Genomic DNA, 72,089 nt, shown 5'->3' with positions numbered 1-72,089 from the left:
TTTAGTGCAGGAGGCCTGCTAATGTAAGGTGCTACAAACGACCCTCTTGCTGTATTCGAGCAGGGCCACCTGGAGTGAGAGCAGACGTTATATCCAGGAAGCTTGTCTACACAAGCTAGTTGTCATGTGGCCATTTGCTCTGTTTAGCTAATGCAATCCAATTTTGACATACTGTACAGCCATTTCTGAAATATATCCTTTAGGGGAATTATAATAATATACACTTTATCCAGAGCACCCAAACTACGTAAAGTCATGAAATGGGCTTTTGATGAATTGCCGTAACTTATGGCGAAGGTCACAGATGCAATCGCATGATGCTAATAGTAATATCGCCACATGTACTAAAGTGTGAGTTTATCTAAAATGGCGCTTAGGCGGCCATTCGCAAAATGGCGTCTTGCGATCTTGTTTCCAAGATGGCGTCTTGCGGCCAGTCGCAAGATGGTGTCGCTGCGATTCAATTTTAAACTGATCTTGACTCAGCCAATAATCCAGCTTCGACAATGTACACCCTGATGAGAAACAAAACCTGCATGTTAACGTATCGAGGTATTTACTTAACTAACTTTTACAATCACTTTATTGCTGCAAATCCCTTTGTCCTCTCACTGATGCACAAAATAGATTTCTGCACACAGAGGAGTGACTGTGGTAAAATTAATGCCCTGCCTAGGCTCCTCTACCAATACTAAGCTCTGCCAGGCAGAGTTCCCTCTTCTGTACTCAGAGATCATCAGAGATGCGTCTCACAATTCTTCTGGTAAAGTAGGAGGCCCAGAGTCCCTCTGAGGGTCCTTTATAGACATGCTAACAAAGAAGATCTTGGCCCACCTTACTTACAAAATATCTAGCATTCACCTAACTCAGCACTGATTCATTACAGATCGCAACTGCGAATGCGATAGCGATTACGCATGCAGTTCAACTGCGATAGTATGCTAATCAATTGCGAATGCTATGCGCTACAGCACCACACAGACGCCCACCTTACCTTACACGCATAAGTAATGTATAGCAAGACTGCAAAACCATCGGTACAATCGAGTACCATTCCAACCTCACGCACACTTGCACAAGCTCTGACTTTACTCAGGAATTGCTAACTTCATCACACGCTATTAGTCCTCTAGCTGCATCCGGCATCACAGTGGGTAATTATGCACGCAGATGCAACGGAGTTCAATCGCTCCCCAGTCACCACCCACAAATTATTATTATTATTATTATTATTATTATTATTATCGTTTATTTATATGGCACCACAAGTTTTCCGTAGCGCCTTACAAAGTACATAAACAAATAGATTGATTTACAGTGACTTACAGTACAGTACAATACAATACATTACAGGACATGGATAATATACATTCACGACCATAATACCCAGATAAGCAACAATGCAAAGCAATCAAGTGTTAGGTGCCCTGGTAGAGAGTAAGAAGTAGATGAAGGTATAGTAAGGAGATGCACAAGAGGGTAGAGGGCCCTGCTCATAGGAGCTTACATTCTAAGGGGGAGGGGCAGACAAACAGGGATGACACAGATGGGGTAGGCAGGGAGGAAGGAGTATGTAGCAGCAAGTTAAGATGAGAACTGGAAGGCTTTGATGAAATAATGGGTCTTGAGAGCCCGTTTGAAGGATTGTAGAGAGGTGGAGAGTCTGATGGGAAGCGGGAGAGAGTTCCAAAGGTGGGGAGCAGCACGGGCAAAATCTTGGAGGCGGGAGTGGGAGGAAGTAATCAGCTGGCATGAAAGGCAGCGTGCATTTGTTGAACGAAGAGGGCGGACAGGAGAGTGAAGGGAGATGAGAGCAGAGATGTAAGTGGGAGAGGAATGGCTGAGGGCTTTGTAAGTGAGCGTGAGAACCTTAAATTGGGTTCTAAAGGGGAAGGGGAGCCAGTGGAGGGCTTGTAGGAGAGGGGAGGCAGATGCTGATCATCTTGAGAGGAAGATGAGCCGAGCAGCAGCATTAAGGATAGACTGGAGAGGAGAGAGATGGGATTTGGGGAGGCCAGATAGGAGAAGGTTACAGTAGTCCAATCTGGAGATGACCAATGAGTGTATGAGGGTTTTAGTGGCATCCTGGGTGAGAAAGGGTCTAATCTTGGAAATATTTTTAAGATGAAAGCGACAGGACTGTGAGAGATTCTGGATATGTGGTTAGAAGGAGAGGGATGAGTCCAGGATAACTCCAAGACAGCGCACTTTGGGGCTAGAGGAGATAGTTGTGCCATCAATTGATAAAGAAATGGTGGGAAGTGTGGCTATGTAGGGGGGAGGGAAGATGATTAGCTCAGTCTTAGACATATTAAGTTTATGAAATCACTGGGACATCCAGGAAGAAATGGCAGAGAAACAGTTGGAGACACGAGTGAGGAGAGAAGGAGAGAGGTCAGGGGAGGAAAGGTAGATTTGAGTATCATCAGCATAGAGATGATATTGGAGGTCAAAAGAGCTGATGAGTTCACCTAGCGAGGATGTATAGAGTGAGAAAAGGAGAGGTCCAAGAACAGAACCTTGGGGAACACCCACTGTAAGAGGCTGTGGGGGAGAAGATGAGTCATGAGAGGAGACAGAGAAGGATCGGTCAGAGAGGTAGGAGGATAGCCAGGAGAGGGCAGTGTCATGCAGACCAAGGGAGTGAAGGATTTGCAGAAGGAGAGGGTGGTCCACAGTGTCAAAAGCAGCAGAAAGGTCAAGGAGAATGAGCAGAGAGTAGTGACCCTTGGATTTAGCAGCAAGGAGGTCATTGCTGACTTTTGTGAGGGCAGTTTCAGTGGAGTGGAGAGAACGGAAGCCAGACTGAAAAGGGTCAAGGAGGGAATGAGAGGAAAGAAAGGTGGTAAGGCGCTTGAAAACAGCACACTCAAGGAGCTTGGAAGCAAAAGGGAGGAGAGAGATGGGACGGTAGTTGGAGAGAGTGTTGGAATCAAGCATGTTTAAATGCAGATGGGACAGTGCCTGATGATAGGGAGAGATTAAGGAGGTGGGCAAGATGGGATGAGGCAGAAGGAGAGAGGTAGCGGAGGAGACGTGAAGGTATAGGGTCAAGGGGGGAGGTGGAAGGGGGGGAGGACTGGATGAGGGACATGACTTCCTCTCCAGATACAGGGGAGAAGAAAGTTAGAGTCGGTAGAATTGAGGAGAGGGGTGATCTGGGAAGAGAGGAGGTGGATAGCAGGGGGACTGGTGGGATATGATGTCCTGACGTATGGAGTCAATTTTAGATACAAATGGCACTTCCTGTCAATTACTCTGCGATTGGTCTGCGTAGTCACTGCGATCCCAGTGGCTAGTCAGCGCACATGCACTGCGAAGCATACGCATGCGCTAATCGCAACAATTGGCCAATTGCGTGCATATTAGCAACAGCGATCCAAGCTGAATCAGGCCCTCAGACAGTACTATTCCATTCCAATGCTCAATCAAAGCTATGGGTTGATGACGATGCTCAACTCTTACATATACTATTCCAATGTTCCCTTTCATGGATATAACCTGTCACAGCGCTGCTGAGTCCAGGTCCTTCTTACCTGGTTCGGCGGCACTGGGGTCCGGACTGGCGTGGAACAGCGGGCGGGAGATCCCCAGCGCCCGCTGTCAGCTTTTCTCCTCCTTCCCCGGAGGCTGTGTGCAAGCAGCTACGGCTTCCTTAGGAGCGTGTGCGCTGCACTGCTAAAACATTTAAAGGGCCATACACACGCCCTTAAGTGACGTCATAGGAAGTGACTGGAGTAGCCCTGCAGATATAAAGAAGTCTGTGGAAGCACGCCAGTGTCAGAGTATAGGCTCTATTACCATACTCCAGTGTTCCTGTGCATATCCTGACTATTGGTTCTGACCTTGGCTTGTTCGTGATTCTGATTCTGCCTGACCCCTGGTTCTGCGTTGATATCTGGTTCTAACCTCGGCTATTCCCTGTGACCTGTTTACATCTTCTCCCTGGTAGCGTCTCGTCTGTTTTGTTCTGACCTGGCTAGTCGACTACTCTAAAGCCTTCTGCATTCCAACCAAGTTCGCCAGCACCTGTATAGGGAAACCTAACCTGAGAGCCGCGACCTGTGTGTCGGACACAGCCGAGTCCATACCTTCTTGCGAGGGTCCCTGGTGAAAACTGCTGGCACATTAGACTCCGTGCCTCAGGAATAGGTTTAGCCAATTCCCTGAATACGGGTAGCATCCACAATCCGTCCTGAAGTAGTGAGACTCATCCTGCCCATCGAGAGTGGGACTGTGCCATTGAGTTATTGCCGGGGAAAATGCCTCCCTGTGGAAGAGTGATTCCTCTGTCACTTCCGGAGACCCAGGCAGTAACTGATTACATCAAAGAGAATCTCGAACGTGGGTTTATCCAAGAATCCAAGTCGCCTGCAGGTGCCGGTCTTTTCTTCGCTAAGAAGAAAGATGGAGGCTTGAGACCATGTATTGACTACCAGGTTTGAAAGCTATCACTATCAAAGACCGGTATCCTCTGCCTTTAATATCAGAACTTTTTGATCAAATAAAAGGTGCAAAGATCTTTACCAAATTAGATCTTCGTGGGGCATAGATTTTGATTCGAATCCAAGCAGGGGACGAGTGGAAGACTGCCTTTAATACTCGAGGTGGGCACTACGAGTACCTGGTCATGCCTTTTGGTTTAAGTAATGCACCTGCAGTTTTTCAGAACTACATGTTTTCCAAAATCTATTGCACCAGTATGCAGTTGTATATCTTGACGATATCTTGATATTTTCCAAAGTTTTGGCAAGTCATCGCAAGCATGTCTGTGAAGTTTTATCCCGGCTTCGCAATAATCAGCTCTACTGCAAACTAGAAAATTGCTCCTTTGACCAAACAGAGTTAAAATTCTTGGGGTTTATAATATCAGGTTCAAGTCTCCAGGTGGACCCAGAAAAAATTTCCGCCATCATTAGCTGGCCTCGTGTGACAGGGCTAAAGGCCCTGTCACACGAAGTTTCTACTATCAGTTTATCAGGAACTATTCATCCATTGCAGCCCCTATCACTGCACTCACCAAGAAAGGTCAGGATACCAGTTTTTGGCCACAGGACGCAGAGGAAGCGTTTGTCGGATTAAAGCCGTGTTTCACTTCGGCTCCCATTCTAAGACAACCTAATTGTGATCAGCCATTCTTTCCTAGAAGTGGATGCTTCTACGATTGGTGTTGGGGTGGTCTTGTCCCAAAAGGACAAAGGAGGCAAATGGTACTCCTGTGGTTTCTTTTCCCATAAATTCTCAGCCCTGGAGAAGGAACTATGCAGGCGGGGATTGTTAGCCATCAAACTGGCCTTGCAGGAGTGGAGATATCTGCTGGAAGGGGCAAAATTTACGGTCACTGTTTTTACTGATCACAAGAATCTCACCTATCTCAAAACCGCTCATTGTCTCAATTACTGTCAATCCCGATGGTCACTGTTTTTCGATTGTTTTAATCTGATTATTACTTACCGTCCAGGTTGTAAAAATGTGAAGGCTGATGCTTTATCTCGAGCATTTAGTTCTGCCGAGGAGAATGTACCAGAAGACAAGCCTATTCTGAACCCTGTGTGTTTTGTTGCGGTTTCTAAGGTGAAGATTCCACTGGGGAAAACTTTTATAGCACCTGAACTGCGAACCAAATTACTTCAATGGGCCCATTCTTCACGCTTCTCTGGTCATGCAAGAGTAGGAAAAACATTGGAGTTGGTCCTCAGGATGTTCTGGTGGCCGATGGTACGTCGTGATGTTTAGGACTTTGTGGCAGCCTGTATCACCTATGCTCAACACAAGGTGCTTCCTCAACTTCCCTTGGGTTCCTTATGTCCACTTTCAGGTAGTGATCGTCCTTGGTCTCACATTTCTATGGATTTCACAACAGACCTACTGTACCTTCCTGTCAGGAGATCAATACAATCTAGGTAGTAGTGGACAGGTTCTCCAAAGTTGCTCACTTTGTGCCATTAAAAGGGTTACCATCGGCTCCAAAATGGGCCAATATATTTATAAAGGAAATCTTCAAGCTACATAGATTTACCAAAGACATTGGCCCTCATTGAGAGGCGGTCGCAAGAAGTGAGCGCTTGCTCTGAATGAGGGCGGCCACTTGTTTTTTTAAGTGCAGCCTCCTGGTCGCTAGCCAAGCTGTGGGTTACCACACATAACTTTAGCGACCGACCAGGTTGATGGTCGCGATGGTCAAGACCATCGCGACCATCGGGGCTTGCGACGAGACCCTATGGTTGGGTCCCGGCAACCGCAAGCCCCAGGGAGCTTCCTGCTCTGATTGAGCAGGAAGTTCCCCACTGACATCACTGCTTATGTCAGTGCGGCCGCCCACAAAATGGCAGGCGTTCCTTAAGGAACGCCTACGTTTGTGAAACCACCCCCTCGCCACGCCTAAAAAACGGGTCGAGCTGTCGATCAACATTGACAGCCGCCCCTTTTGTAGTGAGCTCTGGGAGCGAGAGAAATTCTCTCACTCTGGGGCTTGCACACGCGCAGTGCGGCCACTGCACATGTGCAGGGCCTGAACATCGACCCGGTTGTGAGTGCTCAACACTTGTGACCAGGTCTGAATGAGGACCATTGTCTCAGACCATAGGGTGCAATTACTTCCAGGTTCTGGAGATCCTTGTGCAAGAGTTTTGATATCAACCTGAGTTTCTCTTCTGCATACCATCCTCAGAGTAATGGTCAAACGGAGCATGTGAACCAAGATCTAGAGAAATTAATTCAGTTGTATGCCTCAGCCAATCAAGTTGATTGGGTTTCTTTGCTGCCATGGGCTGAATTTGCTCACAATAATTTGTACCATGAGACATCGGGGTACTTTCCGTTCTTCATTCAGTATGGGTTACATCCTGTGTTACCTGAGTTGCCGGCTATTCAGCCAGTATCCCTTCCAGCTGTGTGAGTCGCTTCCAGCTGTGTGAGTCGCTTCCTCAAGATTTGGAAAGAGGTGAAGAAGAAATTATGTAAAGCCTCTGCCAGGGTATAAACAAGTGGCAGACAGGAAGAGAAGGAGAGGTCCTGTATTGTACCTGGGTGACAAAGTTTGGTTGTCTACTAAACACTTGCGATTGAAAGAACCCCACCATGAAATTTCCTAGATTCATTGGGCCTTTTCAGATACTTCAGGTAATCAATCCAGTGGCTGTTCATTTAAAACTTCCTGGTACTCTCAAGATTCCCAACGTGTTTCATATTTCTCTCCTCAAACCTCTGGCATTCAGTCGATATCGAGACATTGCAATCCTCCTTCCACAATTCCAGTATATCACCAAGAGGAGTATGAAGTTGAATAGATTTTGGACTCCAGAATGTCCTGAGGTTCAGTTCAATTTCTGGTAGATTGGAAAGGATATGGTCCAGAAGAACGTTGTTGGGTTAAGGCTTCAGATATTCATGCACCTCAACTCCTTCGAAAGTTTCATCAAAAGTCCCCTGGCAAGCCGTTTGTGGGGTGTTCGGTTCCCACCCCTAGAAGGGGGGGTAATGTCACAGTGCTGCCGAGTCCAGGTACCTCTTACCTGGTTTGGCGGCGCTGGGGTACGGACTGGCGTGGGACAGTGGGCGGTAGATCCCCAGCACCCGCTATCAGCTCTTCTCCCCCTTCCCCTGCGGCTGTGTGCTGGCGGCCGCGGCTTCCTTAGGAGCGCGCACGCCGCTCTGCTAAAAGATTTAAAGGGCCATACACACGCCCTTAAGTGACATCATAGGAAGTGACTTTAGTAGCCCTGCATATATAAAGAAGTCTGTGGGAGCACTCCAGTGCCAGAGTATAGGCTCCATTACCATATTCCAGCGTTCCTGTGCATATCCTGACTATTGGTTCTGACCTTGGCTTGTTCGTGACTCTGATTCTGCCTGACCCCTGGTTCTGCGTTATTATCTGGTTCTAACCTTGGCTATTCCTTGTGACCCATTTACGTCTGCTCCCTGGTACCGTCTCGTCTGTTTGGTTCTGACCCGGCTAGTCGACTACGCTAAAGCCTTCTGCATTCCAACCAAGTTCGCCAGCTCCTGTATAGGGAAACCTAACCTGAGGGCCGCGACCTGTGTGTTGGACGCAGCCAAGTCCATACCTTCTTGCGAGGGTCCTGGGTGAAAACCACAGGCACATTAGACTCCGCACCCCAGGAATAGGTTTAGCCAATTCCCTGAACACGGGTAGCATCCACAATCCGTCCGAGAGTTTGTGACATAACCTAAATACAGGCTACACATAACTCTTCTCCCCCCTTCACCCTGCATTTTCCCACTACATATTATATTACTGAATTACTACTCAAGCACATTCAACCTCACAGACAATCCCTGCAAAATGATAACCCTATAGACTAACTCTGCTATTCCATCAGGTCTTAACCCTACAGTATTCATATCATGGACAAAGATTATTTTAAATTCATTCCGAACATTGCACTCCTTTGCCACTTGACAGTACAAGCAAAACTGTCACCTATTCATCACAGAGGCTAAATCTCAAGCTCTGCTGCAGCCCTCCCTCCCTCCACCCATGAATCTCTTTGCTAGCGTAGATGCTCTTCTAGGAGCCTAATGTCCACTTTCTTCTCCCTGCTAATAAAGTATGGACAGCCATTAAGGAATTGCATAAGTGCTATTGGGAGGAGGAGGCACTCATGCATGAAGATTGGTTTCAAAGAGGTGGCACAGAGTTGCACAAGTATTAAAGAGAACCCGTGTTTCATTCCATTGACATTTGAAACATGGTATTCAAACAGAGTTTGAACTGGATTTGGACTTTGGCCTAGTTTCTATCCTCAAATTGAACAGTTTCTCAAACACTGCAGCTCAGGAATGCTACTGCTCTGCCCTCTATGCAGCTCCCCTGAGACTGGTTGAAGGGCAGGGCCAGATTATAGGTGGGCGACAGGGGCAGTCGTCCCTGGGCCTCCACACATAGAGGGCCCCCACACAGTCATCCCCAAGAGTACATTAATTGAGGGCAGAACAGCATTTTGCTGCCTGCACTCCAGTTCTCCGTGGCTCAGCAGTTTGTTGACCCTGTCCCCGCCCCTGTCCTCAGCAGTAGCTGCAGCGGCCAGTTAGCGGATTGGCAGAGAGGCCACAGCAGCACACACCCCATCGCAGACTCCGCGCTTAAGGATGGTTGTTGCTCTTGCCGCTAAGGGCTGATGACAGAAGTTCCCCAATGCTGTTCTAGGCTCTGAAGTGCTTCCCCCACCGCTGCCGCTATACTTCAATGGTCAGGTGTACGGCAGAGGAAGTGGATTCGCTGGACAGAAGAAGAAGAGATGGAGATCCCCTGCTGTGCTCCACACACTAACCAGTAAGTATACTGGCATGTCGTGGCTGTGCCTGCCGCAGCGCATCTCTCCTGCGGCAGGCCATCCATCCCACACACAGACCCCCAGCCATCGTGACTCACTACACTGGGGGCCTCCACAAATTTGTTATTGCCCTGGGCCCCCACAAACCTCAATCCGGCCCTGGTTAAGGGGGCAGTCTCAGGCTGCAGCCCAATTGCACTCCACAAACTGCTGGATGTGACAAGACCACAAACTCGAGCGAGGGAGTTTACTCCATTATTTTAATTTTTTTATTAACTTTACCATAGTTTTTATAGTGATATCACCATTGTTTTAATACTGCTGGTTTGTGCCTTTGTATTCAGCCTCTCAGTGGGCTGAGTTCAATTCAATGCGAAGATGAATAGCCGTGGGAGAGAGCACTTGAGGCTATTCAATACACCGCTCTGTTTGGGTGGGCTAAAGGATTTATTCTCGCACCCCCCTGGGGTGGCAAGGAGAAATCCGACAAAAGTGCCAGGCGTGCAGCTGTTTGCTGGCTTAGCGCAGTGCTAACAGCCATGCAGCCGGCAGTTTAGTTGGAGAATTCTGGTTCTCACGACTGTCGAAGCTGAGACAAGATCGGTTTAAAATTAGATTGGGGCAACGCCATTTTGCAAATGGCAATGAAATGCCATTTTGTGACAGGCGGCCCAGCGCCATTTTAGAGAAACTCGCCATTATAAGTACATACGGCGATGCTATTATTTAGCATCGTGCAATTCCCATGCAATAGAAAGAAGTTAAAGGTCTTCACCATACAAATACAGACAGTCACTAATACATATAAAATGATTATCCCTGCAAAAACGTACCATGGTGTACTCCACAAACACGTAGTCGCACAACACTAACTAGCGTCTTTTCCCAAAACCCCAATACTTACACAATGCACACTTACATAAAAGGTTCCCTAGCATTAAAGTGTAATATCCAAGGTTTATGCAGTAATTATTAATGTTGTGTACTAAAGGTTATTTGATATCTAAGGTTTAGTACATGGTAAGCAGACCGTGTTTGGTGTTGTATTGATCCACTGTGTCTCCACAGATTTCCGGTATCATCGGTGAGAAGATCGCAACATGCGTCTGCAAATTATGGACTATAGAGAGTTAAAACATTAAAATGTACTCTGTAATGTTAGCAGCTTAGATTAGCATGCAGCGGGTAAAAGGACACAAAGGGTTGTTAGAGGCTGTTTGTGTCCATTTGACTTGACCTATGAACTATCCTGTAACAGAAGCACCTTTAAGAAGAACCAAAGGAATCATGTCAAACTTGTCTATTGTATTGCCTATCCCTGTGAGAATATATATGTGCACTCTCTGACCCCAGTCTTGAGTCTTCTTGCTGTGCTGTTGACGGAAGTTTCTAATGCTGATGCCGGTATCTGGGCCCAGAGCGCGTGCGTATACAACAACTGTACCTTGGGTCTGTATGATTTATTTGCGCTAATTGTCTTTAGATCACAGCGTATAACCATCTGTTTTTATATTGAATAATAACTTTTTGTGCTTTGGAACCGCATTCAAAGTCTGAAAGCATTTATATACTGTGCGACTCATTACGCTAAATAGCGACAATTTTAGAAAGTATAGGCGGGATTTTAGAATGTATAGACAGGTTTGCATAGATGTTTTAATTAGGTATCCATAGTTGGGGGCTCGCAGTGTTAATCACGCTACCGGTCACTTGGTAACACTCGGTAGCAATCTCTCAGCAAAACGGTGGAGGCGCCATAGCAGGAGAATGCATTGTGCCTTCGAAATCTGCTACCAGTTTGTTGCTGAGAGTCTGCTACCTGTTATTGTGGCTTTAGGAGCGCTGATTGAGAATCCAGGGACGAGGGAGGAAAAAGTTTGTTTTCCTTTGATAGTTTTTTTTGTGTTAAAAAGTGGAAGTCGCATTATTGTGTATGTGACCAGTCGCACTATAGTGTAAAAATCATAATACGTGTTGTGTAGTAGTCGCACAATAGCGTATACGTATTTCCTGTATTGCTGCCACGTGTTTTAAACAAAGCCGTTGAGAGTGCACGGTGATATTGATAGATAGCATTGTTGTAAATACATTGATCAGTGTTGCCATAGTCTGGGAAAACGTGTATTTTTCTGCGCAGGAAAAGGGTGTGTAACAGTGAGTATTTGTTGGTAGAGACAACAGTTCCCTAATTAAGGGTATCTCAGGACCCTTAAGGACTAGGCACAAGGGTCGACCTAGTAGCTCGGTACTTAGTAGTAGATACCGTTCTAACACGTAAGCAGGTGTAGTTGTTGTCTTTGTTGTAGGTTCAGCTCCCAGTGTGATTACCGTATTCAGTGATCAGTTAGCGTTATTTGAGCATTGTAATTGAACCGCACAGTTTTGGCTAAATTGTGATTGTGAACTGGGTAGAGGGTGGACAAAATCACTGAAAAGGGTAGGTGTTATTGGAATACCTACATGCTAGCAGTTGAAAGGTAGTCAAAAAGGGATTAGGTGCGTGGAAGCAGCCTGGATATTCTTCTATAGGTTTGTGCGCGCGTCCTGTTAATACGTCCACAGGTAAGTGAAAGTATCTTGATTGTCTTTCACCAGTTTAAATCTCCATTGAAAAGCTTAGGGTTCTCCCAGAATGGGGGCCAAGCAAACGGTAGAGATGTTAGATGATGTGCTGCTGTTGGAAGGGCCGCTTGGGTCGGCACGCCATATTATGCATATTAAGTACGGTGCTTATGCAATTAGGTACTGTGATGTATGGTTTAAAATGATGATGAAGAGTGTTAGCAGAAAAAAGAAAATTGCCCCCCAGCACACTGCAGATAAATCAAAAATACCTGAATCCTACATGATAATAGAAATTCAGAGGTATTGGTTTACATACATTTGCAAATATATGAATAAGCGCTGGGCCGACGTCAAGGCTCCTCTATACCAGCGTCCCTAACTTTAATGGGTTCACATCCGAGAAGCTAGGCACCCCAAAAAATTCCAGCCAAGGACCATCCCCAGGGCATCACACGAAAAGGGGAAGAAAGGTGATAGTGAAGTGTAAAAGGATAAATGTGTAAAGATAAATCAATAAGTGTTAATGAAATGTAAAAGAATTAAAATGACATAAATAATATACAAACAAATTTTGTGTTCTATCCAGGAAAATTCAGTCTGGAGGTCCAAAGAATGTGGTCAAGAGTCCTCTGGACTCTGGAGAGACGGACAAGGTAATCCAGTGGCTCCCAAGGCATACTACCCAAGCCTGGCTGAGGCAGTGCATGGTCTGACTCATCTGGGAAAGCAAGCTATGTGTAAATTGTTGAGAGCATTCTGGTGTGCACCAGATTTTTCTTCTCAAGCAGAAAAGAGAGCAATGTCCTGTCTGACCTGCTTGAGGAAAAACATTGGGAAAATGATCCCTACCGAACCATCTCATATTCCTCTGACTGACGGACCTTTCCAGGTAATACAAATTGATTTCATCCAATTACCACCCTGCAGGAATCTCAAGTATGTATTAGTGTGCACTGATGTGTTTTCCAAATGGGTTGAGGGATACCCAGCTGCCACTAATACTGCTGCATTTACTGCCAAGAAAATTGTTCAGGAGTTTGTGTGCAGATACGGTATCCCTAAAATTATTGAGAGTGATAGGGGTACTCATTTCATAGGTGATGTTTTTCAAAATGTGTGTAAGCTGATGGGTATTAATAGTAGACTCCACCGCAAGCCAGTGCCAAGGTGGAGAGGATAAATGGCACTATTAAAAACAAATTAAGTAAGATCATGGCAGAAACTGGACTAGGATGGCCAGAGTCATTATCGTTAGTCCTAGATAGCATAAGGACCACTCATAGACCCCTCTAAATCTGTCCCCTTTTGAAATACTGTTTGGTAGACAACCTCATTTGATTATAAGTCCGCAGGAAGATTTGAAAGGTAACAATGAGGTAACTTTAAGGTATCTTATAACAATGAGTAAACAGTTAAAACAGCAACAGCAGAAACTGAAATTGTTGTCCCATGATATGCCTGAAACAAACTGTCATGATGTTGAACCTGGAGAATATGTTATGACAAGAAATTTCTTGCATTCAGGTTGTTTGACTGATCATTGTGAAGGTCCGTATCAGGTGTTGCTGATGAGTACCACATCTTTGAAGGTGGCAGAGAGAGATACCTGGGTCCATTCCACTTGCTGCAAGAAGGTCAACTAACTGGTGGAGAAACAAGGCAGAGACAAGGCTGATAACGTGGACCTGTTGATTACGAGCTTGTTCCAGGAGGATTAAAAGGTTGCAGTGAGATATCTGAGCTAAAGAAAATTGCAGGTCCTTGCTGCGGCAATGGACTGGTCTGCTGTGTTCATATTTATATTCTCTTTCAGAGTTTCCATCATCCTGATTTGTTCAGTGATTTCTGGTTTCTGTGATGGGGGACCGATAGAGGAGATGGGAGCTAATGGCAGTATTGATGGAGTGGAGTCAAGAGGAGGAGTGTTATGTCAAACAGGGGAGTGTCTGACCAATCTTAGTACTGTAATTGTTAAGAAATCTGCTATTTTGGATACTCGGAGACAGTGTGAAGGTCTATTGTTTGAGGATTATTGTATATGTGAGTTCTGTGGGTCCGTAGTCAATGAGAGATGCATCCAACAGTGTCAACCTAAGTATAACCAGTATTGGGGAGGGTATCCTTTAGAGGATTATCACACCATGGTGGGCAAAATTTTGAACCAAACCGACTGTTGGGTGTGCTCTCACATGCCCCAAGGACAACATAATGTAGGATTAGTGCCATTCCCATTAAATATCTCTGAAATTTTAGAATTGCAAAAAGGGAAGACAGTGGATGGAAAATTTCTTAATCCAAACCACCCCATTTTAAACTCCACCAGTACCAGGCAGATAAAACACTTTTATGTTTAAACATCACCAACTCCAATGAACCAGGAAGTTGGGAGGTGACTGGGAATAATCAGACGATGACCTTCTCACAAAGAGCTGACGTGAGCCTATGAATTATGAACTGTTACGCAAAATTAGATCAGGAGGAAGACACTTCCGGTATAAATATACACTGAGTAACACCAAAGAAATGATTGGCAGAATACCAGAAGGGTTCTGTGCTAAGGTTATACAACCAGAAACATGTATTTGCCAGATGGGGGAACCTGAGATAGAATCATTTGTGAGGGAAAGGTGTTTGATGATCATGATGCATACTATTCCTTATGTTCTCCCCAATGATGTATATTTTGTGGAAGGAAAGCATATAAGTGGCTCTCTCCAAGTTCCGAAGGTTTGTGTTACCTGGGAAGAGTAGTACCAGAGGTTATGACCCTTACTCATGGTGAAATGCTTGGTATTCATAAAGACACACCATCACCATATCTTCACACACAGTATGAACACAGAGACAAAAGAAATATGATACCTGGTGACGTGCATAAAGCCACACAGTTAATTAGTGAAACGACTGGCTTTCACGTTTTGATAGCATTGGTTCCCACCAGGATCGCTCGGGGTACACAAAATTTTAGATATATCCAAGACCTTGCTAAATTTAATAGATAATATCACCGAGATGTGTGATGTAGAGATGAGCGATTCGGATTCTGTGGAATCCGAACCGCTCCGAACATTGGGTATCCGAGTCCACCCGAACCCTGTTCGGGTGTTCACCGCCTGACTCGGATCCCCGTTCGGGGCCGAACGGCAGCCGCCTGATGTCGGATTCTCACTAGAGAATCCGACATCAGGTCTCCTCGCGTGTAGGGCAGAGCGCAGTGATAGCGCTCTGCCCTACACAGACACAGACACACAGCCGCCAGCGGCAGCTGTGTGTTTGTTACAGCAGCCAATGAGAGTTACACAGACTCTCATTGGCTGCTGCACGGAGGGAGCCGGCTGGAGCTCACACATGAGCTCCGTTTTCCGGCTCCCTCCTCAGCGTGTGACAGAGCGGACGGCGCGGGAGCGGGGATACAGGTAAGTTTTTATTTTTTTATTTGTGCAAGGGCCGGGGGCGCTACTGGGGGTTAGGGGGGCCATACACCTGGGGGGGACTGCTACTGGAGGGGCTATACTACTGGGGGGGCCATACTACAGAGGGGCCTGCTACTGGGGGGGCTATACTACTGGGGGGGGGGTCTGCTACTGGGGGGGCCATACTACTGAGGGGCCTGCTACTGGGGGGGCCATACTACTGGGGGGGCTTACTACTACTGGGGGGGGCCTGCTACTGGGGCAGCCTACTACAGGGGGGCCATACTACAGGGGGGGCCCATACTACAGGGGGGGCTACTACTGGGGCAGCCTACTACTGGGGGGGCCTGCTACTGGGGCAGCCTACTACTGGGGGGCCATACTACTGGGGTGGCCATACTACTGGGGGGGCATACTACTGGGTGGCATGCTAATGGGGGGCATACTACTGGGGGGGCCTGCTAATGGGGGGCATACTACTGGGTGGCATGCTAATGGGGGGCATACCACTGGGGGGGCCTGCTAATTGGCGGCATACTACTGGGGGGCATTCTACTGGGAGCACTGCATAGTGGACCCTACTACTAAGGGGACTGCATAGGGGGCACCACTGCTGGGGGACATTGTGTAAGGGACACCGCTACTGTGGGCATTGTGTAAAAGGGTCACTACTGTGGGCATTGTGTAAAAGGGGCACTACTGTGTGTCGTAACATAAATAAGAGACACTACTTTATGTGTAATGTGAATCAGGCCCTATGTGCGGTGTAATGCGAATAAGATTGTGCACTGTGACTCCTAGGGCCGTAGCCCACTTTGTAAACAAGTACTGTGACTCTGCTGGCCGTACCCCACTGGGTGGGTGCACTACTTTTCATTTCTGCCACTGCTGTGTGGCAATGTGTCATAGATGTGCTTTATACTGTGGTGTCTGTGTCGTTGTGCCGCTGCTTTGTCGCTTAGTAACCAGTCAGCTCACTGCAACCTTTGGCCAATAATGTTGAAAACAATATTATAAGCTGTGATATGGTCTAAATTGACTGGAAATTAATGTTATTGAGGTTAATAATACTCTAGGAAGAAAAAAAAGACCAATTTATGTGATTTTAGCTTTTTTTGTCAATTTTTGTAAAAAAATCCAAATCCAAATCCAAATCCAAAGCCAGTCACCGCAGTTTGGCAAATCCAAATCCAAATCCAAAGCCGGACGACGAATTAGAACCAAATCCAAATCCAGCAAAAATGGTCCGGCGCACATCCCTAGTATGATGACACATTCAGGTATACAGGTAGGGAATTGCAAGCGTACAAGAAAGAACTTGTGCAACATAGACTAGTGTTAAATTATTTAACAGCTGACACTGGAGGGTACTGCGTAACTTTGGCCACCCAATTTGGTGTAAAATGTTGCACTTACATTACAAACGATACCAGCGATCCCAATGAGGTGATAGACCGGAAGATGGATGAAATTCTGCATCTGAAATGGTAATTTCAAAAGAACCATAATGCTTCAGTGGCTGAAGTAGAGGAGAAGGTAGAGGAATGGGTTTCATGGTTGAACCCAGTGAAATGGTTCTCAGGCCTAGGAGAGTGGGTCCAGGAAATGATTGCGAGCATAGGTAAACTCTCATACTGGTTGCCATCATATCATAGTAATTGGCATATGTGTCAGGTGTGTTCCTACTGTGTTGAAATGTGGAAAATGTATAGATAAGGTGAATCAAAGGAATGAAATTATGATGGTGGTCAGTAGTAACAATATGAATACTGAGGTAAATGTAGGACTGCATTACAACCCTGAACTAGAAGATACCATCGTATAATGTATAAGATTTAGACATACATAAAATGTGTTACTAAAATGTTATTTTTAAATAATGTAAGTCCCTATTCCCCCTCAAGACTTCCTTTATAGGATTGTTGCATCCCCACATCTTTCCCATGATCTCCCAAGATCCACGGTGTGCGTATAGGGGTAGTTTTATGTCCCCTCCTAGAGACACATTATTGATGGTTTAAGAAACACCTTGTGCCATCCCATAATATCACATTAAATAATATGTCATAATGTAAGCCTAAATTAATTTTCAGATCAGAGTATGATAGCATGTTGTTTACTATCAAATAGTGGACTGTCGAAGCCGGATAATCGGCTGGGACAGAATCAGTTTAAAATTAGATCGGGGAGAAGCCATTTTGCGAATGGCAATGAGACGCCATTTTGCGACTGGCGGCCCAGCGCCATTTTAGTGAAACTCGCCATTATAAGTACATACGGAAATGCAATTATTTAGCATTGTGCGATTCCCACGCAATAGAAAGAAGTTAAAGGTCCTCACCATACAAATATAGACAGTCATTAAAATATATAAAATGATTATCCCTGCAAAACATGTACCATGGTGTACTCCACAAAACGCGTAGTCGCACAATGCTAACTAGCGTCTTTTCCCAATTCCCCAATACTTGCACACTTACATAAAAGGTTCCCTAGCATTAAAGGATTGCATAGAGGTTTTAATTAGGTATCTATACGACTAAACACCCAGGTTAAGTTGCAAGAACCGACATTCTCTGACTTAACCAATTCCCGACCAGATAAACAGCATGGTGTATTGAATAGCAGTGGGAGCTCCCTCCCACGGCTATTCATCATCACATTGAATTGAATTTGGCACTTTATTTATTTAGTTTTTTTCTTCTCTCTGCCTGAATGTTATCGTTCCGCTAATTGCACACCCTACCAGATATAACCTACACAGTGCGCCCTGCATGGCTGCCTCCGATTGTTGTTTCTTGGGCAAGATAAAAACATGTGGATCTATTCATTCAGTGCATATATTACACACGTTTCAGTCACATGTATAAGGAGTATATTTACTAAAGTGCAGGAGGTTTTTAGAAGTGGAGCTGTTGCCCATAGCAACCAATCAGATTCTACTTATCATTGCTCTAGCACCTTCTAGAAGATAATAGCTAGAATCTGATTGGTTGATATGGGCAACAACTCCACTTCTAAAAACCAGCATTTTAGTAAATATACTCTTATGGGGCCTATTCATCATTACTAAATATTCTCTGGAGTTAATTATGTTTACAACGCGCATGGAGTTCTACCTAATTATCGGAGGAATTCATCATTGCTCCTCTCCATCAGCATCTATTCCGAAAAGCTGTCATTTTTGTGATAACAGCTACCTTACAGGAAAATAGATACTTTTCCCTGCCTGTATCCACTGTCGTCCTCCGTCTCCCTGCTCCATCACCTCTACATGGACCTGCTGCCCGCTCCATCCACTGTGTCAGGATCGGCAGCGGCGGAGGCTCCGGTCCCCTCTCCTGCATGTGCCCCACAAAACCCCCTCCCAGCCAGGACTGCCCAGGAGACATAAGTGCAGCAGCTGCTGGGGCAGACCCCTGCTGGTGGTCCCGGTCTGCCTTGCAGACATTACATGCAGCTTCAAAGGGACGAGCAGAAGGTCCTTTGCCCTGCCTGTGCTTTGCAGGGATCTGTGCCCCAGTGGCGTGTCTGGCTCAGACCCTGTGGCCGGAGGCCGACCACACGTGATTAAAATGGCTGCCAATTCATTGAGGGGATTAACCCTCATGCCATTGCACCATTTTTAAAAGGACAGTGTAAAAGCACACTGTGCATGGTTTATAATAAACTGTATTAAAGTATATATGTATTGCTGTAATGCACTGCAGCTGATCTGCAATGCATTAGTGCATGAAGCAACGTATACTTAATAGGCTATGCACTATATGGTTTAAATGTATATTTTGTAGAGAAAATGCACTTATAAGGAATGTATAAGTTGTTTTGTTTAAGAAGGCTGTAACATTTAAGTCAAATGGTTATAAGACACTCTCACCTCCTGACATAGGAAGTGATATGTTAATTGTCCTGACCTATTACAGTGGTCAGACCATTGTGTAACAAAGCTTTCTTTGAAGTGCATTCCAGATTAGACCTGGCTGGAAGGTCTCTGTGTAAAGGTGTGAAGAGGGTGAAATGGCCTGAGACTTTCCCCTGTGTGTGCGCACTTCTGGGGGAGAGAAGTGTTTGTTTTTTCATGATTATTGCTGGTTACCCTACATAGATATGTTGTCACTGTGTGATAAATGTATCAAAGGATGAAAGTAAATGACCAGTTCCTGTGGAACGTGAGTTGTAATTACTTTTGGGATAAGATGGTCTGATCGGGTTACAAGACCAACTGTGGGTGGATGTCACCATGCTGTAGTGACTATATATACAGGGCCTGGGAGCCTCTGTGTGTGTACAACCCTGTAACTTCTTTGAGGAGAAAAGCTGCTGATAAGATTCCTGTATGTGGTACATTTTTGGAAATCCTTTGTGGAGAATTGCTGCTTGATTTCTGTGTGATATTCCCCTTCAGGCGGAAGGGAGGGTCTTCTTTAAGACTTTGAGCAATAAACATCTTGCCTGAATTCAATTGTATCTCAATCCTGCGACCAACAGAATTGCGCAAAACGCTATTCCGTTCTCCTGCTGTTCTGGGTAAGAGCTCCGTGTCTCCAAGTTCAAGCCCTCTGCCAAGCTACCGTGCAGACCTGGTCCATTGCGAGGGATCAGGACGATACAGCCGACACCAAACAGGAGGTGTGTCCGTAGTTAGTCAAACGCATACGCAGCAGAAGCGGTTCCAGGTGCCTAGGCAAGAGCCTGATTGTACGTAAAAAGCGGTTCCAAACGCCGATGGTAGAGTTTGGTGGTGGCAGCATCGTTACACGCTCACGGCGCAGTGGGCGGAGTCAGTGACAGGCGGTCACTGACAGTGAGTGGGAGTCCAAAAGCGCTAACCTGTGACCAGGGCCGGCCTAGGCGAAAGGCGTCCGGTCACAGACCCGCTGCCCGCTTCATCCACTGTTATGATCGGCGGCGGCCCCAGACCCCTCTCCTGCATGTGACCCCCTCCTCCCGGGCCGGGACTGCCTGGGTGACATAAGTGCGGCAGCCGCTGGCGGACCTGGAGCTTCAAAAACACATGTAGAAGGTGCTGCAGACTTTTTTTTACTCTTTCCTATGTTCACCCCACCTCTGCATGCTGCTGGGAAGCGTCTCCCTTCTGTGTGTTCCCCGGTGGCACTTGTAAGTGCTTCTTCAATCAACTGTTAATATTAAAAAAACAGTTAATTGAAGATGCACTTACAAGTGCCCCTGGTGAACAGAGGGGCGATGTTTCCCAGCAGCAGCAGCAGCAGCAGCAGCGGGGGGATCAGACAGTACTGCCGGAGCCGTAAGCCTGAGGAAGGAACGATAGAGAGCTGGAGAAGGACCATGCTGAAAGCAGGTAAGTATAACACAAGCTGCCGTCTAAACGGCAGCTTGTGAGTGTTATCAGGTGCTTTACGCCGTCTGGAGATGGCGTATATTTACATCATCAATTACCAAAAATCTAAGATTTTCGGGCTTTGATGAATACAAGAATTTCGACATCCCCATATTATATAGGGAGTGTGGAAATTAACGGAGAGTGACTTAACCAGGAGATATTAGTCATATCTCCTGCGTTAAGCCTTTTAATGAATACAAGGGTTACATAATTATGGTAAAAAGTAGCTTAAAAATTAAACTTTAGGTTTGATGAATAGGCCCCTCTGTCTTAGTTTCTTTTATGGCCTATCTCACACATTGTAACCTTTGTAGTGCGCCCAAGATAGCTGCCTCGATTGGCAGGCCCGTGGGCGGGATAAGAAGTACTTGGAGTTGATGGTTATGTAAGGGATGTGCTTCTACCTTTATTATGCTGCAACTTTCCTATTTTGTGTCATCTCTTCTAGGAATTGCCTATTCCACCCAGGGTAACCTATGTAGTGCGTCCAAATTGGCTGCCTCACCTGGGGGCCTATTAATCATTTCGCAAAAGCATGGGAAAAATACAGTTGTCACATACTTTTGTAAACAAGTGTCAGGGTTATTCATCAAGTTCCGAAAAAGCATTGCATCGGGCACTCGCACGGGGACTGGAGGGGGGGCCGCATCGGTCTCTGTCGGCCGCGAAGGCAGCTTTACAAGTATGGTAGGGGGGTGACAGACACTGGCAGGGTTAGTTGGAACCAGGAGGGCAGGCAGATAGGTGGGGGTTCGTTCTGTCTTCAAGCTGCACATGCGAAGACAGACAGTGAAAAGTTTCTCACACGAAAAACTGCTTTGCAGAAACGCTAGTTTTTCGGAAGTGATCGTTCAGGACAGGAGGCATGATGAATTGCCCTCTGGTACCTTTCGTGGGTGGGTTATGATGAATATGAATGGCATGACATGATGAATAGGCCCCTTGGTACCTTTTGTGAGTGTGGGTTATGTAACCTCTAAAATGTATTAACCAATATGGCTGCATTAAGTTCATTGTCCCCGTTATGTTCTTTGTTTTTGGTTTCTTTTCTTCTTTCTGTAATACTAAACCTCTGTGTTATGCTTTTGATACTTTATAAAGCTACTTTGAGTTCTGCTGGAGAAAAGAGCTATATACTGTAAATAAAATTAATATTATTAATATATAATTTGTGCATCTGTATCTGCACTACAGTATAATGTATAGCTACCCATCCCCTTTTTCTTTCCCTTCCCCTGATAATTCACTTAACAATTGTATAGAATGTATAAATGTAAGCCATACAATTGTAACCCAGGGGCAGAACTATGGGAGACAATGGAGGCGCCTACCGCCGAGCTCTAGCTCTGAAGGGGCACCTCCTCCATTGTCCACAACATATTCACCCCAGTTAGGGCTGTAACTATGTACATGGAGTGTACCGTCACAGCCGCCCAATACATGGCACCTCTTCCTGACACCTGAGAAGCCACCATACACTAGAGGAATGCTCCATGTCAGACCATCAGCTGCTGCCTTTGTCTATCTATAGCATGTCTGCATGCAAATTGCTACTTTATAGTGTTAGCGGCTGTGACTGGGGGGGCACCAAATTATAACTTGCCTCCGGGCATATGGGATGGAGTTACGCCACTGTTGTAACCCCAACTACATTTGCTGCTAGACTATTCCACTAATCTATCAACCTTTCTAAAAAAAATGTCCATGTGTGTCCCTTTGTATTACAAATTCTTTATTTTTTTTAAGAAACTGCCTTGCTGAACTCTAGCTATACTTGATATATCACTTCTGCCCTTATCTCCTCGCAGTTATACATGTTCAGCTCTGTAAAGCAGCCCAGTGGTCAGACATCTCCCACATTATTTATACTAGTGAAAACAAAGAAACAGTTTAACAGGGAAATGTACGAAGCTGCTTTCTTCTTATTGCAGGATGTATTAACCGGTGGACCTGACTCATTACGGATTGCTATTGCGATCGCAGTTTCGATTACGCACGCAGTCTCACTATGAAAATATGCTATCACTATGCCATTGCAGTCTAACATAAGGACCCCCACTTACACACATCCATAATACTTAGCAAATCTACGAAAAACATTGGTAACATCGAGTACCATCTGAGCCTCACGCACACTCGCACTAGGACAGTCTCAAACCTTGCTAACCTCATCGCACGCAGCAAAAGCCCAAGCTGCGTATGGCATCGCAGTGGATAATTTATGCACGCAACGACGTTCAAACGCACTGGCATGCCTGCATTTCACTGACCACCCCCATCAACACCCCCAAAAGGTCACTTCCTGTCAATCACTCTGCGATGGCTCTGCGCAGTCACTGAGATCGCAGTCTGATTGCAGTGGAGCCATTGTGCACTGTGATGTATGCGCAGTACATAACAATCAGCTGATTGCGCGTGTAATTGCAGTTGCGATCGGTAATGAATCATGCCCTGTGTACGGTATAAGGGCTGAGAACTCAAACTATATCTCATGTGTTGTGGTTTGCAAACCTCTAAGCTTTTCTACAAACCCAGCCCCCACACTGAAGCAGAGTTGGTAGAGAAGTAGGCATAAATTACTGTTTATTAAAAAATGGCAATGCAAAAATTGTGTATCATGATAGGGCTCTATTTACTACAATCCGCATTTGTAATGCAGATTGTAGTGTGATATTACCGACTGAATTCACAATATCACAGGGATTTACTACAAAATCCTTGCAGGGACAGAGCTTGCGATAAAGCTCTGTCCCTGCGAATCCCCTCCGGAGCCTTATCACAGTATTTTCGCAAAAAATACAGTGACAAGTGCCCGCGCATGCGCTGACCGGCCGCCGCTGCTACCCCCTGTCGCCAAGCCCCACCCCCGTCACTAAGCCCCACCCCCCACGATCGCAGACCCCCCGCGACCCCCCACCCTTAACTACACTTACCTGCAGTTATCGGGCCTCCGGTGATGTCCTCTGTCGCTTCAGTCAGCTGACATCCCATACTGCACTGGGACCCTGTAAGGTGTCGACCGGGCCGTAGTGCAGCATGGGAGACCAGCTGACCGGAGGGAGGACATCACTGGAGCCCCGAACTCCGGTCCCTGGACTCAGGTAAGTTTGGGGATTTTTTTACTTTTTTTTACAGTGAGTCAGCATGTGGTCTGTTTAGACCACACAGCTGATCACTGGGGTCGGCTCCGGGCTCTGCTCTGCAAGTTAGAGCAGAGCAGGAGTCTGGTAACCAGGGAAAACCCTGGATAACGCAACCTCCAGGTGGCGTTATTATCACAGGACTTTCCCCGGTATTTTTTCACATTTTATTTTTAGTAACTTTGGTCAGATCACATTTCCCATTACAATTATGGGAAATGCGATCTGCTTACTAAAAATAAGTGAAAATTAGAGGTTGGAGTAGAATTTTACGAATTCTACTCCAATTGCCCTTTGGTAACTGTAGGTGATGCTAACACCCTTTTTCACATTATTTTAGTAAAAATAATGTTAATATATAGCGCCCATATATAGTAGCATATTTATAAATTATCGGTTCTAGACCCGATATTTATAATTTGTTATCACTGCAATAAGAAATTAAGGACCGACCCAATGAATTAAAAAACAAATGAAGTGACAGGAGCTCTGATAGGAGCCAATGCCAGCGGTGTGTTGGAAGTGATTGCTAATGAGATCACCAGTTTTCCTTCAAGGCCCCAGTGAGGTTCTGCGCATGCTCGTTCGGCAGGGAGAGATGGGGAGTAACCTCTGTGGAGCGACTGAATGATATCGTTATCATTCAATCGTTCATTAATCTTTCACAAATCGGCCATGAAAATGTCAAAAACAACCAGTGATGCACACTCCCGCTGGTCGTTTTTGACATCTATCATCGCCTGAACATGCTGGTCAAACTGCCGATAAACGACAGATTGCCCATTTTCAGGGATGAGAGAGGGTGCCAGTACTGAACGACTGATCGTTCAGTGTAGGCACAGCACAGACTGTGAAATGACTGCACAATTACAATGTAGTAATCGTGCAGTCTTTTCACAGTCTGCTAGTGGATGTGCCCCTTTAGGCTACAAGGGATAAGGGATACCATGGCCAAGTTCCGGAATGGGGGCTTCTTTTGCGATCGAAAAATTGGTGATTGCAGTAGATATCTCCGATATATGCTGCGGTTCCCCATAGATACATCCAGTGGACACTTAATATTTGGAGGTGCCAACCAAAATCGGTGTTTTAGGGGGATATCTTGAAAATATTCCTGGAAAAATAGGCCCAACAGAGCCATATACATCTTGATTTGCGTACACCGCCATATTCACAGCACATCCGCATAGTTTACGGCAAGTCACTGTAACCACCAAGCATTGCTACCTGCCCTGTAGCAGATGTAAAATATATGTATGTGCACATAATTGCTGGTCTGCATGAGCTGCATTTACATTAACACGCCTTTGCTCAACTTGCCTAAGTGAAAATACATGTTCAATCCTGGTTCTTTGGTCTTAAGGGTTGATAAATGCATAATGTGAAACGCTCTGCAATCACACATATGTGTGCACTGGCTTTGCGAGCATGTGCAGGGTTCTTAAACCACTATTGGGCATATTCAATTGGCCGCATTAATTTTTTTGCGGCTGGCCACAGGGGTTTTGCTATTCAATTGGTCGTGAGAGGTAATTTTTATAGAGTTTAACGCTTCTTTTTTCTCACAGGTGCAGGTGCAAAGTCAAAGCAGAGAGAGCCAATTTCGGTGGCCATTCCTGGGAGGTAACAGTGTGGTGGCTAATCAGACGCAAGTGTGTCACGGCCAGGAACTGCGTTTAAAGAAACAATTGTAATGGCACCGGTGCCCATGTTTCGATGGACATTCTGAGCAACCATCGAGCTGCTCTAATGTCCGATGGTATGACCGATGTGCATTTGATGGTGCAACTTGTTATGTACAGCGGAGAGCTTGAGATGCAACTGGTGGCATCTCAGTAGGAGGCCTATTGGCTGCTGCAATAGTGACCACCTCTGAATCAGGCCCAAAATGGGGAATTGTGCCCCCACTGGTAATTACATAAAGAATAATGCCAACATTGATAATAATATATGTGAGGTTTTTGGAGGTAGAAAAATTAAGGGTTAAATAAAAATGTTCTTGATGCTAAATCTGAATGCGTGATATATGCCAGGTTAATAGTTCTAATATTGCTAAGAATAAAATATTTGCCTTGTAAAAGGTAAAAATCCCTGATATACAAATGTCTATATTAGATTGTAGAAGAAATGATGTCGCCGATCTCAGGCTACAGACACCCCGGCTGTGAGGATTAGGGGGAGGGCGAATGATGGTCGCTCTGGGGACCCCACACAGGGTTGGTGTGACTCTGCAATTGCCTAGCACCTGTTCCAGGACAGGGGCTGCTGCGGCTCTGTGTTTTGCATGCACAGTCATTGCTGCATACATCGCTGTATGCACTGTGCATGCAGAACACAGAGCTGTCAGAGCCAGAAGCATTTAAGAGGAGTCAGCAATGGGAGGTAAGTACAGAGGAGCAGTGGGAATGGGGGCACTGTGTACTATACAGGAGGGTACTGTGGGGCAAATATTGGGGGGGCTCCTTGTGGCATATAGGTGGGGCACTGTGGGGCTTGGTAAGGGGCATAGTGGCAGGGTGTCAATTTTATTGGATGGGGCCCCCACAACTTAGTTGTCCCAGGGCCCCCGCAAGCCTTAATCCAGCCCTGCTCCCCAGAGTGGTATGAGGGCCACTAATCTGATTTTGCCTAAGGCCCAATAATGTCTAGTCCTCTTGCATTTTATTACTTTGCACCATAGGATTGATAAAATTGCCCAGTTTTTACATTGCTTACCAGTCTGTCCTCCAATGTCATGTTACTGCAAATAAACTGTGTATTTCTAAATATCTTCCATATTAGACTATGCTGCCTTGTTGGGAGATGCCACTACAAAAGGTATAAATGGGGACTGTAACAGAACATAACATGGAGCCAGTTCAATATTGCATTTAAAGCAGTGATTGAGGTTAATAGAGTAGAGAAGACTATTCGACCTACAGGGGTTGCAGCTTACTTTGTGGTCAAAAATATAACGAAGGTTAGGAATAGAGCCGACGGCACATAAACTTCTAGTCAGGGATAGAGGGGTTAATAAAGTTAATAATGTTTGTTGACAGTAGTAGGCAGATGTGATAGGACGTTAGGTTAGGGGCGGGGTTAGTGAGAGGGTGTAGTGAATCTACTGTGGAAAATTTGCCTCTTTGAATTGATCTCCCACCCTCCCTACCCTCTTGTGTCTTGTGTCAGCTTTATTTCATTAGCAGGGAAAGACCGGCAATATTGAAGTGTCCATCTTGCAGCAGTAATAGCGGTGCGCACCCCTTCAATGCACTGATAGGCTGATTTCACCCTATTGGGGTCAGCGGCACCTCTCGACCGAGCAGGATGAATGGTGCATTGGCATGGGTGTTGGGGCCGCATCACTTGCTCTGAAAGGGATAGTTGGCCCTTGCAAGTTTTAAGATCACCCTACCCTTGTCTGGGATAGTTGGCCCTCACAAGTTGTGTCTACTTCCGGCCTAAGACAAGTGGACGCTGGTTATTTGCCGTTCTTTCTCCTGCCACCATGTCTACCTTGTAACCAAATAAAGCTGACCAATTAATTTAAACGGCATAACTTGGTCTCCTGTGTTTATTTTAGTTAAGTTTAGTTTAAGTTTATGGGTCACATCTATCATCTGATGATAGAAAGTTTAATGATTTGCTGTTCTGGGTTTGTACATACCAAGGGGAGAAACAGCATTAGCTACTGATAATCCAATGCTTGGGAATATATAAGGAGGTTCTGATGGACCAAGGAACCCCATTAATGTCCAAGTTGATGAAAGACAGCTATACCTCAGTATACTATGTTCTGGTGAATTGATTGGTAAAAAGCTTTCATAGAAACCTGAAACATATGATAAGGACAGTGCTAACACAGGAGAGAAGTGATTGGCATACTCCTGCACTATTTGTATGACTTTCACAGCAACTTTTACAAATTGCTGTATAATAGATTGCGGCGTAACTAGGTATTTGAAGGCCCCATAGCAAAAGTATGTAAGGGCCCCTATGTACTACCCAGAGGTGAAAAATTTATATAGCCCATGAAACTTTGACAATGAAGATGGGCCCCCTCAGCTCTGGGCCCCATAGCAGCTGCACCCCTTGCACCTATGGTAGTTATACCCATGGGGAGAGATGTATCAAGCAGTGTAGAGAGTGGAGAAGTGGACAAATGGAGAAGTTGCCCGTAGCAACCAATCTTTTACTTTCATAATACTTTTAATTTTATAATGGAAGTGGAACTGAAAGCCCAAGGTGTGACTTCCAATTCTACTATGCATGTGAGCCAACAATGCAGAGACTACCTGCACTGGCCTGTGGAGGAGTCAGAGCACAGGCGTATTTATAATGGGTGCAGGGTGTGTGGTGCTTACGGACTCCTTGCTCCAGGGTGGCCCATCTCTGCACACCCTGCACCCAAAGTATACTTACCTAGCAAGCAGGTACCTCATCCTCTGCAGCGCCATCTTCCCAGTGATATATTTAGGAAGATAGCGCTGCGCAGTGAAAGCAAGGACTCTGGCACTGTTTTAGAGCCTTTGCACTCTTCTGCCCATGCACCATCTTCCCATAAGTATATGTATGTCTGCTGGAGACAATGTAGTATTCCAGGCCTGCCATAAGTGTAGCATATATATGCCCGCTGAAGACAATGTAGTATTTCCAGGCCTGCCATAAGGATAGCATATATGCCTGCTGGAGACAATGTAGTATTTCCATCCCTGCCATAAGGGTACCATATATGCCTGCTGGAGACAATGTAGTATTTCCAGGCCTGCCATAAGGGTAGCAAATATGACTGCTGTAGACAATGTAGTATTTCCATCCCTGCCATAAGGGTAGCAAATATGACTGCTGGAGACAATGTAGTATTTCCAGGCCTGCCATAAGGGTAGCAAATATGACTGCTGTAGACAATGTAGTATTTCCAGGCCTGCCATAAGGGTAGCAAATATGACTGCTGTAGACAATGTAGTATTTCCATCCCTGCCATAAGGGTAGCATATATGCCTGTTGGAGACAATGTAGTATTTCCAGGCCTGTCACAAGAAATTGTGGGGCTCAGTACAAATGAAACAGATAGCCAGACCCCTCCCCATCCGGCCCCTACTTGCACTAGGGTAGGATGAAGCAGTGGAGAAGGCACATGCTGTGATGCTCCCACTCCCACCTTACTGAAAGGTGCCACAGGCTCTTGACATGCGCCACAGACCTTCTTATACCTTACAAATGCCCCTTACATGCCCAGTGAAGGGTTCTCCAGGGAAATGCATGAAAGGCTCCATTTTTCCTACTGAAAAAAACACTCTTAAAGCTGCAAACAGGTACTCTGAGAGAGGAGGAGCAGGTACAGATTACCCAGGGCCCATGCATCTGTAGGATTCCCCCAGACAAACACAAGTAAAACCAGTTGGCGATGATTACCTCTAAATCTAATAGTAAAAGTGCTCTATTAGACTAGTTATGCAGGTGCTTTGAATAAAACTCTGCAGTTTCATAAAATGAGACCAAAAGAATGCCAAATATGAACTGCGCTATACCAGTCTATTAGGGTCATATACTGTTATCAATATAAATTCCAAATGCAATTATACAAAAAAAAATGAATTAATTATTAAAAACTAGCTAATAAACATATACAACAATGCATGGGTCCCAGCATAATTATAACAGTATATAACAATCATTGATTATTAATGAATTTGCAAAAAAACCCAGCATAAAACGTCTAGATAAAGTTATCCACTCCCCTTCACATTCAATGTAAATAGTGTCCAAAGGGCCTGATTCAGCAAGGATCGCTATTGTGATCGCAGTAGCATTCGCGCTCGCAGTTCTGCTGCAAAAGTAGGGTAATAATTGCAATTGCAACGCACTCTCACTGACAACATGTAGATGCCCACCTCCCCTTTAGCACATCCATAATACCTTGCAATCCAGCCAAAACATCGGTAACATAGAAGTACACCGGAGCCACTAGCACATTTAAGGCAGGTCTGACCCTACAACTAAATTGCTAACTTTCCTGCACTACACGTAGTGAGAGCTCAAGCTGCATATGCCATCGCAGTGGCTAATTTATGCACGCCCCTGCAACAGCATTCAAACGCACTGGCACGCCTGCGTTTCTCCGACCACCCCCAAACGGTACTTTCTGTCAACCACTCTGGGTCTGCGTAGTCACTGCGATCGCAGACCATTTGCAGTGGTGCCTTCGCTCACGCGCCCTGCGATGCATACGCATGTGCAGTGAGAAACAGTCGGTCGTCTGCATACGCTTTAGCAGTTGCGATCCTTGCTGAATCAGGCCCAAAGTTCATAAAATATGGGAATATTAGCAATAATGGTAATCCTCCCAAATAGCACTTTTCAGATTTTCAGCACAATGTAGTAATTTGTAATTGTAGAAATTAACCACACTTATGTCATTTAGAGGACCAGGGTAGTCCACATTAACATGCAGTAGGGTATGTATATCTCACCCAGTAGACCACACAGTCGCTCCAGTGATGCCCCTACAGAACGTCGGCTGTTAGTGGTGTATAGGAGGCTTACTCTGGCAGCGCTTGTTAGAAATTCCTGGTGCTATAACTTTCTTTCCTGGAACGGAGGTCGGCACCATCCCCACCCCTACCTCAAACGGCTGCAGCCTGTCAATTAGGCTGAGGCTCAGGGGAACTGCGTACAACAACACAGGACCCATCCTGCACATGACCAGAACGGGTCCTGCGCGTGTGCCCCATCATCAGAAAGGTACACAAGCAAATGGGTTTGCACACATCTCTGAATGAGGCCCTTTATTCTTGTAAGAATATCACCATAAGAGGGAACCTTTGGTGTTGGAATCTCTCATTTTCTCTTTGGAGGAGGGACAATAATTACCCATCACCATTTCCATCTGAGTTTGTCTGTATTTGTGCGGACCTTCTCTTGTCACTACTACTCATCAATTCTTTTTCTGATCTTCTTCTGGGTACTATTTCCAGATATGATAGAATTGGAGGCATTGCTTCAGGGGACCAATGATGAACAACGGTCTTGAACTCGGCTCTTAAACTGTGTACAGCTCACTCAGCTGGAACTGACTTAGGGGCAATAGATAGAAAAGACATTAACCACCTCCTATAAAATAGAATAATCATCTTAAATATGTGCAAAGCAGTGTAATAAACTTCAGTAACATAAATGAAGAGGTGAGCGGATGAAGGTGATGAATTACTTTTTTTAATGGATGAAGGCGCTATGACCTAGTGATCATAGTAACAATGGTATTTCAAATGTTGGTAGTCTATTTACTGATATATTTTGTGGATAAAAGTGCTATGTCCAATTCAAGTCAAATTTATCTTGAACTGTAAATATCTCAGTTTCTTCTAAACATAACATAATACCTTCATGCACTCGTCTCTTCAATTGTTCTCATGGTATCCCATATGTTTAAAATAGAGTTCTGACCAATATCTGTTTGTATCAATCAATATATCTTTTCTTTTTAATACATATTGGGCCTTATTCATATGTGGACGAAGGTGCTGCGCATAGCACACAGTACCAATGTATGATGCTTTGCACTTGCGCCGGACGTGTACAGCGTTCGGCTCTGCGAAGTCGAATGCAGTACGGCATCAGGCTTTCATTTATTGATAGTCTGATGCCGTTTGGGGACAGTGATGGCCTTCATTTCTCAAAATGGAGGCGCGTCTCCGCCGTTTTGTGGGAGGGACGAGGCCAGGATCTCTGTCAGGGGATGGAGACTTCATGGCCTCTTAGTTGTACCTGCCGGAGCTGACTTGCGCGACTCCAATGGTCATGCAGCCGGTCAATGGTGTCGCAGATGAGCCAATGCTCGGATCACTAACGCAAGCAGGAGGCGTGACACCTCCTGCTGCATTACCGTGTTAGAGCTATCTCTGCTGCTTCCTGTTCCTCTGTCACTGACAGAGGCCCCTTGTGCCCCTAACAGTCATTCATGTGCAAACACTTGTAGTAAATGACTGTTTTGGAGCCATTGGAAATTCTCCATCTTTTCTTCTGGAGGACATCTCCCTTTATAATGTACAATGATCTATTATGCACATAACACATGAAAGACAGATACTGAGAACTATGCGCTTAATAGTTAGGTTTAGACTTATGGAAAGTTTACATAGGCCCAGGCTTAGGATTGTCAATTTTTAAGGTTGGCGGTTCTTACCATTTTTTTTTGTTCTTATGCATGTTTTTATAAAAGCATAAAATTTGTGATGGTCAATGTTATGGAGCTCTGTAACGTTTTCAAATAACAGTTCTCGTGCTCATAATTTGGTAACTGGAGCCCCTGTGATAGTCCCAGAAATATCCCATTACATCACAGATATTCCCATGCCTTTCGGTTATACTTCAAATTAATTATTGTGGATCATGTTACAGTTTTTGGAGGATTTGCCACTTTTTGCTTAAACAACTTAGGGGCTGTACTGTACTAGGCAGGGCTGGCTCCATGGTTCGGTGCACCCTGTGCTACCTCTACAAAGTGCGCCCTCACGAAGCCGTGCACGGGCAAAAATGGAGGCATGGCCTAATTACCATAGACCACTCCCTCTATGTGACGTTATTTGGAGGCGTGCCCACATGGCACGTCTCCAAATAATGTCAGGCTGGGTGGAGTCTCACTAGCTGGGCTTCCCCTAGCCCTCTCCCATCACTGAATGGATGCCACGCATAGCAGCCATTCAGACTCTGGGGTCCAGCACTGCTGCCCAACTGCTTTTGTGGGGGTCCCCAACCTCTCAATTTCACTGCCCACGGGCCACTTTGGACCACAGGTGGAACAGCGGGACAGTACTGTCCCACTGAAATAGGAATGTTGTGGAGGAGGGTGCGCCCTCTATGGTCGAACACCCCTAGAGCTGGCCCTGGTACTAGGCACCAGGCACCTTGTATTGAAAATGTGTACTTTGTATGTGCCACAGCCTGGACCACTTTCTCAGGGCAGCTGCGGCAAAGTAATAGTTGTAGCTGTCAATGTTTGGAGGGAATACTGTAGAGTGCGCAAAATATTAGTTTCTGTTAGATTTGGAAAGCAAGTCTGCCACTTAGTGATACCAGTGGAGAATGTTCCCGTAAAGTAAGGAATTCTTAGAAGGTGGTAGAACAGGGATATAGCCCTATATGGATAGCCAGCGGACAAGAAGGCAGTGTCTAACCTATTATCCCAATCCAAGGGAGATAAAAAAGATAATATTTTACTGGTGTAGTGTTGTGCCTATAGGAAGGCCAAGTTACAAGAATGAAGAAAATCGTATTGTGTATGTGCCTGTTCAAACGTTAATGGGCATTTAAGTGAAGAATTAGTGAAATGTCTAACTGTACGAAGGCCCAGTGAATCCCACCTTCGGAAAGGGTGTGTTGCAGACCCATTCTGAAAGTCATTGTTTCCCAGCAGAGGGAGATGTAATGAGTAGGAAGCATGAATTTTGAATTTGTTACGTATCGAGTGCCATGTTGACCATGTTGACACCAGGAGTGGGTTATCAAGCAAGTGTGGTGGTATATCGTGTTTAGGCATATGTAAGAAGTAGACCAAGTCCAAACCAGATAGGAACTGTCTCTCTAATTCATAGTGGGCGAAATGATTTCTAGGCAAATGTAATAGTTAAAGTTAGAGCACCTATAGAAGTCAACAAGACCCCAGCATATGTAAAAAATAAATGTAATTTTGTTTTATGGATGTGCTGCCAGCCTCGGACTAGCGATGCAGTGGTTTAATCACAGATGCACTGAACACAAAGGAAAGTCACTGTGACCTGTCATATATAATAAGGCCCGCCAAGAGCCGTGGCGGGCTCCGGTAATAGGGTGTGTGGCCTAATTGCGGGTGGTGCAGCCACGCCCCCTTGCCGAGAAAAAAAAAAAAGATTTGCAGCGCTGTGCACTGGGGAGAGGGGTGCTCTGAGCCCCCTCAGCCCGGCGCAAAGCCAGGGGGGCGCGATCAGTGTGATCGCTCCCCCGCACAGGCATAGGAGACTGCTGTGGCTGCTGCTCAGCAGCCACGAGCAGTCTCCAACTGCAGCTCAGCACACGCTGTGTGCTGGGCTGCGGTGAGGGGGGGGGAGTGGCGCCGGATCCGGGCCCACACTGGGCCCCTCAGGAAGCCCGGGCCCGGGTAATCTGTACCCGCCCCCCCCCTCTCGGCGCCCTTGTATGTAATCGCAGCAGAATTTCCAGCTTAGAGAGTTGCGTTGCTGATAGTAGAGCATAGGCTTTGTCATAGCTGCATGTCACAATAGCAGTACATACACATCCTCCAGCCTGACATTATAGCAGCATAGTAGCCCCTATGTACAGTAGCCATGATCATGGAGTGGGTGATTGAGGACTCTTGGGATTGTTGGATCAGGAGTATCACGATCTGGTACAAGGAATTCCCCTGTGGACAGGGAGCCGGGGGGGGGGTCAGGATGGCTAGGAAACAGCTGAAACAGACAGTGATAGTGTCCTTAATACTAGGTGTTGGCTAGACCTAACCAGAGGAGTCTAACCCACTCGGTTGTCTTCATTAGAGACCCCTCCTATTGGGATTTGAGCTTCGCCGCACCGAGGAGATTAGGGGATGACACTAAGAAAATTAGTGGAAGACTGCGTATGCAACGTAGAGTTAAAAAAGAGACAGGAGTACATAGGACAATGGATGCAATGTATTCTGTGGAAAGATGCGCTGGTATGCTCTATGAAATGTTGCAGGTGATTCAGAGGCAGGATTACACCAGGAAGTGACAGGAGATTCAGGCACAGACTAGTATAAAATTAGTATGGGAATATCAGATACCGGATGCCTTGGGTAACTCGGAAGACCTGGACACAGAATAGTGTAATGTAAGCACAATAATCCAGACACAGAGACAACTTGGGGTAATTAGCCTGGTAGATTGGTGTCAGTGGTGCAGTGATTAGGTGCAGAATTAGAGTCCACAAGTGACATTCCAGTGAAATAAACAAAATTTGTGCTTTACTTCCTGCATGGAAACCAGTAAACAGAAATAAAATAATAAACAACCTAGCCCTTTCTTAGGGCACTAGCTCACTTCTTGAACCCTCTCTATAGAAGCAGCTAATCTGCATGACAGTCTTTCACAGTCTCTGAGATTTGTGGTCCTTCCTGCCACATGCAGGACTGGATAGGCCTCCTGGCCTGGTATAGCTTTCTCAGCTTGTTGGCTGCTGCCTCTCACAAGGACAGTGTCAGAGGTATATGGATCTTCCTGCCTCCTTGCAGGTATGATCCTGACCACCTGGTCTGCTTCACTCACACTGCAGCCCCACCTCACCTGGACTGTCTGACTGTGTCCACCAGCAGCCTCACCTGAGTTCTGGTCATATGGCAGCCATTACACATCTTCCCACAATGCTTTTGTACCTCTCCTGCCACACACAGAATCTGCTGCTCACCAGCACCATCTCTGGTGATACTGCCACAGTATAGACACTCTGTAGATCCAGTCACGGAATACAAATAACTGTGTAAAAGGAACTCAGACGCACATCGGAGACATCATAAAAACTAGGCGGCCATCACAGCTGGACGCAGGTAAGAGCCGGAGTGACTATATATCTTCTTGATAGAACACAGGCTCACTTCTTAGACAGTATTACAGACTGCAGTTGTTATAACATCATGGCAAAATAATTTTTTTGCATCTTTCAGGACTTACTTTCTAGTACTACACCCCGTGAAATAGAGAAAAAGTTAACTCTTTTTTTATACCACTACACCCTACAGTATTTCACCTGCTTTTACTATATATATTTTTATATTTTCTTATGAAAAATAAACTTTTGTGGAATTTTGTGGAATTTCATGTCCAAATGTGATACACCTGTATTATCCCTTGTCTATGTACTTTTTTAATTGCGTGTTCACATGTTCTTGAAAAGCACAAAATATGGAAAGATATTTCTCATTTAAATTTATCCATTATAAGATATATTTTAATTAGAATAAAACACAGTATTTACATATCCCACAATCTCCTTCTTTATTTATTTATTTAATCTCCTTACCGCACCTATTAGAGAGAGAATAAGTGACACACTTCATTCACATCCGCTAAGAGGCATATCATTTTTATATTTGCACCAGCATAATTCTAACCCTTCTTATAGTGAACTCGGGGCCTGAGTCAGCAAGTAACGCAAAAGAGAGAACGCACGCACTTGGCCGATGTTTTGGACTGTGCATGCATATACATTGCACTGCACGTTCGCAAAGTAGCCAGTGTGTTTGGGTAAGTGCACACAGACTACACGCAGCGTGCACGCAGACCCCTTCTGATATTGATTGACAGGAAGTGCCATTTGTGGGTGGTGACGTGGGGAGGTTAGGGCGAATGCAGGCGTGCCTGTGCGTTGGGATGCTGTTTTAGTGGCGTCCATAATTAAGTAAGTGCGGCGACGGATGCAGTAATGAGACTCCATGCACACAGGAAGTTGCCAAGAACCTGCGCGAGGTCTGGTCAACCACTATTATGCAAATGTGGTTGATGGTCTTCGATGTTACTGGTGTTCATGCATATCTTGCATACTGATCAGGCTTTGATTAAAGGGAGATGGGCACCTTAATATAGGGCTGGGCATCTGTAGCTTGTGTTGCTGTATCTGTGCGTATGCCTTGATTAGCATATTCTCGCAGCAGACAGATGTGTGTGTTCTTTCCTTTGCATTGCTTGCAGAATCAGGCCCTTGATACACTGTAGATCCAGTCGTGGGGGAACAGAAGGTGCTTTGTGAATCCAGACGCAGGGAAAACTTCTGAAACCAGTGCTTGGGAATGGTACAGGATGAGACACCGGAAACTGGTAAATGAGCCAGATCTGGGTAACCACAAGAGGAATAACTGAAGCAAGCTTGAGGTTAATCAAAAGTAAGTCATTAGGAATCCAAACGCGGATATGCTCGGAATGGCACAGGTGATAGAGACACGAGCTGGCTCCAATAGTACAGTACTAAAGAGCCAGACGCAGACTAGCTGTGGGATATGCTATGAAAGTATTGAAAATAAAAAGTCGTGGTTCAATGCGCTCTTAAACAGGAAGCTAATAAGAGGCTACTGCTCATATGTTAATTTGGGTAGTTTTAATTCCTAGTGCTGCTTCAAATGTCTGTGGCTTTCCTGTGCCACTGTGGACTCAAGTAATAATTGTAGTGCATGAGAGGCACAAATAGGAATTAATGATTTTAATAAGTCAATAAAATAAAATAAAAAGGGTGAACAGTAGGAAAATACAATTGTGAATATTAAATGAATATTAAAAAATAATGAATAATCTAAAAAATATATTAAGACTTTAGCTAAATCCTAAATATATTGAAACAGCCTGAATATGTAATATGATAAATTCTATTAAATGTAGTTATAATTAAAATGCTAACATTTAGGCACTTTAAAAAAAAAAAAGACAGTATCAGTGCATTCCCAATAATTGCATGTGTATGCAGCAACATTACACATAATAGTCCATTTTGGCTGTTGTAGGTTACAAGATAAAATTCAAAAGCTGTTTTAAATACAGTGAGTCAATACAATAAATTGTCCTTCACCATAACAGGTGGATGAGTGGGTGTTAAAAATGCAGGTTTCCCAAACTGGATATAGTGAGGTGATGCAGTCTCCAGTCTTTATCTTAAACTCTCTCCGTGTTAGAGAAATATTAACTTTCCAGATGGTCTGAATAAGTGGGGCGGTGCGCGCACCTCCTACCTTTGTATTCATGCTGATGTGTGTTAAATGTAGTGTCGCCTCCATCTGGCTGCTAACCAATTCCTGATGATAGAGTTGGAGACCCGTTCTCGGTGGGTCTTGTGGTGCAGCAGCCGAATCACAAGTGTCAGTTGCCGCTGAGGGTGAGGGAGAGCCGGCGGTGAGCGTGCACGCATGTGTCACCATCGGATTCCTTCTTCCGGGTAGCGTTCCTTCCAGGGGGCGTGACCAACGCGTTTTGCCCGTCCAATCAAATGCGGGCTTCGTCAGGGCTGTGTTTTAATGTCTTTCCCTATGGTTCTTTATAAGGGTGTCAATCTTCCTCCTCCTTTAATTTTTAACTCCTTAGTTGCCTGTTTGCGGTCTATATTCAAATGATGATGAATTTCTTGTGCAGATAATGTGGCATAGACTTGGACAAACCAGCGATTCCATAATCTGTGATACTATATAATATTAAATTACTATGATAAATAGTTGAAATAGAATTCAATGTTAAAAGCAAGATAATAAATACAAAAATTAAAAAAGTTAAAAAAGTTAAACAAGTATTTATCTATGTTATTCAATACTTATTTATTTTCAATACAAGAAGTCTTGAAATTCCTAGACTGGAATAGTTGGCAATATGTTAGTTTATTCATCTTACTTTAATTATTTTATCTTGGGTGAGAAACAAGTTGAATAGAAATATTAAAATTTGATAGTGGACTATTGATTGGTGGTTTTACTCGCTCAGTCTTCTTATTCCTACCGAATGGGCTTGTTGTTAGCCTCGTGCTTTCCAAATTAACTTTTTTAACTTTTTTAAAACCTTTTTATTTTATTTTATTGACTTATTAAAATCATTAATTCCTATTTGCGCCTCACATGCACTACAATTACTACTTATGCTATGAAAGTAACCTAGAGCCTGGAACAAATACTGGCATCATAGTCACTGGGAAAGTGAAGTTGAACAGCAGCTTCCTGTTCCAGGAGTCAGACTAAATACCCTTAGGTAGTAGGTCACTGGATCAGAAGATCAGTTGAGTGACTGCATGACTACCATTGAGAGAGACTAGTCAGGTGATATGGACCAACATGGCTGCGCCCATGCCCGCACCAAGGGAACCAGGATGCACGCACGGAAGCCCTAGCAGACCCCGGGGAGAATACTCATCCCACTACTCGCTTCCACCCTCGGTGACTGAACACTTAAGCTCAAGGATGCCGGTGCAGTGGTGAGTAGTGGCCAATCCCAGGTCGCGTCCTGACATACCATGAGCAGTCCCATGAACCTCTCTTTCTTCTATGGCGGCTCCCCAGTTTCTGACACGGTGACCTCTGCATCACACTACTTGAGCCCTGGTTCTCCAGCCTTTCAAAGCGATTAGGGCAGCATGAGCACATCCTCACCCCATAGTAAGAAGGGTAAGGATCATGTGCATAGTGTCATCTCTGTGTGTACATGTATCTACATACAAAGCACATGCATGTGTTCTGTTCTGTAATTACACCTGTAGAGGGCTTCTTCCCCCTGTGCTGATATTCTGTATGGTCTGATATGGGACGAGGTCCATGGGGGGTTACACCATATGTTATCACACCGGGTGATACTAACCCGTGATGTGACTGCTCAGGTGGTCTCTGTCTGCAGGCTTCTGAATCAGAGTTAGCTCAGGAGTTGCAGAGGGAGCTGGGGCAGATACAGCCAGCTCATTGCTACATGGAGTAAGAGTAACCTACCATTGGGAGAAAGATTCCTGGAAGTAAGTCTAGGAGGGAGATGAAGAGATAACTTCCCCATCTCCAGACTTCCAGACACCAGAGGCATGGTTAACTCCACAGGGGCTCTCATGCACCACTCTCCTCTATCTATAATTAACAAAGTTAAAGGTACGCATACACAATAATGGGTTACATCTTGTACTGTATGCTGTGGAATAACTGTCTTTGTAAAGACTTATCCTTTGAGCAATAAACATCCAATTGCTTCAAGATGCCAGCATCCACTTGTATCCTGTAACTACCAGAGTAGCACTAAATGCTACTACACTTCTCCGGCTGTTATGGGTTGAGCCCAGTGTCTCCAAGCTCAACCCCTTTGCCAGCTACCGAGTGCAGACTGGTCCATAGGGATGGACAGGAGGGAATTAACCATCATCAACCAGGAGTTGTTGTCCACACTCACTCAAAAGGAAGCAGTGGTAGGAGTCTGGTGGTGGCAGAGAGTTATCTGCCCACAGCACAGTGGGAGGAGTTAGTAACAGACGGTTAATGAGAGAGGGAATCACTAGTAGTGGGGAAGCCCACTCAGGTTACTCAAGGATGAGTAACCACCTGTATTCCACATACAACAAAAATCTGTGATCGACTCCTCCTCCGCTCACCTCAGACTCCTGTCGCTACTTTACAAGTCACTTTGTCACAGTTTGTGTCAGTCTGGGGTTCCTGAGAGGATGCTCATCTGTGTTGTAGAGGTGACATTTCATGGAGGATCGTCGGAGGGAAGACGATATGGAGTCTGTGTCAGTCAGGTAATATGGGGGATTTATATATATATATATATATATATATAATTATAAATATATATATATATGTAAATTTATGTACTACATGTCCTGTGCCAGTCTGGGGTTCCTTGGAGGAATCTTTTCTGAAAATTTCCTGAAATATAGGTAATAAAATAACCATAACGATAAATAATAGCCATAACGATACTGCAATTTTGGCCACACCCGCTGCCCAGGAATCTGAAATAAAAAACAATTTTTTAACTTACTGTACATTACAAGCTCCTCTCATGCTTCTTTTCACCTGAAGGACCATGCTCAGCTTCTCTCTCTTGGGGCCATATTGAATTGCCGGCGAAAAGTCCCGGACTTTCGCCTGCCAGACTTTCCGCCTACATCGCGTGTTATTGGCGAAATCACTTTCCGTGCGTGTGCCCGCTTTTCACCCTATTCAATTCCAAAGGACGCAAAAACGTGTCCCGGCGAATCTCAAACAGGCAAAAAGTGCTGTCAGATTTGGGGAAATCAGCCTGACATCCCACAAAAGATGCACTGACACGGGGGATCACTATGGATATCCCCGAATAGCCCTCTCAATTGCTGCTATTTACCGTCTTTACACAAGTGGTAAAGAATAGAATTTAGCAGGTTTTTTTGGCAAAAAAAAGTAGTCTCAGCAAATTTGGGGTACATGAAAATGGGTGCAAGCATGGTTAAAAATCGCTAAAGTGAGGTTTTAAAAAACGCACCTTCAGCAAACACCTGCAATCAAAAAAACACCTGGGGCATACTTGGGGGACCCCCATGAGTCTATTTCGCTAGTTTTTAAGTTTGTCCCCCAACTTTGAACTTTTTTGCCCCCAAAACGAAAGTACTTTTTGAGGGATCAAAGTATTTTTTAATCTTTTTTTTACGCAGTTTACCTTTAAGGGACTGTCCCAAGGCTGCAGGGGTGTTCCCGCAACTTTGCACCCCAAAACCCCAATTCTGCATTTTTTTCCGCCTCCATTCAGAGGCGAATCTTTCCCGCTGGATACAAGGCGCAGACTTTTCGCACCGGCGAAAACTCTTTGTAATTGAATACGGCGGAAAGTTTCCGGCAGTCGATATTACGTCGGCAAAAAACTTTTTGCTGAGAACGGCTTTTCGCCTGCAATTGAATACGGCCCTCAGCTGGCTCCTCAATCCTCCCAGCTCCTGAGTACTGTGACTGTCCTCTCCATTGCATCATGATGGCATTAGTTCATGTCTGCGGCACTTTAGAATGTTAGACTCCTTTAATATCTGCCCTGCAGCATCTAGGCCCCGCTCCCATTAGATAGAGGATGAAATTCTAAGTTAGATGATTCCCAGTGGGGATCTTCCAAGGGTGCCTGCCATTGACGATGGTCCCAACAAAGCTGCTTCTGATTCATAGTCTGCCTGGCAGAACTAGATGGTATGGTGATCATCGGTGCCAGCCGGCCCCCTGTATATCTACATGATTGAGCAATAGTATCAATAACTAATGAAGTCAAATTTACTATGTAAAACAAATTAGAACAAGATGCAAAGACAAAATTGAAGTATTATTAACTCATTTTAAAACAACACACAGCTCCGTTGCCTTTCCCTTTAAAATGTGAAATGTAAACGGACTAGACACTTACATAATCTGCTGCCTGGGGAAAGCTAGACGATAAGGACAATTCTTCAGTAGAAGACCAAAGAACTGACAATTTCTAAACTTTTTTAAATCAGTTTAAACATACTTCCTTACCCAAACTCCCCTACATTGTGATATCACTGAAATAAATGTACTAATCTCTTATATAATCACTTGTCTTTCCTCAAAAACAGTTATTATAATGGTTTCTATAAATATTATAACTGTATTCTGGAACATTTCAGATATATGACATTAATGGGTCTATTGCATACCTCCCAAGCACCTGATTTTGGTGATACAGAACCACTTTCCAGGAGGTTGGAAGGCCCCCTCTCACCCGCTGCTCTGCTTAGCATCGCAAGTGGTAAATATATGCCGTGCAGAGTTAGGAGGTACAGTATGCTATTGATCAAGGTGAATGGGTCCGCTATACATGAGGAAACAGTATCCATTTGTCACTGGTGCAATACAGGAAATATCACAGCATAGTCCCTATGTGGCTTGCTGTACCCATACACTAATATGGGTGTGTAATTTCATCAATCTCTAAAAACTGATAGTTTCAGAGCTTGACTGTGGGCACTAATGCCATCTTCAGATGGTGTTAGCCCACTAAGCCCTGCTCCTTCCTTTTGGAAGGAGATTTGGAATACGAAGACAGATCCATTTGTATCCCTCCGCCTCCTCCACCTACAGTAGTTGTGCATGCATGAACTATAATCACACATGCGCAGTATCACTGCCGAGTCAAAATATATAATGGGTCCAGGGGGCCCACACTGCACCGATTCACAATATTTAGCTCCCTATTGGTGCTGCAGATATCACCGGGAACATGCTTCTGGAAATCTGTACCACACAGTGCCAGAGTCTATGGCAGATATTCACCGGTGAGAGGGGGGGAGGCCTGGCTGCACACGGGCCGCCCCCCTCACGATCCGTCCCTGACTGGATAGCTACTTTCGGATCTGCACAGAGAGAGTGAAAACTGACTGCCACGTGGGACCAGCCAATGAGGAGCCGCTACATGTAAAGCGGATGCTGATTGGCCAGCGGGCCGTGAGAAAAAAACAGATGATTCAGATCATCTGTCAGTTCGCGTAGTGTAAGTATAAGTAACAGCATATACTTACACATGTCCGGTCTGGTTCGGATAAGTAGTTTTTTTTATTTTGCAAAGACCCTGGATGCTATGGAGACCAGCGCCAGGATGGAGGTGAGTATACGATCTTTTTTTTAGCTCCGCCGTGGATTCTACTGCAGCCTGTTTCTGGTACATAATTTATGGAGGAACCCTACTCGTTTTGTTCCCCGTAATTTTAGGTACCAGGACTGGAGCAAATCCGGGGCTGGTTAAGCTTTAGGGGGGGACCCTATTTCATTTTTTTTATAACATTTAACCCATTTTTTACAGGTCTTAACACAAAAGCAGCCAGCACATATCTCACTGATATGTGCAGGCTGCTAGCTCGGGAGAGATTTGCAAAGAGAAAACACTGCAATCTTGGGTGAGTAATCTCATCTTCACTTGCAACTCGGGGGAGATATCTCAATCTGCTTCACCATCGGCCAACTCACTTTCAGCTAAACTCACTTCTTAGTAAATTTGTAAGATGAAAAACGGAAAAATCACTCAAGATTCGGTGATGCAATCGAGATTACAAAAAACTAAACTCAACCATTCTCAATTCTTAATAAATATACCCCTCAGAGTCAAGGTCCCAGTCCTGTCTCTGACAGGTATTCTTGCCTACTCATGTTCAGGCTTGTGCCCTGCTTGCAGTCTCACACTCTGCTCCCAGTACAGTATCATACACAGTCTTTAGAGTTTTAGGGTTCTCCCTACATCCTGTAGGTCTGAACTAGGCTTTCCAGCCCACACTGGTCTCCAACTGCAGTCCCCCCTGGACTGGACACACTGGCCTCAGCCTGTCTTGACTGCAGAGTCTTGCAGACTGACTCTCTCTCACTACAGCAATTAGGCATGGCGACACCTGGCTTTTCTCCCCTGTGTGGGCGGAACCCTGCTCTGCTCCACACAGAACACCTGTGTCAGTAATGCAATTTGCCTCCATACTGCCACAATGGATATATATGTAAAAAAACATGAGGTTGATAGTGAGCACCAATAGTGATTTCACTATATCTGTATATGTATATATATATATATATATATATATATATATAAATAGAGAAATAAATATAAATATGAATAAATAAATAATATGAAATGTGTTTTATACTAATTAATAGGCAATATGTAAACAAGTGTAGAATAATTATGTAGTCAGTTTAAAAGTGCATTGTGAATGAAAACACCTTTGCTAATTAGCTAATTAAGATAAACAGAAAGTGCTGAGTGTGCCTACTTGCCTAAATATATTGATGTTCTGAAAGCACTATTGGCGCTCACTATCAACCTACCAATGGTTTTAAAATCTATATGGTAGATTGCCACTGTCATAATCTCATTGTTTGAGCTGACACCTACACATTTTGGGGAGTGCACCATGTTCACATACATTGTAAGGGTTTGCATTACTGCCTCACAGCACTGAGATCGTGGGTTCGATTCCCACTACGACCTAACTGTGTGGAGTTTGTATATTCTTTCTGTGCTTGAGTGGGTTTCCTCTGGGTGCTCCGGTTTCCTCCCACAGTCCAAGAATATACTGGTAGGTTAATTGGCTTACAACAAAAATTAACCCTAGGGTGTATGTGGTAGGAAGTATAGATTGTAAGCTCCACTGGGGCAGGGACTGATGTAAATGGCTAAAAATATTCTCTGTAAAGCGCTGTGGAATATGTGTGCGCTATATAAATAACTGGGAATAATAAATTCAGTATTTCTTGAACAAACACTACTATAATACAGGTCTAAACAGTGTTTTTTAACCTATCTGATGCTGAAATCATCCACAATTCTTATAGATATATATATATATTTAGTTTTTTTAAATTATTATTATACTAGCTGGGATACCCGGCATTGCCCAAGTTGAAGACTGGACTCTGAAGTACACCTGCTGCCTTTATTTTTTTACATTGTCTTTGCCTATAACCTGGGTATCTTTTGCAAATTAGGAGTAAATAACAGCGCAGACAGGTGTATTCTCATACCGTTTGGAATGGGGTATATCAGGAGCAGACTGACTTACAGAACAGGAATCAGTACAGCTTCCAAAATCACTTGAGTTTCAGAAATCACTGCAGACCAGAGAGGGTGATTCAGCTGCGGACGGATATGCTGTCAGCTGCGATAGTTGTAATATTGTAATGCAGCAGGAGGAGTTACGCCTACTGCATGCATTACTGATCCTAGCTGCGCCCAAGTACGTTGCACCGGATCATCTGCAATCCCTTTGGCCAGCTGAGTGACCATGGGGTCATGCAAGTCGACCGCTTCAAATGAGTAAAAGAGGCCAGGAAATCTCCATCAGCCGACAAAGATCCTGGCCACTCCAATACCCCCCAATGGTGGCAACACACCTCTGTTTTGGGAAACATAGGTCATCACTGTCACGACCCTGGCTAGTTTTTCACCTTTTTGCCTTACCCCTGCCAACTGTCCCGTGGATCTGTATGTGTAATTCGCCTGGGAGATCTGCTCTAATCATGCTGGCTGCAACACTTCCTTGTATACATTTGGACTATGCTCTCCTTTCCACAGTTTTTATTCACCTGGGCCCTTTTCTGTCTGTGAACACTGCTAGCCTTAATTGAAATCACAGGTGTAGTTCTGACTCTCAGTACTGCTGATATGATTGCTTCCTCTGCATGTTGTGCCATCAACCACTCAAGAGTGCTTCTGCCAGACCACCTGACCGAATCCGCCAATTCCTGCCAGACCCAGGGTATAACAATCCTCCTCTGATTGCATTCAGGTCCTGTGCATCTCGTTACTTCCTGTGGTGTACAGATTCTGCTCCTTCTGTCTCCCTGTGTACAAGTGTATCCCAGGCTCCTGCTGGTTCCCAGACCAGTTCATCTAGTAACCCTGCTGGCAGCTATACCTGGCACATCCGTAGATCCTGCTGGTTCCCAGACCAGTTCATCCAGTATTCCTGCTGGCAGCTATACCTGGCACACCTGGAGGTCCTGCTGGTTCCCAGACCAGTTCATTCAGTAATCATGCTGGCAGCTATACCTGGCACATCAGGAAATCCTGCTGGTTCCCAGACCAGTTCATTCAGTAATCCTGCTGGCAGCTATACCTGGCACATCCGGAAATCCTGCAATCCTGCTGGTTCCCAGACCAGTTCATCCAGTAATCCTGCTGGCAGCTATACCTGGCACATCCGGAGATCCTGCTGGTTCCCAGACCACTTCATTCAGTAATCCATCTGATAGCTATACCTGGCACATCCCGAAATCCTGCTGGTTCCCAGACTAGTTAATTCAGTAACCCTGCTGATAGCTATATCTAATGCATCCGGAAATCCTACTGGTTTTCAGTCCAATTCAGCAAGCCTATCTACTGGTTCTCAGTCCAACTCTGCAAGCCTACCTACTGGTACCCCGTCCAGCTCAACAAGCCTTCTTGCCGGTTCAAGTTCAGTTCCTCCAAGTTATCTACTGGTTCCACTCCAACGTTACAAGTTTCCTGTTCCTGTCATTTATCATCAAAGGCAGTTCTCACTGCCATACAATTCATATGCAAATTCAGCTATTTAAGTCATCCATGGTTCCAGTCAAGCTGGTCTCTGCTGAATCCACTTAAACACCTGTCAGGTAACTCTCAAACACCGACTGTTACCAGGGCTGGCCCCATGTCTACTAGCACCCTGTGTGAGAATTTGTGGAGCGCCCCCCACCCACAGAGTGAAACTACCCCCCACCCCAGTAACATAAAACACACAGTGGTCTCCACAGAGTGAATGCATATATATATATATATATATATATATATAATTTTTATTTTGAAGATATAATGCTGGGATGCACGCAAAAATCCAACAAAACTACTGGCTAGATGTTGCTTTCTCGTTTTCTGCACTTAGTGCAGCGGAAACAGCATCACGCCAGGCACTTTTGTCGTGAGAACTGGCATTCTCCAACATAACAATGCACTGAATTGAATAGCTCCGAGAGCTCCTTCCTGGCGCCATTCAATTTGCGCTGAATTGAAACATGCCCAAGATGTGTTTACTGTGAAATTCAGCAACATTTCCGGCATAATTGTCCCTTTCTCAGGCTGTAACAGCTTAGGAAAGGGCCAATTATGCCCGAAATGTTTCTGACTTGCACAATAAACACACCTTATTTACGGCAACTGTTCTTACAACTTGTATATACATCCAAATATTTGTCAGTACATGACTATTACTCATACTCAGGTAAAGCTTATAATATAACTACAAAGCAAAATAGCCCTAGGAGGGCACCAGAGTAAGCTACATTGCTAATGTGAAGGAGAGTGCTGTGATTATGATTGTGTGTGTGTGTATGTATGTATATATATATATATATATATATATATATATATATATGTTGTGAGTTCGATTACCACTATGGCCTTATCTGTGTGGAGTTTGTATATTCTCCCTACGTTTGCATGGGTCTCCTCCGAGTACTCACGTTCCCTCCCACACTCCCGAAATATACTGGTAGGTTCCAAACAAAAAAATAAGCCTAGAGAGTATGTGTGTGTGCATGTGGTAAGGAATATAGATTGTATGCTCCACTGGGACAGGAACTGTTGTGAATGGCCAGATACTATGGAATATGTGTGCGTTATATAAATATATAAATAACTTATATATATATTGTAACACGACCGGATTATGGGTCCCTCTCCTGGAGTAGATGGACTCCCTCTTCACACACACAGCAGTAGGAAAAATAGTACACCAGTCTGGAGTCTCGTGCCAACTGGTCAGCACCAGTCTTTATTGTGCAATGAAAAAGGAAAACAAAACATAAAAGTAAACGCTAGCCCATCTGGGCGCTAACTAAACAAGAGGTTCCCTCTCTAAAGAAATAGTGGGACCTACTGCCTCCACTATCAACACAAGCGTATGCACAAAACTTTCAGGTATTTTCATCAAGTGTCTCTGAGCCAGCCAGCCTACTTGCTCTCCCAGGTATTAGACACTAGCTTCCAATCAGACACAGCCTATATCAGCCAGTTCCAGGTGCAGAGCCTAATGAGCCTGCTAACAGGCCAAAAAGGCCAAAACCTGGAGTGGCCTGTGGATGGAGCCCTCCCTCTCCTCACATCCACACCCCCAGGTCCCAAACCGGCTTTTCTAAAAGTCGATACTCAAATCTGCTTCACTGCAGACTTTTAACACATAGGTCAAAAACCTAGGACAAATGTATCTATCCCTGACCACTTTACCAGTGATCCTATCACAATATATATATATATATATATATATATATATATATACATTCCTGTGTGGCTGGATCATACAGCCAAGAAACTCTGCAATCTGGCTGGACCAAATGCAATATATAGCACCTATCCTGTGCATCAATGCCTATTTCTCTATAGATTGCAAGCTTGCGAGCAGGGCCCTCTTACCTCTATGTATGTCTGTTATTACCCAGTTTTGTTCTATTAATGTTTCCAAATGTGAAGTGCAACGGAATATGTTGCGCTATATAAGAAACTGTTAATAGATAAACAAATATATACAGTCAGGTGCATAAATATTGGGACATTGACAGAATTTTCATATTTTGGCCTCTATTCACCACCACAATGGCTTTGAAATTAAACAAATAAGATGTGCTTTAACTGCAGACTTTCAGATTTAATTTGAGGGTAATTACATCCAAATCAGGTGAACGGTGTAGGAATTACAACGGTTTCTATATCTGCCTCCCACTTTTTAAGGGGCCAAAAGTAATGGGACTATCAACTGAAAAGCTATTTCAGGGACAGGTGTGGACTATTCCCTCATTATTTAATTATCAATTAAGCAGGTAAAAGGTCTGGAGTTGATTCTAGGTGTGACATTTGCATTTGGAATCAGTTGCTGTCGACTCTCAATATGAGATCCAAAGAGCTGTCACTATCAGTGAAGCAAGCCATCATTAGGCTGAAATATCAAAACAAACCCATCAGAGAGATAGCAAAAACATTAGGTGTGGCCAAATCAACTGTTTGGAACATTCTTAAAAAGAAAGAACGCACCGGAGAGCTCAGCAACACCAAAAGACCCGGAAGACCACGGAAAACAACTGTGATGGATAACAGAAGAATTATTTCCCTGGTGAAGAAAAACCCCTTCACAACAGTTGGCCAAATCAAAAACACTCTCCAGGAGGTAGGTGTATATGTGTCAAAGTCAACAATCAAGAGAAGACTTCACAAGAGTGAATATAGAGGGTTCACCACGAGATGTAAACCATTGGTGAGCCTCAAAAACAGGAAGACATCTAAAAAAGCCATTACAGTTCTGGAACAACATCCTATGGACAGATGAGACAAAGATCAACTTGTACCAGAGTAATGGGAAGAGAAGAGTATGGAGAAGGAAAGGAACTGCTCATGATCCAAAACATACCACCTCATCAGTGAAACATGGTGGTGGTAGTGTCATGGCGTGGGCATGTATGGCTGCCAATGGAACTGGTTCTCTTGTATTTATTGATGATGTGACTGCTGACAAAAGCAGCAGAATGAATTCTGAAGTGTTTTGGGCAATATTATATGCTCATATTCAGTCAAATGCTTCAGAACTCTTTGGACAGCGCTTCACAGTGCAGATGGACAATGACCTGAAGCATACTGCAAAAGCAACCAAAGAGTTTTTTAAGGCTAAAAAGTGGAATGTTATGCAATGGCCAAGTCAATCCCCTGACCTGAATCCGATTGAGCATGCATTTCACTTGATGAAGACAAAACTGAAGGGAAAATGCCCCAAGAATAAGCAGGAACTGAAGACATTTGCAGTAGAGGCCTGGCAGAGCATCACCAGGGATGAAACCCAGCGTCAGGTAGTGTCTATGCGTTCCAGACTGCAGGCTGTAATTGTCTGCAAAGGATTTGCAACAAAGTATTAAAAAGTGAAAGTTACATTTAGGATTGTTTAGTTTGTCCCATTACTTTTGGCCTCTTAAAAAGTGGGAGGCACATATAGAAACCGTTGTAATTCCTACACCGTTCACCTGATTTGGATGTAATTACCCTCAAATTAAATCTGAAAGTCTTCAGTTAAAGCACATCTTGTTTGTTTAATTTCAAAGCCATTATGGTGGTCAATAGAGGCCAAAATATGAAAATTCTGTCAATGTCCCAATATTTATGCACCTGACTGTATAATGTGGTGAGAGGGATTGTCTCTCTCCTGAATTGCCCCCAATCCTGTGGCATCAGCTCCCTCCAAGGCAGGCTGGAGTGAAGCCTGTGCATTCTGCATTAGCAGTGGAGGTATGGAATTCCAGGTTTTCACAGTTATACAGACCCAGCTGTAATAATCACTGGAGCACAAGAAGGGTTTAAAACTCTCACACACCTGTTGCTCTTTGCTGCTGATACCGGACAAGCTGGCCAGGTGATAGGCCCGAGGTGGTGGTTAGCATTAGCGTGTCGGGACCTGGAAGGTCCACATATATTGTAACTTTTGACTGTTGAGCACAAGGAGTGCTGGGACATTTACTTTTATGTTTATTTGCTTATTTTCTGTTATGTGCCTGTGTGTATCCAGGCCTAGGCTCACATATGCTAAGGTGCAGTGTTTGCTGCCATTAAAAACCACTGCTTTACCAAGTACCTAGCTGTCCGGAGTCCTTATTTATATACCCTGTGTTACTTTATATATATATATATATATATATATATGTGTGTGTGTGTGTATAAAATATACATATTGTACCACAATACTCTAGCTCATATTTTTGTGGCTCAAATTCATGCTGTATCCAGGTATGTCCACAACCTTTGTACCAGATTCTAGATATAAGATAATGTTATTTATCAAGTTGAATCTCCACTACAGTAGCACTTACTTCTCTGCCTGAACCCAAGTTGAACCTCTCAGACAGGTTTTCTGGAAACTGTCAAACTTTTAAAAATGCCAGAGACAATTGTAAATTGTATTGCAGCTAGTGCCTGTGGGTGAGCTCCTGCATATTGGCTCCACTTAATAATCTATGTAGAAAAAGCAGCAAAGCTAGGTCCATGGCTACTTTGTGACAAAATGTGTTGCTTGGTTATAGCCTGTGCCAGGGAAACAACAGTTCTGAGATCATGTACCTTTTATCTAATCTGGGCAGAATGCATATTCTATTTGGAAATATTTTCTGCTGATGTCTACTAATTCCTAAATGATGGTTCAGAAGGAAATGTCTTAGCCATTTCAGTTTGCTAAGACATATATTGCTTTTATACTAATTAAATTTCATTTTCTAATTCTAGCATTAGATAATAACCATTTAAGAATGGTATAATTAATTCTGAGATCTGTTTGACTGTAGGTAGTTTGAACCTTAACAATTTATTTTCTTTGTGTCATAGATTTCTTGATATGCCCTTGTTGTGTGGTAGAGAATTTAGATAACAATTAGCAAGGGGTATATTTACTAAAGTGAGAGTTTATAGAAGTGGAGATGTTGCCCATAGCAACCAATCAGATTCAACTTATCATTTATCTAGCACCTTCCAGAACAGGGGTGGGCAATAAGAGGCCCTCCAGCTGTTGTTGAACTACACACCCCAGCATGCCATGCAACAGTTTTAGCACGGCCAAATAGCAAAACTGTGGCAGGGCATGCTGAAATGTGTAGTTCTAAAACAGCTGGGGAGCCGCTTACTGCGCACCCCTATTCTAGAAGATAATAGCTAGAAACTCATTGGTTGTTATGGGCAAAATCTCCACTTCTAAAAACTCTCACTTTAGTAAATATACTCCCAAGCTCCTATTTATGAAGAACTGTACAGTGGTGGTTACCGTTACATATATAAATGAAAATACATATGAAATAAATCTGTAATATCACTTTTATACCAAAGTCCAGGGTCTGACCTGGATTTGGAAAACGTTTCCAACCCGGATCAGACCCAGAGGCAGGGAGGGCGGGTGGGGAGTGCTGGTCGGGCCGGCCCTGGTTGAGGTGGATGCTTGGAGATGATTTAATCTCCAAGCGCCACTGAAGCTGGCCAATCAGGCAGCATGCGGCACAATCCGGGTCATTGTGAACCGGATTGTGCCGTTTACACCGCAGGGTGACACGGGAATGACCCGTAGCCAACCCTGCAAGCTACCTGAGTTGTGCATGTGCATCAACCCGGGATTTTTAAGTCAATATAAAAGGGGTATAAGTGGAGTCAGGATTGTGTCTAGAATGGTCTTAACCAACTTGCACACATATGAAAATAGAAACATTGTCCTGTCAATTATTGTCTTTTACCTTAAAATATATTTTATCAGCTGCCTTTAAGATACACTTTTCAGGTAACCTTGTAATCAAAGAATGCTGTATAACATCTTCTGTGATTACAAAATGTCTGTCACCTATTCTTCTAGATAGACCGCCAGTGTATCATATTGAAAATATATTAATTCCTACTACTGTAAATTTTGTAATAATTGAAAATATTGTATCCATTCAAGAGGATGTGGACTTAAGGAGAGATACTGGAATGTTTATGCAAAAGGCAAGACGGAAATCTTTTATAAAAAATTTAAATGATTATTTGATTATTAGTAGCCTTCTCAGAGGGTGTGTGTTGGTGGGGGGCGGGGTGTGTGTTGGTGGGGGACGGGGTGTGTGTTGGTGGGGGGAGGGGTGTGTGTTGGCGGGGGGCAGGGAGTGTGTTGGCGGGGGGCGGGGGCGGGGTGTGTGTTGGTGGGGGGCAGGGTGTGTGTTGCCTGCTGCCTGATACTCATTCCCTGCAATACAAATTGTCAGCAGTCACAAGCCTTTTATGGTTATGCTTTAACCCTTAACATATACAAAAACAAACAAGCAGCCAAACAAGCAAAATCAGAGAAAATGTAAGGGCGCTAATCAATAGGTAATAGGTTTAATAGTTAAAACATGAAACATGTAGTGATCATGTTATCACTACAAAATCAGAAAACAACAAAGAGTACATAAAATAATTAAAATAAATGAATATATATAAAAATAAAATATAAAAATATAAGTATTGACAGAGTAGAATATAGCTACCTAATTACAGGAACACAGATATCAGTACGCACCATGCAAAATAAAAGCATTATTAGATGGCATGAATATTGTATAGACTCCTATGGAGCATAATTCAGTGCTGCTTAGCAACATATAACATGAGAAAACTGATGAATCCAGTTGTCACAATTGTGACTCCATCCCAAAGGAGATATAGACTAAATGTTATCTGAAAAAGCTCCGTATTTCGTAGTTCAACTCCCAAAAAATGGTCAGTATGGATGTGATCTCCTATTCTTCTAATGAGCAGCAATTCCACTGTCACACAGAAGGAAAAAAACAACTTTGTATACGTTCAGTTGAAACACTGTTTTAGTGAGGCTACAGAGTCTTAATAAAGGTTTCCAATAGTGATTTTAATCAACATGCATGTTTGTTGGATATTTTTCTGTGTACATATCCCACTCTATTTAACGCCCAGTGGTATCCCTTATATCAAGCGCGGTGCTGCGTGGCAGGTGCACAAGCCAGCAGTGTTGTTACCATTCGCTGTATCTTTCTCAAATGCAGCAGGGAGATACACTCGTGGCAAACGGAAATCCAGAGACTCGTAGCCTTGTCAGCAGGTGAGCACTCGTGATGCGTTTCTCAGCCTCAGGCTCATCGGCGGTTTCTTCACTGTCTGAAGAAACCGCCGATGAGCCTGAGGCTGAGAAACGCATCACGAGTGCTCACCTGCTGACAAGGTTACGAGTCTCTGGATTTCCGTTTGCCACGAGTGTATCTCCCTGCTGCATTTGAGAAAGATACAGCGAATGGTAACAACACTGCTGGCTTGTGCACCTGCCACGCAGCACCGCGCTTGATATAAGGGATACCACTGTGGCGTTAAATAGAGTGGGATATGTACACAGAAAAATATCCAACAAACATGCATGTTGATTAAAATCACTATTGGAAACCTTTATTAAGACTCTGTAGCCTCACTAAAACAGTGTTTCAACTGAACGTATACAAAGTTGTTTTTTTCCTTCTGTGTGACAGTGGAATTGCTGCTCATTAGAAGAATAGGAGATCACATCCATACTGACCATTTTTTGGGAGTTGAACTACGAAATACGGAGCTTTTTCAGATAACATTTAGTCTATATCTCCTTTGGGATGGAGTCACAATTGTGACAACTGGATTCATCAGTTTTCTCATGTTATATGTTGCTAAGCAGCACTGAATTATGCTCCATAGGAGTCTATACAATATTCATGCCATCTAATAATGCTTTTATTTTGCATGGTGCGTGCTGATATCTGTGTTCCTGTAATTAGGTAGCTATATTCTACTCTGTCAATACTTATATTTTTATATTTTATTTTTATATTTATTCATTTATTTTCATTATTTTATGTACTCTGTGCTGTTTTCTGATTTTGTAGTGATAACATGATCACTACGTTTCATGTTTTAACTATTAAACCTATTACCTATTGATTAGCACCCTTACGTTTGCTCTGATTTTGGTTTTTCTCTCTTGGGAGTGATCCAGTTTTTCCCAAATTGGTAGGGCTAGCTGTTAACAGGTAGAGAGAGTTGTAATCCAGGCCCCTATTGTGTCTACAGGTAGTAGCACCTTTGGATTTATTTTTTGTTGTTAGCCAAACAAGCAGCTTGCACATATTTCACTGACATGTGCAGGCTGCTTGTTTGGGAGAGAAAGTTGGGCAGGGAATTCAGGGGATTCAACATGGACAGGATCTATCAAATACACCATCAAACAAATCTATCCTGTCAAAAGCGGGAGCTTGCTAAATTCCCGATTTTTAAAGTGAAAAAAAACGTCCGTTTTTTGATCAATCCGATCCGAGTTGACAAATCAAGACCAAAACGAATCTTAGTAAATTTACCCATTAGCCTCAATATGCCATACAGTGCAACACGCCCAGTGCAACTGAGCTCCTCCAAGAGCTGTAGCGCAACATCTTTCTCTTTAAAACTTGTATCTTAATTGCATCGCTCACAGTGTACCAGAGACAATAGGCTGCAACTTTAATTGCAAAGGAATTATGCACAGACATGGAATAAATCCGTCACTCCTGGCACTGGTGTTTTAAAAACTATTTGAAACACTGGCGGAGCTCGCGGCAGCTAGCTGATCGCTGCCTACCTGAAACAGGGGTCGCTTACCTGGAACCGGGGGCCCTCCGGAGAGCTGTTTCTACCGGGTGCTGCTGGACGGAGAGTCTGCTGCCCGCGACGAGTCAGGCGGACCACGTGGTGCAGACGCCGGAGGGTGAAGACGCTTGCTTGTGAGCGGGAATTTTCCAGGGAGTTGTCTCTGCCGAGTACTGCTGGAGGAGGTGTCTGCAGTAGGGGGACTGGAGCTGAGCGGTAGAGTCGGTCCCACCTGCAAGCCACTATCCGCTCACCGCGACTCGCTGTGGAGGTTTGCCGGCGGACGCATCATTCCCCGGGACCGGAGAACAGGCGCAGCTGACGGCACCCGAACTGCGCACAGAGAACCAAGGGGAGCTATCTTTGCTGACGCTGCTACGAGACGACTGGAGTCGGGAGGATTATATGGTGACGCCGGTGGTGCAATACTATATCTATATGGCCGTTCCTGCTGGCTGAGGTGGAGCTCAGCTGTTTGATATCCAAAGCGTGCATCTTGCTGTGGTTACCTGCAACCTTCGTTGGAACAGGTGACTGGTCTCATTGTATCCTGGTCCTGGCTGTGGGTCGAGTGAAGCTGCTGGAAACGAATGGGGGAGAGAAGATACCGGGGTGGTGAGAGACACTATCCCCTGCCAATTTACTTTTCTTTGTTCTTTTCTTGTCTTCTTCTATTATTTTACTATTTAAGCCCTGAGATCTGGACTTTTTACCGAAGTGAAACAAGTTGAGTCACTAATTTCTATATACAACATTGTGATGGTAATAACTATTGTCATAATTATATTACCTTTCATTGATTAGTTGGCTATATAATCAGTACTGGACATAATATTATAATCTAGGGCTATTTTTTATTTCGCTGCTTTTTGGCGAAAAGTGACGTTGCCATCTAGTCATGATGATATTCCTTGCTTAAAATATACATCAGGGAGGGGTGCTTCTCAATGTAGTATTGCTTACTCTTTTAACTGATGTTGTCACTGATTTTGTTCTAATGTAAATTAGATTTCTATATATTGGTATCCCTCGAAGATCTGTTTATTAAATGTGATTTTACAGGTTATGCATAAATATTATACTATGACTAGAAAATCTACTAAGGCGAACTCCTCTCAACCAAAAACTACCACTCCATGTCTTCATCATCTCCTTCTTCCCCGAATTCACCAATGACCTCTCCAGATACACCTCCTTTAGTCCCTATAGGGGATACACAATCCTCTATTGTGTTAGCTGCTCCTTCAGCAACAGCGGCAGCTCAGGAGATGTTGTTAGTTATCAAACTCATAATGGAACAACAATTTAAGGATTTTCGTGATACTATCACTAACATGGTTTCCCAATTGGATTCACATTCCAAACGTCTAAATGCGGTGGAACAACGCACTAGCGACGTGGAAGATACTTTAATATCCCTTCAATCTTCCTCTAAATCTCAAGGTGATACTATTAGATCTCTGATCGATCAAATCGATGATCTAGAGAATAGAAATCGCCGTAATAATCTTAGATTTATAGGGATCCCGGAATCTGTTAAAGGTCAGCATTTATTAGAATATTTGCAACACTCATTAACTGTTGCCCTTGGTATTACATCATCAACAATCCCTATGATAATTGAATGGGCACACAGATTGGGTCCTGAGAGATCAACTACAGGGGCACGTCCACGTCCCGTAATTGCTAAATATTTAAATTATAGGGACAAAGAATTGATCCTCCGATCCTATCGTCGCCTGAATTCCCCGACCCTAGATGGTCACTCTATCCTGATCTTTCAAGATTTCTCTGCCAACGTCTCACAAAGACGTAAAGAATTTTCGCCTACTTGTAAAATAATACATGATAACCATGTCCAATTTGCATTGCTATTTCCTGCAAAATTAAAAATCACAAATGAAGGCACTACTCATATATTTGATGATCCTAAACAAGCTCAAAACTATGTCCGCTCAATGTCTATTTTCAATGCTTCCGCCGTTGAGCATGTTACTTGATATATTATAAAGATATAAATTGCACTTTGATATAGAGGGACCAAACATTATATATTGTATGTTTGTTTTTCTATTTTTCTATTATTGGTTGATATGTCAGGAAAGAGGGTGGCAAAATTTTTGGGCTATACTCTCTCCTGTTTTTGTATTCTATATACTAATGTTCACTTTTGAAAATTTTGAGGTATGTTATTTGATACATACTTCTCGTTTATTGTTTTTGGTGGAAAATGTTGGAAAAGGAAGTGTTTCGGAGCATATGATTAAAAATTTCACACTTATAGAATTGAAAACCCATGTACTTCTTATATCTCTTTGTCTGTTATATGTAATTGCTGGGCGTGGTCTGTTGGGTCCTCTGGATTTCTTTTTTCTTTTTGAGAGTTGCTGTCCTTCCCACTGGCTGGGATGGGAGGGGAGCGAGATACTAATTATGTTTCTTATTATTAAAACTCTTTTTGAAATTAAATGACGAATTTAAACGAGGAACAATCTGAACCTCTCTCTCAGATTCGAGACAATGTACGAATAGTTTCGTGGAATGTTCGAGGTTTAAACTGTCCTATTAAAAGGAGACGGGTAGCGGCACATCTTAAACGCCTAAATTCTGATATTATCTTTTTACAAGAGACACACTGGGTAAATTCTGAAAAGGGGACCTTGCGGGGATCTTGGATTGGAGACTGTATATCTTCTTCCTATATCTCTAAAAAAAGAGGAGTTGCTATCTTGTTTAATAAATATTTAGATTACTCTATTTTGAGCTCAGAAGAGGACCCTGAGGGTAGATATTTGCTCTTAGATGTTACGATAAGGGGGGATCCTTACACCTTACTTAATATCTATGCTCCGAACTCCCCTAACATGGAGTTTTTTTGTAAGATATCTAATTTACTTATGAGGAGACCTACCCCGAACCTGGTGGTGGGAGGAGATTTTAATAGTGTGGCAAATGAGTCGTTAGATAGATCTGGAATTTCTTCTTCACCTTCTATACCTATGTATTCTGGGGGAATTGGATTACTAACTTCGATTCATGGACTATGTGATGTATGGAGACTGTTTAATTCTACGGATAAAACTTATTCTTATCATTCTCGAGTACATGGATCCTTTTCTAGGATCGATTATTTAATGGCGGCAGATCATCTGGTCCCTTCAACAGTATCTCCTGATATCCATAGTATTATGATATCGGATCATGCCCCTGTTTCTTTGAATATCAAAACTAGATCCCCAGGGAGGTCTTTTAAATTTTGGAAATTTCCGTCTTTTTTGATACAATCAGATGATTTCAAACAATTTCTTACAACTAAATGGAACGAATTTGTAGATGACAACCTAGAACATTGGGAAGACTCACCCTTATTCTGGGAAACTTCTAAAGCAGTGCTGAGAGGCCATATAATAGGCTATATGGCTGGGAAAAAACGGGAAAATCGTACAAAATACAATAATTTACATAAGGCAATGAATGAGGCATATGAGAGCTATGTGACAGACCCATCAGAGGCTAATTTCACACTTTATAATCACCATTGTCGGTTACTAGAGAGTTTCTTATTGGCTAGTGCATGAACCCAACATGAATACACTAAGAATAAATTTTATAGATGTGGAAATAGATCGGGCCGTCTTTTGACAAACATGGCTAAACTACAACACCCCAAACATTCTATAAAGGCGATACGTGACCCCTGTACTCAAATTAGAACCTTTGATACTTCTGAGATAATATCTATATTCCAAAAATATTATGAACAGCTATATACTGCTATTCCTGAATTCCCTGAACTACATGATGACTTACTAGAGGAAGCAAGGCTACCTGTGCTTTCTTCTTCCCAAAAAGAAGAACTAACCCAAGAAATAACTGAGGAAGAGGTTTCAACAGTTATCACTAATCTTAAAAATAACAAAACACCTGGCCCGGATGGGTTCTCAGGAGAATATTATAAAATGTTACGCCCACAACTAACTCCATTTCTGACACAACTTTTCCAAAAGATACTATCTGGCCACATCCAATACCCGAATTTCAATAAGGCACATACTATTGTTTTACCTAAACCCTCCCGTGATCCAGAATTGGTCACCTCCTATAGACCAATAACACTTCTCAATCAAGATATTAAAATTTTGACGAAAATAATGGCAAATCGCCTTCAGCTTCTTTTACCTCAAATTCTCACTAATCACCAACTCAGATTTACTAGAGGTAGATTTTCTGTTAAAGGAATTAGAAGAGCTTTGGCAGCTATAATATCGCATTCAGAGGTAGGAGATTCCCCCCCGGCCATGCTTTTAAGTTTGGACGTGGAGAAAGCGTTCGACTCTGTCTCCTGGACTCATCTGACCAAAATATTTGAGAAGAGAGATTTTGGACTCCCATTCTCCAATTTTGTTGGATTTTTATTTGAATCTCCACCAACTACTCTTATTGTTAATGGAGTGAGTGGATCCCTAAAATACTTAGGAATTGAATTACCTAGATATATTGAGGATTTATATGACCTTAATATGAGACCCCTAATTGATAAAGTGATTGGAGAATTATCTAGATGGAAACATCTCTTATTATCTTACCTTGGTAGAATTCATCTGCTGAAGATGATTTCTTTCCCTAAATTATTATTTCCTTTACAAATGTTACCTATTTTATTGACTGTGACAGATGAGAAGTTAATATATAAAAGTTTCAGAACATTTATATGGAAGTCCAGTCGCCCCCGCATAGGACTATTGAAGCTTCAACAATCCAGAAATAATGGGGGAGTAAACTTACCCAACCTTAAACTCTATAGCCATGCTGGGATTTGGAGATATATCAGAGATTGGCTACATAAAACGGATCATTATACGGATTCGGCTTTAGACCAATCCTTTATTCCTCAATGCCATTTAATAGCGCTCTTACATCTTCATAAAGAGGAATTACCAGATGAAGTTAATCGTAATCCCCTTTTAATTTCAGCTTGGCGAGTATGGCAGTTTACACGAAAACAGAGAAATCTCAATAGTCATTATTCTTTATTTCTCCCGTTATTACTTAATCCCGAATTTCAAGATGGTGCTGCTGTGGTGCCTTTTGTATCTTGGGAACGGGGGGGGATCCAATGGATTCGTGCACTGGTTGACACTGAGACTTGCAGGTTGTTGCGGTTAGCTGAGGTCCTCACTAAATATAACTTACCCCAATCTCATTCCTGGGCGGTCCATCAAGCTCAACATTATGTAAATTCGGTAATCAGAGTGTTCTCACCTTTAGATTGGTCTAATTCGCTAGACCTTCTATTAACCCGTCCTATGGGGGGAGGAGGGACGATATCCCTACATTATAAAATTCTTCATCCTCCAATGGACCATGAAAAAATAACCACAGGTCTCTCTTCTTGGTCAAAAATATTTCCTCATTTATCTATGGCTAAAATATTGAATTCACTCTCCTATTCTCAATCTATACTCTCAGCAAGTATTTACAGGGAGATGTTTTATAATATTTACCACAATGGATATATTTCCCCTCATCGTAGGTTTGTGATGGGAGCATCTGACACTAGCAATTGCCCTAAATGTGGGGCTGAGGAGGCAAATTTTGTTCACTGTATGTGGGAATGTCCATTAATACGACAATTTTGGGCATCAATTAATAGATATGCCTCTTCTTGCCTAGTTAATTATTTACCCCTATCGGCGGAATGGGCAATACTAGGCATTTTACCATCTAATGTTCAAGCTCCATCTGAAAGTAAGAAATTGTTGATGATAATCTCTGCAGTAGCCCGTAAAAGTATTCTCCAGATGTGGATTAATCCATTACCTCCATCGATTTCACTATTTAAAGATAAACTATTTCATGTTTTTCGGATGGATTGGTTAGAATCCACCCTACAAAAAGAGGTCAAAACAACTTGCTTTTTCCAATTATGGGAGGGATTTATTGACTCGTTATCTACATCTATTAAACAGCAAATCTTTAATTGTTTTAGATATACCTCATGGTATGAGACTCGTATATTGCTTAATGACCCTCCAATTATTTTTAACACTCCAGGTTGATATCAGATATTTGATTCTACTTGGATGGGGAGGGGGGGGCCCAACGGGTCACGCCCAGTGAAGTGAAGTGAAGAAAAATCTATGTATACAAATTATATTATTGTATGCTTGAATGTATGTTATATATACTTTCGGTTTAAAATATGTTATGTTGTTTTTCTATGCTCTGATGAATAAAGAAAATTAAAAAAAAAAAAAACTATTTGAAAGAATAAGTCAATTCGCAATAAATCAAGAATAAGAAATAAAGAACGCGAGAGTAATAATAAACTCAGCAGCAAGAGAATTAATACGGGTGTATGCTTATGATTTGAAACAAACTGAAAAAAACTGATATCACTGAGCTAAATTTTAAACAGATTAGAAAAAAATGTGTGTATTGCAATAATCTGCTCCCTATTAAGGCAAACAGAAGACCTGTATAACAGTAATGAATAGGTTTAACATATGAATAAAAATATAAAAAAGGGAATCTGTTACATAGTCACATAAATAGGAGCATTCATGAATAAATTGCATACAAATGGTAGCAATTAGCAAATACAATGTTGCACATGCTTGTCTCCCATACTAAGTTGCAAAATATGTACAGAAAGACTAAAAACAGTATGTTAATCAGAGCAATTGGTAAAAAAACAGTGACATAAAATTAAATATATATAAATAGAATAGTTCCGTTGTAATGAAATAAAGTCCAGATAATCACACTACTTAACACTGGCGTCCCAGTGAAGTGTGGAGCTGTTATTTAGGTCAAAAAGTGGAGAAATTGTATATATATTTATCCTTCCAGATATGATGGTATAGAGTCCTGGTCAAATGGTAGAGTGGGGCTCAGTGTGACAAGCATCCGTAATTTAATTGCAGTCTTTAGGTCATCGACCACTGGATATGCGCAGGTCTCACTGGCTCAATAGCTGGATCTGTGTCCGTATGGAGACACTGTGGGGAGCTGTATAGCGTGCACATGGTATCGGAGATGCTGAATACAGCCGCCACGCTGTTTGGAATAGTCCTCCGAGTGCAAGCACTAATTGGCAGGTGTAAGTGCTCGCGGTCAGACCACCTCGTGTGCTGCGTACTCATCCACTGAACGGTCACCTTAGTAGCATAAATGGAGCTCCGATAGGTGGCTAATCAACGCATTTTGTTCCTTACTGGCTGGGAACTTTTTCAAGATTAAATTATGGAGTAACTGTTCCGGGTTTTTATCCCCCGTCTCTGATTGAATTATTACTTGTTTAATCAAATCATTAGTCGGATTATACACATAGCCTCTTTGAATGGGAAATCTAGTCTGTTACACATTAACACATAAATCACAAATAATGATAAGTAGTAAAGTATCATAGTGTATTATATGCATACATACATACACATACACAACATACATACACACTCCAGGCTTGATCACTTTTCTGAGGTGTAGTTGCTAAATAAAGTATTGAGCACATCAGAGTCAGGTGAAGTAACTTCAACCTTACAATGGGCTCTATTTACTACAATCCGCATATTGAATGCGGATTGTAGTGTGATATTACCGAGTGAATTCGCATTGCGAATTCAGGCAATATCACAGGGATTTACTATAAATCCCTTGCAGGGACAGAGCTTGTGATAAAGCTCTGTCCCTGCGGATCCCATCCGCACTCTAGTCGCGGTATCTTCAGAAAAAATACCGCGACTAAGAGCCCACGCATGCACCGACCCACCGTCGCTACTACCCCCCACCGACGCTAAGCCCCACCCCCCATGATCGAGGACCCCCGCAACCCCCTCTCCTTCCCCGCGACCCCCCCTCTCTTCATTACACTTACCTGCATCCTACTGGCCTCCGGTGATCTTCTCCGGGCTTCCCGATCAGGTGATCTCCCATACTGCTCTGGGACCCGATCACCTGATGACCGGGCCGCAGTGCACTATGGGAGACCAGCTGACTGGAGAGGAGCCATCACCGGAGGCCCGATCACCGGTCCCTGGATTCAGGTAAGTAAAAAAAAAATTTTTCAATTTTTTTTTTCTTTTTTTTACAGCAATCAGCTTGCGGTCTGTTTAGACCACATAGCTGATTACTGGGACCGACTCCCGCCTCTGCTCTCCCCGTTACAGTAGAGTGGGAGCCCGGTAACCGGGGGAGACTCTGGATAACGCCACCTCCTGGTGGCATTATTATCACAGGGCTTCCCCCGGTATTTTTTTACAATTTATTTTTAGTAACTCTGGTCGGATCACATTTCCCATTACAATTATGGAAAATGCGATCTGCTTTACTAAAAATAAGTGATACTAGGGGTTGGAGTAGAATTTTACTAATTCTACTCCAATTGCCCTGTAATAATTACAGGTGAAACTAAAATAATGTGAAAAGGGTGTGAAAACACCCTTTTTCACTTTATTTTAGTAAAAATAATGTTAATAAATAGAGCCCAATGTGTCTCTAATTCTAACTAAGTTGGACTCAAAGTATCTAATTTAAATATCCAAGCGGATTCTCCTAAGCATAGTTGTCTGAATCTATTTCCACCTCTTTTAGCGGTGGTCTATTGTCCTACTATTACAGACAGACCTACAGGGTCACTATTATGGCGATAAAAAAAATGTCTAGAGACATTGTGTTTTAGGGACTTATTTACAATATTTTGACGATGTTCCCTAAATCTACATTTTATAGATCTAGTGGTCCTCCCCACATATTGTAGGGAACACAGACATTGCAACACATATATGCAATAGGTAGATTCACAATTAATAAATTGTTTGATCTCCACATTTTCACCATTTACGTGTGATGTAACACTTTTTGTTTTATTAAGCATGTGTTTGCATGTTAGACATAGAGATTTGTTACAACAGTAGTTTCCTAATGGTTTTGGGGTTAACCAGGTTGGTTTTAAGAGTTTTGGTTCTGTCCTTAATTCACTTGGTGCTAGTACTTTATGATGTGGACGATTTAGATCAATTGTTTATTCCCCTGACACACTGTTGTTTATACCACTGTGCCACCAATGTTTATTCTCCTGGCACACTATTGCTTATACCACTGTCCAACCAATGTTTAATTGTACCCTGACACACCCTTGTTTATACCACTGTGCCACCAATGTTTATTCCCCTGGCACACTATTGCTTATACCACAGTGCCACCAATGTTTATTCCCCTGGCACACTATTGCTTATACCACAGTGCCACCAATGTTTAATTGTACCTTGACACACCCTTGTTTATACCACTGTGCCACCAATGTTTAATTGTACCTTGGCACACCCTTGTTTAGATATTAAGTAGCATTTTTTTTTAGAAATTTTTTAATTCATTTTAGAACTATTCAACTGTATAAACTGTAAAACTGAAATCGTCATAAACATTTTCAAACAAACTGTGTTAAAGCAGATTTGTATACAGTTTTGAATATCAAAGGCTATATGTTTACGCAGTTTATGTTTTTAATTTCACCAGAAATGAGAAGCATTAGAGAATGGCAGTTCATCACAGGCTTCTTGGAGTTGTACAGGGCCCATGAGTGCCTATGGAAAATTTAGACCAAGGATTATATGAACAAGCAAAAAAAGTCAGCTGCTATTGACAAAATGGTGACCTTCAGCCTCCCGTATCATGACGAGGCTACCCCCAAATCACTCAATCACTTATTGCACAGTGCAGAGATAGAGCATTGAATGGCAGGATGGCAATGTGGCGTGCATGACCTATGATGTCATGCCACAGCATCTCATAGGTCACGGCACGGGCCGTGTCTTTGAGTTACATGGAAGAGCCCAGCCTTGCCCGGATCCAAAGCTAAACTGGCCCCTGCTGCACACTGACTGGCATCTCCGGCTGCACACTTGAGAACCAATTGGCACAGCGGTTGAAAAAAATGCTGGCCTACAGAGATGGGCATCTGCCTCGTCCATAGGGCCTGATTCAGAGCCGCTCGCTGCTGGCGAGCACTCGCTCTGAATCAGGGCGTTTTTTTTTTCTCCAGCCTGCTCGCAAAGCTCTGGGTGACCACCCACACCTTGTGCGAGCGGCCTGGAGTTCATCGCGATTATCACGACCATCGGGCTTGCGATGAGACCCTGTGGTTGGGTCTTGGCTCCCGCAAGCTCTAGTGGACTTCCTGTTCTAATAGAAGTCCACTACTGACATCACTAGTGATGTAACTAGGGCCGCCCACAAAAGCCAGGCGTTCCTAAGGGAACGCCTGCATTTGTGCAGCCACCCCCCTTCCCCGCCTACAAAACGAGGTGAACTGTCACTCACCATCGACAGCCGCCCCGTCTTGTAGCGAGACCCGTAGCGACTGAGCTGCAGTCACAGGACGGGTCTCGCGCATGCGCACCGCATGCGCAGTGGGGGACCATCGACCCGCTTGCGAGCGGGTCTGAATCAGGCCCTTAGGACGTACTTTGTGTCCATTATCCTTCTCCTGGGTCTTTTTGTGTATGTCACGTGTGCCATGGGTGTTAGCCCAAGGTGCCTCTGCACCCCTCTAAATTACAGCCTTGTGCAATTTAGCAGTGCCTGAGATAGAAAGTTTCTCAAATCAATAAAGGTAAACAAAAATGCAATATGTGAGAATTATTGTCTATAGGAGATGTAATGCTGCCAGCACATAACTACTGTAACTTGAAAGTGTTATTTGGTAATATACAGGACAAATTACACTGCACAAGTTGTGCAGGCATTCATAATCCAAATAACTGGTTCACAATGCCATGCCAATAGGGGGAGGCTGGTTAGGTAAGTAGACCAGAATACTAAACTAAGGGAGCCCTCAATATTGTCCAATTACACAGTAAAAGTCTTGTTATTCATTAAATTAGATGCATTTCTCCTGATTTGTTTTTATTTTCTGCACCTTTTACGTTTTAATGGGGGCAATTTAAAATGCTAAAAGCTTACATTAAAGGCTAAGGGGTAAAGTTACTAAACAGCGATTTTCAAAGCCAACACATCTTCAGCGCTGAATATAAAAGGGCAATAATATTAAAAACAAAACATGCCTGGTTTTGTATTTAATACTATTGTCCCTTTGAATCCAGCAAATGAAACCGTGCATGACACAGAGTCTTTGAAAAGCGCTGCTTAGTAACGTTACCTCTAAGTACCTGTTGTAGTGCATCACAATCATTTTTTTTATTTTTACAATCTTGGTAACTATTCAGCTCAGTAATACATAGGGTTTGATATATTGCAATATTAAGTAATGAGATTACTCTCCTTTGCTCTTTGCTTTTTATATTTAGGGGCATATTCAATTTGAGGCGAAAGTCTGAGGTCGGACTTTTCGCCGTCATCGCCGCTTTTCCTATAATAAAATATCGGGCACGTGCCCATGTATCCACGTATTCAATTAGGCATCGTCGAACACGGGACTCAGCGGAAAGGTAAGTAGTCCTGTCACTTTTGGGGAAATCAGCCTGTCACCCCCCAAAAGATGGTCAGACATGTCCCCTAACATTTTTTGTTGCCCCCAAAATGAAACCACTTTTTTTGGGGGTGTCCTATGTTACTTTTTCTTTTTTTTTTCAACACGGATAAATTTTAGGGGACATTCCAAGGGCTGCAGGGTACTTTTTTAAAGTCTGTACCCCAAAACCCCAGTTCTGCACTTTTTTTCACCACCTATTCAGTGGTGAAAACGTATCCCCATTTTTTTACAAAAACTTTTCGCACCTGCGAAAAGTCTTTGAAATTGAATATGGGGATAAGTGAAAATGGCGAAAATGACGTCATCGGCGATAAATTATCACCGATAACGGCTTTTTGCATATGACCCATAATTGTAATGGTTTGTTTGCTTTGAGAATATGTAGAATGTATATACTAACTAAAGCGCATAGGAAATACATTTGGCCTACATCTCTGCCTGTACAATTATTTAACCAAAAGAATAAGTGCTAGTTGAAAATTGTATTTCAGTAACATAAGTAAACATTGTGTAGCAATTAAAACTCCCTCCAACGCTTTGTCCTACCCCAATGCAGAAACCCCACGATTCTCAGAAAAACTTTTTGGATGCTGATCAAACTTTAGCACTTGTCAGATATTCATGGTGTCTTTCTGCCCACTTGATTTTGCATGTTACTGCCAAATCTTAGCATGATAAAGTGCTTGATCTCCTAGCTGTCTAATTTGAAATGAACAGCATGTATACTCTGCTAATAGATAACCCAGCTGGAGCGTCTTCCTACAGCTGATAATGTCTATTGCTGATCAGCACTCTGCTATTTGTATGGGAAGTATAATTACTGTACACATTATTCTATAACATATCTACAAAATAGTCATCACTGTGTGAAAAACCTCCAGCCTTAATACACATGTATTGGAATATTCATTACAGACTACAATAAAGGTCCATATACCAAAATATATACATAACTAAAACATGTATAATCACATCAACCTATCTTCGTGGGAAGCAGAACATGCAACATAGAGGAGAGGGGCTAACAAGAGAAGTCTCGAGCTTGAGGTTCCAGGCCTAGATTTTGTGGGAGGGTCTCATAAACCAAGAATGCATGTAGTCTCTAATGTGTGCGTTCCAGCATAAAAATATTGATAATTTACAGTTAAACTTACATTTATTCTTATTTTATACAGATGTGTTGAGCTTTCAGGAGAATCCGGGCGACATCTTACTCCACAATGGACTCTGGCCCTCATTCAGACCCACTCGCGAGCGGCTGTACGCTCGCAAGTGGGTCGATGGTCCGCACTGCGCATGCGCACGACGGAGGGAGCTCCGTCGTGCACATGCGCGAGACCCTACGAGCGAAGGAATTTCCTTCGCTCGGAGTGTCTCATCAAAGGGGGCGTGCTGTCGATGTTGACTGACAGCACGCCCCCTTTGGTGGGTGTGCCGGGGGCGTGCCTGCCAGACGGAGGCGTTCCCAAGGGAACGCCTACCGTCTGAAGCCGGCCCCACTGACATCACTAGTGATGTCAGTGGGAGTGATTTCGGCTCTGATAGAGCCAAAATCACTCCTGGCCTTGCGGTTGAAAAACTCAACCGCAGGCTTCTGCTCGCAGTTTCGATGGTCGCGATGGTCAAGACCATCGCAACCATCATCCTGCACGCTCGTATATGCTGTGGGTGGTGACCCACAGCTATACGAGCGTCCTGGAGGACGCTCCATATTAATGGAGGTGGGCCCTGATTCAGAGCGAGCGCTCTGGTCAGAGCGTCCGGCTCTGAATCAGGGCCTCTATCAGGTATGACCCCTATAGTATGCGTGTTTTTAAAGCCAAGCATAGGAAGCTTAAGTTTAGTAATGTCTCCTGTATTTGCTCTCTTGTATGTCACATCTGCTCTTAATAGCGGATCTCATTGTTTTCTGTTATAGGGTTGTTATAGTTTTGATAGGTATAATAACTTACAGTATGGTATTTCTTATTTGCTCTGTGATGTTTTAGGAGAATACTTATTAAAGTAATTTTGCAGTAGTTATATCTGATTTATATATATATTGATAAAAGCACCACCATTTAGGCCCATATTAAATTAGCCAGGAAAAGTCGGTAATCCCCGAAAAAGTATCGCCGATTGCGACTTTTCGCCAGGCAGATATTTATCTCCATATTCAATTGCAAACACCTTTCACGTAAGCAAAAACACAATGCAATGTAATAGGCGAAAAAGATTCGACCTCTGAATAGGTGTAGAAAATAAGTGCAAAATTGCAATTTTGGGGTGCAAAGGTGGGGAAACCACTCTGCACCTTTGGGACAGCCCCCCAGAGGAAAACTTTTGCTCAAAATTACTTATGATGTTCGTCAATCTTCCTAAAGCTCCATATAATTCTACAGTACTTATAACTCTCAATTTGTATTGCATAATTTCTAGCACTATATTTTCATACTTTTATGATAATTTTTTTATTTTGTCATTACCGATATAAGAGAAAAGAGAATCAGGTGTAAATGGAAAATATGAGACAGTAAATACATAGTAGATGTTTATAACATACATCTAGGCACTCGCACTGATTAATAGCAATTAAGCAAAAACAAGCAAGTTCCAGCCTATGAAATGTTTGGAAATAAGGAATTGTTACAGAGAACATCTCTTAAAGATAAGAAAATGTACTCTAAGTGGATGTACATAGATGCCAGGGTAAAAGGATGGAAAAACTGAAGACGTAAGGTCCCAAGCAAAGCAACTAGGCAGACTGACATGTAAAGATTTCATTAGAGATCTTATTAGAAATAATAACTTAACACTTCACAATTTCCAAAGCAAGATGTGCTATTACACTAATGTGAGAGAAAATCCAACATTATTATGTAACCAATCTTATGTAACCAATCTTAAGTAACACACAAACAATTGCAATGGTTATTAAACCACTTTTTTAAACACTTAGGGCTAAATCTTTGTTTTATGACAGTTAAGGAACAAGGTAAAGCGAGAAGGTAATATCAAAGCTCATTTTAATGGTGAGAATCAGATCTCAGAAAAAAAAGAGATTTGCCCCCCAGCACACTGCAGCAAAAACAATACTTAAATCCTACATGATAATAGCGATTCAGAGGTATTAGTTACATACATTTGCAAATATATGAATAAGCGCCAGGCCAATCGTCAAGGCTCCTCTATACTGGCGTCCCTAGCATTAAGGGGTTCACGTCCGAGAAGCAAGGCACCCCAAAAAAATTCCAACAAATCAGATCTCGAAAGCCAGTATATGACCAGAACTAGCAGGTGGGCTATGATTTCAGGAAGTAAATATTCAGAGGGCAATTTAATTTAATTTTCCATTATTCATAAATTATTACTGTAATGACTGGGTGTAGTTTATTTTGTTTATCCATGTTTGACTTAGGATTCTGTGAAGCTACACAATAATAAGACAGCATATAGTGGAATGGGAGCCAACTTTATTTTGCCATTTATAACTTAAGTTGGCTACACACATGATGATATCATCGGCAATTAAGGCTACTTCACTAGGTAATGCCACAAAACAACATCTGATAATAATCTGATCCCATTTGGCATGCCCACTAATTGCAAGATGGACATTACGTGACAAGTTGTGCAATATTCTTCTAACCACACTAAAAGGATCTCATTTAATTTTTCACATACATGAGAGCCCAAGCTAGAAAGTCATCCTGATCCTGTCGCTCCATACTTGAACCAAGCAGTAGGTTGGGCAAGTGCGGGGTAAGGGGATGTCTTGGAGGTAGTGGTAGTTAAGGCAGTCTTGCAATTGTAGCCTTAACTTCCTGCCAACATCAACCCACTTTCAATGTTCCCAATTTGTTCTTGATACCTGGCCTTACTGATAGGGTTAGCTTAGCAGCAAAGTTGTTTCCACGAAATATTATCGGCCATAAAGAAGATGGGTGTTTGGCTTCCTCAACATGTTTTTCTGCAAAAAAAATAAAATATGGCAAAAATTGCAAAAAAAATTGTTTTATTTTTACATTTTTTAGTTCCACTTTATTGTTCTCTTTTTTTTTATCAATAAATTTTATTGACCAACTCAGTTTTCAGAGTAAAACAGTATAATAATAAGAGTTCAGGTAAATGTGTGTATAAAAGAAATAGAAAAAAACCAATAGTGCAACAAATAAAATAAAGATATAACAAAGCTCCGTTGAACAAATCAGGAGCTAGAGCTCGTAAATTTGTAAATAAATCAGGATATAAAAAAAAAGAGAAAAGGCGACAATCAATTATAAAATGATAAACATCTAGAAAGAGAAATAATCAATCATAGAAACGTGGCACAGGATCACAAGAGCAATATCCAGGCTTAAAAAGGTGCACCAGTTCGGGGGACAAAAGTAGTACATATGATAACCCAATAGAAAAAAGTTTCTCAGCGAAACCCTCTTTGAACAGTGTGATATTAGGGATCCTGGGTTCAATCCACTGTGTGAGGATCATTTTCTTAGCAGCCCCAACATTTTTAGTTAGAAGTAGCTTGTTACCTTTAGTGACGGTACGGGAGATCGTCCAAGAGAACTTTCCTCAGAACATCCAATTAGGCGACAAGGGGACATATATATGTAAGGTATGTTTAATATAATGGTGTATGTGTTCCCAGAATTCAATAACTCTGGGGCATGACCATAGACAGTGGTAAATGTCCACTTCAGGAGAACCGGACTTATAAAAGTTTGAGTTGTCAGTTTGCCCTGTCAAAAATTTTAATTTAGGGGTGTAATATGTATTATTTTGTAATTCATCTCTGCGTAGGATGTGGTAACTAAGTTTTTATTTAATTTCTTGGTAGCTGTTACCATCTGGGACAAAGTAAGATCTGGGAAAGTCTCTTTCCATTTGGCCAAGCCCCCTGTGATCTTGAAATCACCCACCCAGGTTCCCTTTAAGGAGTTTTTGTCAGAAATCTTCCGGTGTGTTTCCTGGAGGAAAACCACATCAGGACGGAACCTTTTCAATTGCTGCTAAATTTTTCTCCTCTTATTGGGAGAGTTTAAACCTTCAACATTCCAAGATACAAATTTGAGGGAGGATTTAACCTGGACGTAGTCTAGAGTTGCAGAAGTATTTTGAGACATTTACCCTATACTCTGCGGGGAAGGTATGTTAATGTAACATATAGGGGTAAAGTTACTAAAGTGAGAGTTTTTAGAAGTGAGTTTTAGAAGAGATGTTGCCCATAGCAACCAATCAGATCTACTTAACATTTAACTAGCACCTTCTAGAAGATAATAACTATAATCTGATTGGTTGCTATGGGCAACATCTCTTCTAAAACTCACTTCTAAAAAGTCTCACATTAGTAAATTTACCCCATAGAGAATGAGCATTCCAATCTGTCCCAGCGAGCAGGTGTAATGCAAAAGTACCCTCCTGGATATTTGCCATTACTATATAATGTAAAAAAAAAAATACCTGTGATTGAAATTAAATCTAATAAACTATTCAAGTAAAATTTTCATTTTAAAAGAACCCATATATGTAGCCAACAGGGCCCCCCAAAAAATGGATCGGGCCCCTGGTGAAAATAATTTGCCTTAATGGTTTGTAGTAACCAGATACAATGTAAAAGATTGTGGAGGTATTCTCCAATAACTACCTAATAGCCTAAAAAAATAACTTTACGGTACAGGATCGACCCATGGGCCCAATAAGTGACAAAATATTAATAATGATAAAAGAGCAAACAATC

The sequence above is a fragment of the Taudactylus pleione genome, unplaced genomic scaffold (assembly GCF_031769625.1).
Source record: "Taudactylus pleione unplaced genomic scaffold, aTauple2 ptg001381l, whole genome shotgun sequence".
Classification (NCBI taxonomy): domain Eukaryota; kingdom Metazoa; phylum Chordata; class Amphibia; order Anura; family Myobatrachidae; genus Taudactylus; species Taudactylus pleione.
This window is presented reverse-complemented; position numbering follows the sequence as displayed.